The sequence below is a fragment of the Bombina bombina genome, chromosome 4 (assembly GCF_027579735.1).
Source record: "Bombina bombina isolate aBomBom1 chromosome 4, aBomBom1.pri, whole genome shotgun sequence".
In the NCBI taxonomy this organism is placed as follows: domain Eukaryota; kingdom Metazoa; phylum Chordata; class Amphibia; order Anura; family Bombinatoridae; genus Bombina; species Bombina bombina.
In genome coordinates, this window is record NC_069502.1 from 674,394,335 (window position 1) to 674,466,423 (window position 72,089).

Genomic DNA, 72,089 nt, shown 5'->3' on the forward strand with positions numbered 1-72,089 from the left:
CTACAACAAGGTTTCAGTCTTGTCTATCTCTCCCTATGGGTATTGTTTTATTGCAGGGGTATTTTTCACTCTCAGGGACAGTGATTAAACTGTAGAAATATGCTACTAGTATTATTTATTGTACTTATCTATAAACAGCCTTCAAGGTTTTAGCTACATTGTATGTCACTGTTTGGCTTGCACTTTACTGCCTGACATGTGTCTGGTACTCAAAGACACTCATAGAGCATAGCCCCAATTTTATGTCTCCTACGTCCTCAATCAGAATGCATTTGCAAATAAATATTGTTATAACAAGATAGAAAAAAAATATTTCTTTTCAATTTACTTCTGTTATCTAATTTGCTTCATTCTCTTCATATGCTTTGTTGAAGAACCAACAATGCACAACTGGGAGATAGCTGAATGCATTGGATGAGCCAATAACACAAGGCATATATGTGCAGTCACCAATCAGCAGCTCCTGAGTAGGGATGGGTAAATGTTTCTAAAAATTCGAAATTTAAAACAAAATGTTTATACATTCATTTGTTCAAATCGAATTTCGAATGTTTATATAACATTGTATTTTAGAATTTTCATTTACAAAATTTTCAGTTACATTCAAAAATATAAATATGTTGGAATAATAAAATGTTTCAATAGGTATTTTATCACATTCAATTTAGAAATGGAATATTCAAATTCGAAATAGTATTTCTAGTCTTCAACTGTGTTTTATAAATGCAATATTTGAATTAGAATTCGAAATAGTATTTCTAGTCTACAACTGTGTTTTATAAATGTAATATTCAAATTTGAATTTTAAATAGTATTTCTAGTCTACAACTGTGTTTTATGAATGTAATATTTGAATTTGAATGTTCATAATAAATCAAATATAGACATTACATTTTCAAATGTGTATATTTGATCTATTAGCATTTGAATTCGAAAGTGACATTTAAATTTGAAAGTGACATTAGAAAACAAAATAATATAAGATTATAGAATTTTTAAGAATAGTCTTTCTTATCAACATTCGATTATTTAAATAGGATTTCTTCAAAACATTCATTCTAACATTTGAATTTGAATATAAACACATTCGCCCATCCCTATTTCTGAGCCTACCTAGGTATCCTTTTAAACAAAAGATACCAAGAGAACAAAATAAATTACACAATAGAAGTAAATTAAAAAGTTGTTTAAAATCACATGCTCTATCTTAATAATAAAAAAAATTGGGTTTCATGTCCCTTAAAGGGCCAGGTCAGATACATTAGAAGGACACATTGTGCCCCTCCCACTGAAATACGTTGGAAACCACTTTTATATCACTAATGTAACATTTTAAATTTTAAGTGGGAAATATGAATTAATATGAGAGTATGTAAGATTTGCACCTCATCATTATAACAGTGAGTTTTGTGAATATGCTACAGTAAGAGAAGGAATGATGCTCTGCTATTCTGCATGAATTTTGGTGTTTGCTTAATCTAGGCAAGGGAATGTTCCAGAGCAGTGTTTCTCAACTCCAGTGCTTAAGTATCCATAACAGGCCAGAGTTTCATGATATCTTATGTAGAGCACAGGTGAACAATTCTGCTGACCAGTAACAATGTTTATTAACCTTACCCACCAGCTGATTATTTCACCCGTGCTCTAGTTCAAATACCATGTGATTCTGGACTGTTGAGTACTGGAGTTAAAAAAGACTATTTAGATAATTAAACACGAGAGTGCAAAAAGTTGACCACAAAGCTAAATAAAGAGTGCAGGGGATATTGGTGAGGACCTCATCTTTTCCTACCTATTCCTATATTTTAGTTCTTATTTCTAGTTTCTCTACCTATACCTCTCTCCTTGCATCGAGCACTATGAATGCACAAAAGTAACTGCCTGGTAGTTTCAGAACAGCTTTCAAAGTAAAGGTTTGGAGCTGCTACAGTATAAATGGGAGTCCTCTACTTATACCTCCCATCCATTGTGTATATTGCCGAATTGTTAATTCCTTTCCTTCATGCAGTTTCCCCAAGGGCAAATGTCCTGATTTCAGGGGACCACCCTGCCCTTGCCCATGACATGCTTGACTCTGCTCGGCCATGCCCTTCACATATGCCATGCCATGTCCATAGCCATATCTATAGCACACTAATGATCCCGCCCCCATGTCAAAGCTCCACCCACATAGCACCAATGGGCCACAGCTCACAAGTCCTCCTCAAATTCTTGTCCTGGAAAGCCTGCAGGAAATGTTGTGAGGTATTACCACTAGTCGAGGCTTATGCTAACATAAAATACCATGCTGTTCTTTTGACAATACAATTCTTTCATGTTTAGAGGGCAAGGTAAATAAAGTGGTATAACCCCTTAATTCCATGGGTATTTTGTAGGTGAAAGACTACAGTTCTCTTGGTTCTTTAACATATGGTATTTGTTAGAGTCATGGGGGTGCTGTAGGGGTGGCACATAACAAAACAGTGGGTATTCTAATGGTATGAGCGCTGTAAAGAACAACTTTGTATTTATATTTGTCAGTATGGTTTATAAATGCTAGCGCTGTGTGATGTTTACATGTCTAGATGAAGGTTACGATGCTGTGGTTTACATTCACATATTAATACACACAACATATCCCTCTGTAACGCTGCACATAACACTGTACTGTTCTTTCTCACACAGAACACAAACATATTGTGGGACATTTTCGCTACAGAACATTTAAATCACTCAAAACGTAACATTATGGTTTTTGAATCACTTATTAATATAAGATTATGCAATATGGCCTGTGTGGTTTTATTGGCTGCTTGAGAGCATTTTGGAGGACTTGTTTACACTCTTTTGTCTGAACAAAAAACGTCTGGGTAGTTTTATGAAGAGTTCAAATTAAAATGCCATGTGTACCTAAATGAGAAAATTAAATGAGTCGGTGTCAAAGAAAGTCACATATAGTAATGGCTTTTTCTATACAGCCTTACTTATTTTGTAATACAGTGACGTCCAAAATCACATTCTTTAAAAACCTGTAAATGCTGCCAATCGTTAGCTGGCTTACATGATTTGCAGCATTTTGAAACCTATGGTACAAATTTTGTTTGCAGTTCATAGGGAGGGTGGGACTTTTTCATTTTAAAGATCATATACAAATTCCACTAAATTTGTTTAGAATCCAAACAATTCCCTAATGGAACAAACCTGATTTACAAAAATGTCCTTAGTGAATCAACTGCATAGGACAACATAAGGATTGGAGAGGTTTTGTATATTCCTATCTCAACCCTATACAACTAAGTCAAATTCTACTTACGAGTTTACCATGTCTAATCCGTTTTCTACAGGAAACGCACATAATTACAGGAAAAACGTTCTATAATTGTGGACATAAATCCTGTTTGCACAATAACTTGTTTACATACTATTGATCAGTCACTACATCATAGACATGAAGATAGGTAAAGTTGAAGCTGAACACTTACCAAAGGACCATTTGTTAAAATAACTTTCATGTACTAATCTTGTTCTTGAACATAAAACTCAAAACTGAAATGCACATGAATGTCATTAAATTTTGACCAGAAACATTTGTGCAATTCACATGTATTAGTAAAAATGTTTCGGAAAGTTATCGCTGTATTAGCGTTTGCTCTTACAGTGCACAAATTATATGTATATATGTCACTTGCATTTGCATTCAAACACTACTCCAACTCAACGACCATACACTGAGCTCGATTTATCAAGCTATGGCTGACAGGGGCGTACATATGCGCCCTTGTCCACCGCAGCTCGACTCTGGTGGACAGAATTCTGCTGGTGGAATTCAGCATTGCACAAGAACGTTATTTTGCACTCTTGTGCAACACCGCCCCCTGCCCGCGCACAGCCAATCACGCACGGGCAGGAGCTGTCAATCTCCCCGGTTGGACGAGACTGGGGAGATTGAAATTCTCCACCTAAGAGGTGGAGAAGAGTTAGCGAAGCAGCGGTCTGATGACTGCTGCTTGATAAATACGGACTGCAGGTTCTCTTGTGAGAACCTGCAGTCAAAGGAAGAGAAGGACGGCAAAGCCTTTGATAAATCGACCCCACTGTGTCATCAAAAACCCATCATTACTGATGAATACATTTCAGTAACACCTTTCTAAAAAGGAAGGCACAGTGTTTGAATGCATATACATGGGGCATATGTAAATATGCTATTTGCACAGTAAAAACGCTCTCTAAAATATGGATATCTTTTACCTGAAGCATTTTTGCTAATAAATGTGCATTGCAAAAATGCCTCTATTCAAAACTGAAATGCATTCATGTGCATTTCAATTTTGAGTTTTTGGTCTCTTTAAAAATAACTTTAATGCTTTTGTTTTTATTTATTAAGAGGTCTTTAGATATTTCACATTCCATGAATAATCTCCAAAATCATTACAGAGATAATCTGCTTTATGTTGTAATTACAAGTTCAATAACAAATATAAATCCCCTTGGAAAATGAGTTCACAAGTAAATAAAAATGTTAAAATTATTATTATTTTTTAAAACAAACTACACACTATACACTATAAAATACTGAATTTCAAGCCACCTTCAGAAGTATGTAAGCTTCTCTACTAATATCTATGCCTTGTTCTATTTATCTGTCTTATTTCATGTCATCTTATAACTAAGGAGTCCATACTTTCTAAACTATGATTTTATTTATGCATTAAACATACTTAGTTTTTATACTGTTTTAATAAACTAGGAGAATTGCAAAGAGAAACCTGGTCATTTTAAATAAATGCATTTACTACTAAGATTTCAGTATTGTCTTATGTTTATTGCCTTTCTCACAATAACACTTTTCATTGACTTCCATCATAATCTCAATCAATTTCCCATTAACAAGAGAAATAGTGATCTGATACCCCACCCTGTCTGGTGTATTTTATATCCATTCAGCTCAGCTCTTTGAGATGATTAACAGAAAGGGACTTATTCTCACACAGCAGGGTATAGCTAGCTCTTATAGGCAGGAGTTAGCGTCTTTGTTTCATGTATTGCATTAGCCCATGAAGAGACCTATTCATTATGAGACCCACGTGCATGCTAGGCAGATGCCAACAACTCTCTGATTAGACCTCATTTAAGAACAGTGTGAAAAATTGAACAATAACCTTACCATATTGCAGAAGGTGCTCAATAGATTATAGTTGTACAGTGATGCAATTACAGTTTAAGTTTGATCAAGCTTTCCATTTCCATGTTACATTCTGTTTCAAAAGCTTATAAAATGGTTCATTCATTTCTATGAACTGTGTTTACCTTGGACTGGTAGTTACTACAACTCTAAAACATGTGAAGGTTATTGGTTCAGATCTTTTTGAGTTAGTTTACATATTATAAATTTGACTTTTCAATATGTATGGAAACTTTTAGACAAAGCTACAACAAAAATGATATCCACATGATTTAGATAAAGCATACAAAAAACGTACCAATTTACTTCCCTTATCAAAATGTGCACTTTATTTTTATATGCACACTTTCTGATGCTCCATCTCCTACTGAGCATGTACAAAAGGTATATGCATTTTGTGATTGGCTAATGGATGTCACATGATACAGGGGGGAGAACAATTTGTATTAACTTTGAAATGTGCTAGATCATATTCTACTGCTTTTTTCAAATCCTGTTTTAATAGCTTAAAGGGACATACAATCCAAAAATCTTTCATGATTCAGATAGAGAATACAATTTAAAAAAAAAGTCTCCAATTTACTTCTATTATCATATTTGCATCATTCTCATGTTATTCTTTGTTGAAGAAATATCTAGATAGGTAACATTATCATATCTAAAGCACTACATCACAGGAAATAATACTGCTATTTAGTGCTCTTGCTAATGTATAACATTGTTGCAAAGCTGCTGCCATATAGTGCTTCAGACAAGTGCATGCTTCTGAACTTAAAGGGATATTCCAGTCTAACTTGAAATGCACATAGATTAATTACATCTTTGAATATAAACATATTTGCAATATAAATGTATTGGCAACAATGCTTCTAGTAAAAGTTATCATTGTTTTAGTGTTAACATGTTTCTCTGCATGTGCACGTGAAGCATAGTTAGATATTCTTAGTGCACCAGCATTTTAAATACTGCAGCTGCTCAGAGCAACAGTGGAACTTGTATTATGTTAGCGATTAACAAATTGAGTCATTACCAGATGGTACAAGCACCTTAGGCTCTCTGAGCAAGTGTTGTGTTTAAAATGCTGGTGCACGGTGCATACTTAAAGGGACACTGAACCCAAAAAAATCTTTCGTGATTTAGATAGAGCATGCCATTTTAGGCAACTTTCTAATTTACTCCTATTATCAATTTTTCTTCGTTCTCTTGCTATCTTTATATGAAAAAGAAGGCATTTAAGCTTTTTTCTTGGTTCAGAACTCTGGACAGCAGTTTTTGATTGGTGGATGAATGTATCCACCAATCAGCAAGGACAACCTAGGTTGTTCACCAAAAATGGGCCGGCATCTAATCTTACATTCTTGCATTTCAAATAAATATACCAAGAGAATAAAGAACATTTGATAATAGGAGTAAATTAGAAAGTTGCTTAAAATTGTATGCTCTATCTGAATCACAAAATAAAAAAATTTGGGTTCAGTGTCCCTTTAAATATACTATTGAAACAGCTATAGCTTTTATTAGAAGCATTTTTTGCTAATACAGTTATAATACAAAAAATGTTTCTATTCAAAACTGCAATGCATCCATGTAGATTCCAAATTTGGCAGGATTGTCTCTTTAAGGGATAGTAAAGTCAAAATTAAAGTGAAGGTAAAGTTTAAACATTCTGAATACAATAATGAATTTGTCAAGCTTTCAGTAAACTGAACGCTAACTTTTTATCCCAATTTCTTTTACATTTATGAAATAAAACATTTTTTTTTATTCACCTCCGTTCCGATGTTGACTCCTCCCAACCACTATTTCCTTATTTTCTGGTCCCACACGCTCTAAACATCTGTCAAAGGCGTGTTCACAGTGCTCCGTTGAACTGCGCCTGTGTAAATCAGTGATTTCACTCCTTATTGCGCGTGCGCTAATCAGCGAATCCTTTGTCAATATTGTAGCCGTCTTTAGCAAGCCTAATATGTAATATGGGTATTCAGGCACAATACAAATATGCATGCGCAAAATGGGTGCGTGCGTGGGTTCCAAGATAAATAAAATATATAACGCATGCGCAGATCATCCAGGAGGCGGATGACGTCGATTGACGGACGCCTAACGGCCAGGTTTTCAATAGGCTACTCAAAAAACGTGACCAACTAAGGAAAAAAACAAACAAACAACGGGTTGAATTTGCGGACAGAAAATAAGTGAGTAAAACGGCGATAATTTTATTTAGCAGCAAAATTGAAAATAATTATGAATAAAAGTCATATTAATTTTGAAGACCAATTACTAATACAGTTCGACATATAGGTAACTTTACCTTCACTTTACTTTCATGATTTGGATAGAGCATGCAGTTTTAAACAGGAGTGTGCACATGTCTTTAGTACTCTATAGCAGCAGTGTTTTGCAACATTGTATAACAAAGCTACAAATAATGTTGCAAACACGGCTGCTATAGAGTACGTGCACACTCATGAGCACTTATAAGCCTACTTAATTGTACTCTTCAATAAAAGATACCAAGAGAACAAAGCACATTTGATAACAGAAGTAAATTGGAAAGTTGTTTAAAACTGCATGCTCTGTATAAATCATGAAAGTTTAATTTTGTTACTGGTAAAACATTAAGGGAAAACCAATTTTACGGTATAGTGCCCCTTTAACCCCTTAAGGACAAGGCCATTTTTCAATTTCTTTCCCTTAAAGGGACACTGTACCCAAAAAATTTATTTCATGATTCAGATTGAGCATGACATTTTAAGCAAATTTCGAATTTACTCCTATTATCAAATTTTCTTCATTCTCTTGGTATCTTTATTTGAAATGCAAGAATGCAAGAAAGTTTAGATGCCGGCCCATTTTTGGTGAACAACCTGGGTTGTCCTTGCTGATTGGTGGATAAATTCATCCACCAATAAAAAAGTGCTGTCCAGGGTACTGAAACCAAAAAAAAGCTTAGATGCCTTCTTTTTAAAATAATGATAGCAAGAGAACGAAGAAAAATTGATAATAGGAGTAAATTAGAAAGTTGCTTAAAATTGCAAGCTCTTTCTGAATTACAAAAGAAAAAATTTGGGTTCAGTGTCCCTTTAAGGAAAATTTCTGTGGTGTTTGTGTTTAGCTGTAATTTTCCTCTTACTCATTTACTGTACCCACATATATTATATACTTTTTTATCGCCATTAAATGGACTTTTTAAAGATACCATTATTTTCATCAAATCTTGTAATTTACTATAATTTTTTTTTATAAAATATGATGAAAAAATGAAAAAAAAAAACACTTTTTCTAACTTTGACCCCCAAAATCTGTTACACATCTACAACCACCAAAAAACACCCATGCTAAATAGTTGCTAAATTTTGTCCTGAGTTTAGAAATACCCAATGTTTACATGTTCTTTGCTTTTCTTGCAAGTTATAGGACAATAAATACAAGTAGCACTTTTCTATTTCCAAACCATTTGTTTTCAAAATTAGCGCTAGTTACATTGGATCACTGATATCTGTCAGGAATCCCTGAATATCCCTTAACATGTATATATATATTTTTTAGTAGACAACCCAAAGTATTGATCTAGGCCCATTTTGGTATATTTCATGCCACCATTTCCCCGCCAAATGCGATCAAATAAAAAAAATAGTTAACTTTTTCACAAACTTTATGTTTATCACTGAAATTATTTACAAACAGCTTGTGCAATTATGGCACAAATGATTGTAAATGCTTCTCTGGGATACCCTTTCTTCAGAGTTAGCAGACATATATGGCTTTGGTGTTGCTTTTTAGTAATTAGAAGGCAGCTAAATGTCGCTGCGCAGCACACTTGTATTATGCCCAGCAGTGAAAGGGTTAATTAGGTAGCTTGTAGGGAGCTTGTAGGGTTTATTTTAACTTTAGTGTAGTGTAGTAGACAACCCAAAGTATTGATCTAGCCCCATTTTGGTATATTTCATGCCACCATTTCACCGCCAAATGCGATAAAATAAAAAAAATTGTTCACTTTTTCACTAACTTTAGGTTTCTCACTGAAATTATTTACAATTATATTGTGCAATTATGGCACAAATGGTTGTAAATGCTTCTATGGGATCCCCTTTGTTCAGAAATAGCAGACATATATGGCTTTGGCGTTGCTTTTTGATAATTAGAAGGCAGCTAATTGTCGCTGCGCACCACACTTGTATTATGCCCAGCAGTGAAGGGGTTAATCGGGTAGCTTGTAGGGAGCTTGTAGGGTTAATTTTAGCTTTAGTGTAGAGATCAGTCTCCCACCTGACACATCCCACCCCCTGATCCCTCCCTGACCCCTCACAAACAGCTCTATTCCCTCCCCCATCCCACAATTGTCACCGCCATCTTAAGTACTGGCAGAAAGTCTGCCAGTACTAAAATAAAAGCCTTTGTTTTAATCCATTTAAAAAAAATAAATACATAGTTTCTGCAGTGTAGGTTCCCCCCTAACCTCCCAACCTCCACAATCCTCCCCAAACAGCTCTGTTAACCTCCCCCTCTTCCTATTTTTGGCCATTTTATGTACTGGCAGCTGCCTGCCAGTACCTAACTTCTTAACAAATGTGCTTTTTTTAATTTTTTTTATTTCACCCAATTTTTCCGTAGTGTAGCTGCCCCCCTCAATATCCTCCCCCTTCCCCTCTCGGATCCCTTTTCCAAACAATATTTCCCCTCTCCCTCCTCCCTCTCCCATAGATTCAGCATTGATCGTCGATCGGTCAGCCGCGTGCGCCCCCGCCTCCTCTCCTTTCCGGAACTAGTCCAGCGATGGGCTGCCCACCCACCTCCCTGCAGCTGCTCCCACCCACCAACGATCGGCACCATCGCTGGCCGATGCAGAGAGGGACTGAGGCATCACGGCAATACCTTGAAAGCGTCTGGAAACGATCAGGATAGTTTCCAGCCGCTTTAAACCCCTAACGACGTACAGGGTACATCGCTTGTCTTTAAAGACCAGTTTGTGTATGACGCACCCTGTACAATGTGTGTCATTAAGGGGTTAAATAAGAATGGATTCTGACAACTTGTAATATGAGTGAGCTAATATTGCTTAGTGTTATCGATTTAAAGGGATATGAAAACCAAAAATATTATTTTGTGATTCAGACAGAGCAAACAATTTTAGTAAAGTTTCCAATTTACTTCAATTATCACATTTGATTTGTTCCCATGTTATTAAGTGTTGAAGAGATACCTAGGTAGGCATCTAGATCATTACATGGCAGGAAAGTGCTGCCAATGACATCTAGTGCTCTTACAAATGGATAACACTCTTGCAAAACTGCTGTCATATAGTGCTCCAGACTTGTTCACACTGCTTAGTTTATGCTTAGCTTTTTAACTAATGAAACCAAGAAAATAAAGAAAAACAATTGATAATAGAAGTACATTAAAAAGTTGTTTTAAATTGTATGCCCTGAAACATGAAAGAAAAAAATATGGGATTCATGACCCTTTTAAATTTTAGGGAGCACTATATAGTAGATGTATTGGAAGCAAATTAAAATGCTTTGGTTAAATAACTTGATGGGACATTTTTTACCTAAGATAACAAGATAGGCTGTTCCAGGTTTACAGTTGTTGGAGCATTATGGGTATAGTGCAATCTAGGCTAAATTCTTTTATTTTTGTATCAGTGGAGACCCAGTATGTGATTGGGATCTGTTTGCCATAGACATTGGCTTTGAATGGCAAATCTCTCTATCGGAGGTGCATTGTCTGCAGCAGATATCAACAAATAACAATAGACCCTTGATTAGCTGATTTTCTATTGAAACTACTGTATGTAAGAACAAAGGTGCACACACTACTGAGATAGGATCTACTTTTTATTAAAGGGACAGTCTACACCAATTTTCATATAACTGCATATAATAGACACTACTATAAAGAATAAGATGCACAGATACTGATAAAAAAAATCCAGTATAAAACGTTTAAAAAACTTACTTAGAAGCTCCCTGTTTAGCACTGTTGATGAGGTAGTCTGGGACACCCACTGAAAGGGGCTGGGTAAACAAAAAGAGCAGACTCTCCCCATCTCCCCCTTCCCTGCATATGAAAAGACAGATAACATAAACAGGAGCCTGCAGGAGTCTGTAAACACGTGTATACATCTGACGCTGTGGGGCTTGGTTAAGAGTTTGAAAATCAGCACAATGTTCTTAAAAAATAACCAAAACTATACATTGTTACAAAACCACTACCAGATGTGCTGTATAAACGAATCATCTACAAAACATTTTACCCTTTATGGCTTCCAGGGCAATAGGAGTGTGGATCTTACCAACAGCGGTACTATTTTTAATACCTCAGGCAGTTAGGCATACAGAAATAGCACAGACTCACCACTGTTGGAAAGACCAGTGCTCTTACAGCCCTGGAAGCCCTTGCAATGGCTGCAAAGTGGTTAAAGGAAAAATCAAAATGAAGCTTTCATGGATCAACAAAATATACAATTTTAAAGTGACAGTAAACACCTTGAGATTTAATATAAAACATTTAGTTATGTATAGTAAACAACTTTGCAATGTAATTTCATTAATTATTTTGTCATATAATTTAGCTCTGAAAATTGTGGATTCTTTAAAAGCACCATGTAGACTTTTCACAGTGAACACATACATATGTTTCCCTAATTTGCTTTCACAAATAACAACTACAAACCAATTCACTTTATATGACTGTGGCTAGCACTGTTGTCTGCCGATCCAAAGACTGGATTGTCTCCTCCAAATAAGGCAAATGATGTGTGGATATTTGCTATTCAGAAACAAATGCTGCAAACACAATGTTAGACTTGATGGATATGTTATTGTAAAGCAAGACAACAGTAATATCTTTTAATTACAAGGTGCTTAGTGTCCCTTTAAGAGACTTTTAATATTAAATATATTTTGTTCACTTGATGCTCTTTGTTGAAAGCATGCCTAGGTAGGCTTAGGAGCAGAAATGCAATACAAGGAGCTAGCTGGTGAGTGGTGGCAACACACATAAGCCTCTTGTCTTTGGCTCACCAGGTGTAGTCAACTAGGTTTCAGTAGCACATTGCTGCTATTGCAGCTGACCTTAACTATGTGTTTAACCCATTCAGGGGATAAATACTTATTTTTTTGTGTGAAATCAATAGTGAAATAATAAAATGCTCTAACACAAATTAGAGAATTTTATTTTGCACGTGTATGTCCCTTTAAGGAGATGTCAATGTAATAAAATGCAAGTGTTTTCGGCCTATAGATTGTTTATTTATCCAGGGCCAAGCCACTGTAAGGATGCATTGTGCCTGGGAGTGGTGCTACTTAAAATAACATACAAGTACAAAAGGTTATGAGTATTTACAATCTAGAGGGATTAGTGGTTCAAGTAAAGTGCAAAGTTAAAAGGAAATATTTCAGATTAATCCCACAGCTGTCTTAAAAGTGGAAAAGTTATATTAATGTTTTCTACAAAGATTATCCAAGAGGGTGGGTGTTAAGAATAAAGTAAAGGCAAAGTAGGAATTTTGTGGGAATGTTTTAAAGTTATGGGTGTTGCTACGGGTGAGGTGTAGGGTGTGAAGTATCGAGCGAAAACAGTTAAAAAACCGAGGGACAACTCAGAGGACAGAGTAGAGGGATAGGAAATATTTATTCTTAGATTATTATTTTTTTTTAAATCAGGATTACGTTACAGTAAATGTAATATTTTATATAACAATCTCAGTGTGTTTCATTTACTTTTAACATAACAATTCTACAAGATGACCATGTGACAGCCAGATGTCTCTTATCCTTCATTATTTTTGTAGTTGTCGGCTGTAAATATTACCATGGGTCAATGTTACATTTGGTTATTGCTCTGTGGTATTTATTGACACTTTATAAGTAAATGGTAACATATCAACAAATTAATAACTTTATAAGAATATACATAAAAGAACTGACTGTACTTGCAAAAGGGATATAACCATCTTATGCCTTAAAATATCTATTTGTTAAAATGAAAGCATTATTATTATTTATTTGTACAGCACCAATAGATTCTGAAGCACTATAAACATAGTTATAATATGCAAAGGTAACATGTATAAGAAGCAAATGGGTAGAGATCCCCATCAAGAGTTGCCAACTGTTGTAGATCACCTTACATGAAGGACAGCTGGACTTGTAAGCTTATGTTCTAAGGCAGTGGTTTTTAACCTTTTGTCTCTCCCGTACCCCTTAATTAGGCTTTTAATTTATGAGTACCCCCTCTCTTCATTACCCCCACCCATCCCTCAAAAAAGTTTTTTTTTAAATAAACCTAATGACTGCTTTGAAGTACTTGCAGCTGCTGAATCAACAGGTTAAATTTCAATGCTAACTGCAGCTCTCTTAAGAGTTCCAGTTTTCAACCACTTACCCATTTTGGGGCACACAAAGTCACTCAAATCAATAAATAATAGCTAAACACTTAAAATTAGGCACTCATAAAAAAAGAACGATCTAGGCGGGCTAGGCCTATTAATACACAATCAAAAGTAGTAAGTCCCAAAGCATGTGTACCAAGCTCAAAGCAGAATAGGATCACTGTCTTTGTATCTGCAAGAGGAACTGAAGTGTATTCAAAACTTGGTCGTGGGTGAAACTTTCAGCGAGGAGATCGCTCGGTGGGCTATGTCACAGTTATGCAGGGGACAGTGTCAAAGGCTACGTACATAGGTGGTGAGTGCATTGTAAAGGTAAACTCTTACCAGAGCTGCGAGTAAATACTCGGTCCCAGGACTGTCTCCATCAGTAAACTCCACTTCCTCTCTTCCGCACTTCCTTACCACCTGACTCCAAAAGCCCCAGTGAGCCAACCCAGTCCAAACCACGTGTGCCAGACCGGCTCCTACATAATCTCTAGTCCAAAACACACCAGTAGCAGATCTGTAGATAGAAACCCAGGCAGATCAAAGATAAAGTCACTTGTTATGAATTTAAAGGTGACGTGCAAATATAAGTCCATTGTGTGTAATTACGCCATTACCAACAATATTTTCGCATATCTCCAACCGGTCCGCCTTGTACCCCCAGGGGTACGCGTACCACAGGTTGGGAACCGCTGTTCTAAGGGGATTCAAGGAGATAAAAGAAAAAGAGGAACTGAGATATGAAAATGTTAGTTTATATTGTATTCATTCCTGAACAGTAGAGTCTTTAAAGAGCACTTGAAGCTTAGAAAGCGAGTGAAGAGTTGTGGAGCGAGGCAGAGTGTTCCACAATATTGGGACCTTTCTGAAATCCTGTAGATGGGATTGTGAGGGGTTGAGAGGGGAGGAGAGAAGGTTGTCATGAGCAGAACAAAGGGGGTGGGAGGTAAAGAGTATCTTGCGACAAAAACAAATAAATAAACTTCACAATTTAACTTTTATTCTAAGATGCACTTCATTTTTTGGTATCCTTGAAGAGCAGGTATGCTCAGGGTGTGCAATTGTCTCAGGTCTCCTCAGCACAACACCCTTATTCCCCTCTCCCTGTATGCCTTGCCCCATTTATGGTCCACCCCTGTCCCAACATTCAGTGTGTCCTATATAAAGAATAACACTATTTATTACACCTCCATAAACATTTCTTCATAACCTAAATACAAGATGTACGTTGTACCTTCTCATACCCTCAACCCTAATGACAGTGTAGGCCCACCAAAACATGGGCCTGGGGCTAGTGTCTCTTTCAACCTGCCCTAAATGTCAGCAGTATATGCAACAATGTTTGTAACAATATTATTTATTGTTGCAAACACTGCTTTTATATACTGCTCAGAAAATGTGTACACTCCTAAGCATATCTGTTACAATTCTTTGCACTAGCTCTTTTACAGACGGAAGCCTTTGTTTGTAAATGAGCTCATACAAACATACAATTGTAAATTGACATCTGTTCATTTTTTGAGTAGTATGCACAGTATTTTTATGTGCATTCTTTCTAAGGCACCAGCTCCTACTAGGCATGTGCTAGAGTTTATAGCACTTCTAAGTATATGGGTCTGTGAATGGCTGACGGCTTTCGCGTGATGCAGGGGCCAGGGACATTAAAGGAAATCTGACATTTGTAATAAAAATTACTTGTAATTAGAACTTTAAAGTAAGTGTTATTGCTTGGTCTTTTTATTATGTATTTGATGATTATGATATTTTACTCCATTTAATGGTCTTTTACCTCTACAAATGGGTTAAACACACAGGTAAATCAGCTGCAGGGTATCATAGGGGCCTAGCTGAACACATCTATTGAGCTAATGACTAAAGGCATATGTTTGAAGACACCAATCACCAGCTAGGTGTGTGTAGAGCAATTCAACTCTGGAGCTATGTGTATGGAATATGTGTTTAACTTCAGTTTTATGCAAGTGACAATGCACTATTAAAATACTCTCTTTGCACTTTTATGCTCCTTTCAATATCTTGGAGTTAAATAACAACATGGACCCCATTACATATGTGGCGTCGCCCGCAAAAGCCAGCAACGCCGTTTTTGCACGGTTTTGGTATCCAATATACAGCGCCGCATATAATATATTATATGCGGCACGTATATTTCACCTGTCGCCCACACTTTTACTTAAGCTAACATGGGACTGTATCCAATATTCAGCGCAAGGACTTACGTGGCGAAAATGGAGAAATCTTACTCCATTTTCACCTCGCCATACTAAGGCAGCAGCAGCAGGCCTTGCGCTGAGTATGGAAGCACCGTAACTCCCAAAATTGCCTGCAAAAATAAACTAACACCTAACGCATGCGCAATATGTATCTACCTGTCAACCGCCAACCCCCACTGCAATAACTAATAAAGTATATTAACCCCTATATCCACCATCAAACCCACACCCCAACTACAAATATAGTATTAACCCCTATATCCGCCAACCCCAACATCGCAAACTACCTAATAAAACTATTAACCCCTAATCCGCCATTAACTCACAACGCAAAGTTGTGTATTAAAGTATTAATCCCTAAACTGCCAAAGCCCACAATGCAATAAACCTATCAAAGTATTAACCCCTAAACCGCCAAAGCCCACAATGTAAATAAATAATTAAATTACTAAGCCCCCTAACCTAACACCCCTAAATGAACCCAAATTACCTAAATTACAAAAATACAAAATACTAAAGTTACTATTAAAATAAAAAAAAGTGTCGCCGGTCTTCAGTTCCAGGGTCGCTGGTCTTAAGCTCTGCGGTCATCGGTCTTCAGCTGCGCCCTCCGCTCTAGATGTTCCTGGAAGAAAAAAGAAGAGGTCGCCGCTTGGAGGAAGACTTCACCGCATGGGACAGGACCTTCTCTGCCGGACAACAGGAACGATGAGTACCAACCTGGGGGTTAGACTTAGGTTTTTTTTTTTATTGTTTTTTTTAGGGGGTTTATTAAGATTAGGGTGGACATTTTGTAAAAGAGCTAAATGCCCTTTTAAGGGCAATGCCCAACAAATGCCCTTTTCAGGGCAATGGGAAGTTTCGTTTTTTTAGTGTTAGGTTTTTATTTTGGGGGGTTTGGTGAGTGGGGGGGGTTTACTGTTAGGGGGGACTTTGTGTATTTTTAATGTAAAAGAGCTGTTTATCTTGGGGCAATGCCCTGCAAAAAGCCCTTTTAAGGGCTACTGGTAGTTTATTCTTAGAGTAGGGGGTGTTTTTATTTTGGGGGCCTTTTTTATTTTCATAGGGATTAGGTATAATTTTTTTAAAATTTGATAATTTTGTTTTTTTATTTTCTGTAATCTTAGATTTTTTTATTTTCTGTAATTGTAGCTTAAAGGGAAAGTCTACACCAGAATTTTAATTTTGACTAGACTGTCCCTTTATACTTAGTTTTTTTTATTTTTAAAGTAGTGTTAGTTTTTTTTATTTTAATAGTAACTTTAGTATTTTGTAATTTAGGTAATTTGGGTTTATTTAGGGGGTGCTAGGTTAGGGGGTGTTAGATTAGGGAGTTTAGTAATTTAATTATTTATTTGCGTTGTGGTCTTTGGCGGTTTAGGGGTTCATACTTTGATAGGTTTATTCTGTTGTGGGCTTTGGCAGTTTAGGGTTTAATACTTTAATAGGTTTATTGCGTTGTGGGCTTTGGCAGCTTAGGGGTTAATACTTTAATATGTAGTTTGCATTGTGGGTTAATGGCGGATTAGGGGTTAATAGTTTTATTAGGTAGTTTGCGATGTTGAGCTTGGCAGATTTAGGGATTAATACTTTAGTTATTACTTGCGGTGTGGGTTTGAAGGTGGATATAGGGGTTAATAGTTTAATTAGACATATTGCGTTGTGGGGGGGTTGTTGGTTTCGGGGTTAATACTTTTATTAGTTCCGATGTGGGTTTGATGGCGGATATAGGGGTTTTACGTGTTGGGCTTTTTGGGAGGCCGGGTTAGACTGTTTTTTTTTTACTTTTCTTAGGCGCCGGCAGTTTCTAAGTCGTAGCCGTAAGTCACTAGCGACTCCAGAAACTTGTATTTACGCTCATTTCTGGACATCGCTAGTTTATCCGACTTACAGCACTTTATGAACTGCCGGCGGGGTTTATTGGATACCCAGATGTGTGAGGTGAAATTACGGGCAGCGCGGGTTGCAGCGCTTGCGCTGAAGCCTGCGCCGTATATGTAATCTCGCCCTAGGTTGTAACAATAAAAATCTTCATAGTAATGGAGATTGTTGTTTTTTATATCCAGTTACATTTATAACTGGAATATGATCTAACTCAGTTTTTAAGCAAGCTGAGGTGGCAACACTACCTTGCATGCAGTGTCTTTAATTATTTTTATTTTTTTTCGTTGGATGCCATTTTAAACTCTGCACCTTAGTACACAATTTGCATTATCTAATTCATTAGTAAGGGACTTTTTTCACTAACAATGCTGTAAATTGCAGAGAACTGCTGATATCAAGCAGGAAACAGTCACTGAGCCAATTGGAAGTGGCAGTCACAAGACTCTGCCAATCACTGGCTGTGTTCAGCTCAGCAGCTGCAGCACTTGTAGCTACAAGCAGAAATTAAAAGGTGTAGTGCACTGTAAAATTGGTTCACTCCTAATGTGTTTCCAGTGACTTGCAATACCAGCTGCAGAGTATAAAATGCATGGGGAATTGCAATTTTATGTTTTATTTTGTATATGAAACATGTGTTTCTGCTATTTGAAAGCACAACCCAATGAAATGGACTGAGCTAGCTGGAAGAGCAGATCTCATTATCTTGTCTCTCTATATACACAAAATCTATTTTATCTAAGATAAGGATACTAAGGGTCAATGATGTAAAGCTCCCTGGCTTGTGATATTCTCTAAGAAGTACTGACAGTACTATGAAGACCCTGTACCTTTAGGACAGTGTGTCTTGCAAAGAAGTATTCCCTATGTGAAGGCTAATTATAATAAGCATAAATAAAAAGAGAGAGAGAGAGATGCACTCAGCTGAGACAGAACAAAAGCTGGAAAAACCTCCGTGCCTGTTCATTTTATTATAGTGTGCCACTCAGGGGGAACACTCTTTTAACACACTATGCCCCTTCACAGAGAAAAAATATCCTGTAGCATATCAGTCTGACCCTGCCCAATGACAGTCCAGCGCCGAAATACCAGGCAATTCTTCTCTGAACAAGAGAAACAACAACCCCAGACGATCGTTTCGGCCTTTTGTGGGCCTCGTCAGTGAGGTGCAGTCGCATCTCTCTAAGGGCATGTGTGCAAGGAGTCCACGTCAGGTTTCCCCTTTTACTCTTAGGGAGACCCAAGAGCAATTAGCATAAATAAAAAGAGAGAGAGAGATGCACTCAGCTGAGACAGAACAAAAGCTGGAAAAACTTCCGTGCCTGTTCATTTTATTATAGTGTGCCACTCAGGGTGCACACTCTTTTAACACACTATGCCCCTTCATAGAGAAAAAATATCCTGTAGCATATCAGTCTGACCCTGCCCAATGACAGTCCAGCGCCGAAATACCAGGCAATTCTTCTCTGAACAAGAGAAACAACAACCCCAGACGATCGTTTCGGCCTTTTGTGGGCCTCGTCAGTGAGGTGCAGTCGCATTTCTCTAAGGGCATGTGTGCAAGGAGTCCACGTCAGGTTTCCCCTTTTACTCTTAGGGAGACCCAAGAGCAATTAGCATAAATAAAAAGAGAGAGAGATAGATGCACTCAGCTGAGACAGAACAAAAGAGTATGCACCCTGTGTGGCACCCTAAAATGAACATGGCACAGAAGTTTTTCCAGCTTTTGTTCTGTCTCAGCTGAGTGCATCTCTCTCTCTTTTTATATTTATGCAAATTGCTCTTGGGTCCTCCTAAGAGTAAAAGGGAAACCAGACGTGGACTCCTTGCACACATGCCCTTAGAGAGATGTGACTGCACCTCACTGACGAGGCTCACAAAAGGCCGAAACGATCGTCTGGGGTTGTTGTTTCTCTTGTTCAGAGAAGAATAGCCTGGTATTTCGGTGCTGGACTGTCATTGGGCAGGGTCAGACTGATATGCTACAGGATATTTTTTCTCTGTGAAGGGGCATAGTGTGCTAAAAGAGTATGCACCCTGAGTGGCACCCTAAAATGAACATGGCACGGAAGTTTTTCCAGCTTTGTTCTGTCTCAGCTGAGTGCATCTCTCTCTCTTTTTATATTTATGCAAATTGCTCTTGGGTCCTCCTAATGGTAAAAGGGGAAACCAGACGTGGACTCCTTGCACACATGCCCTTAGAGAGATGCGACTGCACCTCACTGACGAGGCCCACAAAAGGCCGAAACGATCGTCTGGGGTTGTTGTTTCTCTTGTTCAGAGAAGAATAGCCTGGTATTTCGGTGCTGGACTGTCATTGGGCAGGGTCAGACTGATATGCTACAGGATATTTTTTCTCTGTGAAGGGGCATAGTGTGCTAAAAGAGTATGCACCCTGAGTGGCACCCTAAAATGAACATGGCACGGAAGTTTTTCCAGCTTTGTTCTGTCTCAGCTGAGTGCATCTCTCTCTCTTTTTATATTTATGCAAATTGCTCTTGGGTCCTCCTAATGGTAAAAGGGGAAACCAGACGTGGACTCCTTGCACACATGCCCTTAGAGAGATGCGACTGCACCTCACTGACGAGGCCCACAAAAGGCCGAAACGATCGTCTGGGGTTGTTGTTTCTCTTGTTCAGAGAAGAATAGCCTGGTATTTCGGTGCTGGACTGTCATTGGGCAGGGTCAGACTGATATGCTACAGGATATTTTTTCTCTGTGAAGGGGCATAGTGTGCTAAAAGAGTATGCACCCTGAGTGGCACCCTAAAATGAACATGGCACGGAAGTTTTTCCAGCTTTTGTTCTGTCTCAGCTGAGTGCATCTCTCTCTCTTTTTATATTTAATTATAATAAGCCTCATACAAATTGTAACTTAAAAATCATATAAAACAAATAAATTAACTTTTGAAATAAAAAGTTTTTTTTTATTGAGGGAGGGGCTGCTACCCAATACAAATGGGTGATGGAGGGGGGACAATCATTACGCTACAGAAAATGTTGTTTTTTATATAAATAATTAAAATAAACATAAAAAAAACCCATATAAAATGAATGCTGACAGTACCTAAGACTCGATAGTGGGGGGAGGTTTAGAGAGCTGTTTGGGTAGGGATCAGTGTGTGTGTGTGTGTGTGTGTGTGTGGGGGGGGGGTAGATGGGGGGGGTAGATGGGGGGGGGTAGATGAGGGGGGTTTCCTGCACTACAGAAATGTAAAGAAATACATATTTTTTTTAAAAAGACTATCCCTAAACTGCATACTGACAGACTGTCTGCCAGTACCTAAAATGGAGTGAGGAAGCAAAGAGAGCTGTTTGGGAGGTATCAGGTAGAGATCAGGGGGTGGAAGGTGTCAGATGGGAGGGTAATCTCTACACTACAGCTAAAATTAACCTTACAAGCTACCTGATTAACCCCTTTACTGACGGCAATTTCAGAAGTGTAGTGTGAAGCTGCAATTAGCGGCATTCTAATTACCAAAAAACAATGACTGCTATTTATGAACAAAGAGGATCCCAGAGAAGCATTTACAATTATTTGTGTTAAGATTGCACAAGCGGTATGTAAATAATTTCAATGAGAAACCCAAAGTTTGTGAAAAGGTTAACAATTTTTTTTTAATATGATCGCATTTGGTGGCAGTAAATATACCAAAATGGGCCTAGATCAATACCTTGGGTTGTCTATTAAAAAAAAATATATAGGTAAAAAAACAACAAGGCTCCATTTAAATGGACTGATAGCAAAAATGCTAACAAATCTCTGTGTCTTTTGGCAAGTTTTTCTTTTAAATTCCCGGTCCTTAAGTGGTTAAAGTGTGCCCCCTGCTAACTTCGCTCTTCAGAACAAAGTTTCCTTTTCCAGCAAGCTCCATTATTTTCTATGTCAGACATCTCTCAACTTACAGGGAGAGTCTTTTTTTTTTTAGAAAATTTGCTGAAGCTGCTGTGAGTATTAGCGTTGTTTTTCACATTTGAACCATTTTGGTAATCCGGCCCTTGGAGAGAACAATGAAAAATTAACATTTTAGTACAACTCTGTCACTCCATCCCCCGCTGGGAGTGTGGTTTCTTCTAAACCTTCTTGTTTGTATAGTTTTTCTATAACAAGTACTAAAGTTAAATTTTCAGTATAGGTGGGGATAAAACACATTCAAATATATTAGGAATTCATAATCAATACTGAATTATTTATCCTTCATGTCTCATATCTGTCTTGGCCACGCATCTTTTACTTTCAAGAAAATCTCTGTAAATACTTTCTAGAGCCTAACTGAAAACCGTACAATACCCCTGTTTTTTTATATTTATTTTTTTAATTTGTTTTTATTTGTTGATTACCTATTTGGAACAAAATGGAAACCCAGAAATTTCTAAACGTAACGGATATTATTTCTAATTGAATTGTTGTTTTTACTGAATGGTTGGAGTAGCTTTAAAACCAGAAAAATAAACCTACCCCCCCCCCCCCAAAAAAAAATACTGAAATTAAAGGCCATAGTAAGAGAAAATAATTTGATAAAAAAATTAAATACTTTTATGAAATAGAGTATTTTATTTTTGTCCATTTACAATCAACATTCCTAGAACAATATCTGGTTTAGTTAATGTGCATTGATAACAGCTGAGGAATGAAAACAACCCTATTTTCTTCCATGTCTCTTTAACAGCATATGGATCCTGATGCATGCAGTGTTTGGCCTTGAGGGCATATTTTTACTTCCTTGAAGGTTTGACCACTTGTCTAGTGGCTCTATACACCAACAACATATTTTAGCTTATTTGCCAAGAATTTCCAGTTGCTCAGAAAAAAATAACACATATATATATATATATAAGCCCAGGTTAGGAGTATAAATGAACTACACAGTTCTAATAACTAGAACACCCTCTCTAAAATAATATTTCTTTTAGAAACAGTATAGCAGTAGGAGGCTTTCTGGTCTGTAACTAATATCTGACTAGCAAAACACGAAAGAACCACACTTAGGACATAGATACGGTTCATTAGATAGGTTATCAGGTTAACAGATTAGGTGATATAATCGATTTTCTGTCAAAGGTTTCTATCTTGCAAATATATAAAATGCAAAAATATAATTTATTTATTTTTTTAACGTCTGTGTAATTTACCCTAAAATATGTGAACATAAAATATAGTTAATATTTTGCATATTTTTTATTCTTTGCTCTCATTTGTAGTTGATTTCCTTGTCCATTTAAAAATATGAATGTTAATGACAGAAATGTACAGTTATTGAGAAGTTCTAGTGGGAAGTCTGAAAACTGTGGCATGTCAGTAACTGCACTCCTTTCTGCAGACTCCTTCAGGATTCCTCCTCTTTTGGTACCATGTGGTTATCCTCATGGTGTGGATCAAATCCTACACAAAGATTTTCAACCAGCTGAGATTAGTGTGTTCGGTCAATTATGTGTTGTTTTTTTTCTTTTTTAAGTTTTATACAAAAATTAGGGCTTGCTTGAGTCGTTAAAAATGGAGCTGCTGACAGCTAAAAGTAATTTTTGGCTCCATTTTAGTACCAAGTTTCCATTGAAATATTTTGCGCATTGCGGGCAGTCGCTCTTTTTGTGTAGATGTAAGTTAACGTTGTGTTAACGCTTCCATCTGACGTTGGGTTTCTTAAAAATCAATTAGTTGCTATGGTAATCCAACTTTACACTATAAAATGTATGTTTAACGTCTGTGCTCCTTACCTGTGATCACTTCTAATTGGAAACAAAAACAAATATACACTAATTTATAATACATATTTTCTAACTATAAGCAAACACTATTTTTTATTATAATTATATTTTCCACTAGTTTGAATACTGTAGATATATTCTTGCATATATTTTTATATTTAAATACATACAGATATTTACCTAATTATATAATTGCAACTATTCCAAAACATGGGAAAAGAATAAAAATGACATATTACTATTTTTTCTACATTGAAACACTTGCATTATTTGCAAGTTTTAAAATTTCAATGGGAAATAGGTCTCAAAAAGCTCAATTTTCCTCTTTTATACCTAGTTGAGCTGGGTGTATTTTTTCTCACTGTATCGACAGCCTTTGATAGGTTTGCACTTTCTTTGAAATCCTGGTATAAGTTATCGCTTAACAGCTTCTAATACTTTCTATGGGACGTCAAAAAAAAGTCAGCCGGTATTGAGGAAAAACACACCACCTGAAGAAGCCGATAAACTAAATTGCTTCCAACAGCATGTTTATCAGTTTGCAACCTTGAGCAAACCTAATTACGGCTCAATGGAAATGAGCCTTTAGACGGGTACAATCTAAACATAAATATGTCCCACAGACAATGAGACATCAAAAGGCAAAATACAGAAAGCGCAAATCAGCAGGTAAATAACATCATAAAAGACAATCAACCCACTGAACATAGAATCTTTGCCAAAGACCAATACTCCACAACACTACTGGGAAAATATTTTGGGGACTGATAAAACTAAGGTTGAGTTATTTGGGAAAGAACATGCAGCACTATGTATGGCGTAAAAAGAGTACCGCATACCAACATGAACACATAATCCCAACAGTTAACCCATTAACAACCGACGACGTATGGGGTACGATCTTTAAAAAAATACAGTTAACGACCAAGGACGTACCCCGTACGTCGTCGGTCTTTGAAAGCGGTGGAAGTGATCCTGATCGATTCCAGCTGCTTTCCAGATATTGCAGTGATGCCTCGATATCGTTTCTTAGCCATCCGATGCAGAGAGAGACACTCTGTGGCCCTCTCTGCATCGGACATAGATGGCCGCAATCATTGGTGGGTGGGAGCCGATGTGGGAGGTGAGTGAAGTTAGCATCAAGAGGGGGGTGGGATCATGGGTGGGTCGCTGGGGGCACTTTAAAAAAAAGTGGTTTGGAAATAGCAAAGTGCTACTTGTATTTATTGCCCTATAACTTGCAAAAAAAGCAAAGAACATGTAAACATTGGGTATTTCTAAACTCAGGAAAACATTTAGAAACTATTTAAGATGGTTTTTTTTTGGTGGTTGTAGATATGTAATATATTTTGGGGGTGCATGTGACATATGTACATATGCACCATGCACAGTGAAAGCTGTATCTAAAAAGTTTTTATAACCAAAAAGGAGATTTTTGTGACTGCTGGCACATTGATCTCAATTCATGTGTATTACAAAATGTTTTTATTTGCTTTTCAGCTTTAAGTACATTTAAGTTGATACTGAAACTGTCATTAAAGGGACATGAAACCCAAAATTTTTCTTTCATGATTTAGAACATGCAATTTTCAACAACTTTCTAATTTACTTCTATTATCTAATTTGTTTTATTCTCTTGATATAATTTGCTGAAAAGCATATCTAGATAGGCTCAAGTAGGTGCTGATTGGTTGCTGTACATAGAAGCCTCTTGTGATTGGCTCATTCATCTGCATTGCTTTTTCTTCAACTAAGGATATCTAAAAAATGAAGCAAAATAAATAAAAGAAGTAAATTGAATTGTTGTTTAAATTTGTATTCTCTATCTGAATCATGAAAGAAAAAATTTGGGTTTAGTGTCTCTTTAAGTTTTGTAATTGTAGCTTCCTATATATATGGAAAAAATATAACTACTGCAAAATTATTAGTTTCTCTGGTTTTACTATTTATAGGTATGTGTGCAAGTAAAATGAACATTTCTTTTATTCTATACACTACTTATAACATTTCTACCAAATTCCAAATAAAAATATTGTCATTTACTTTATTTACAGAAAATGACAACTGGTCAAAATAACAAAAAAGATGCAGTGTTTTCAGATCTCAAATAATGCAAAGAAAACAAGTTCATTTAAATGTTTTAAACAACACAATACTAGAGATTGGGCTGGCCATGGCAGGGTCTTTATTAGGTGGTCCTCCATCCACACCTTGATTAACCTGGCTGTGTGGCATGGAGCATTGTCCTGCTAAAAAAAAAATCCTCGGCATTGGGGAACATTGTTAGAGCAGAAGGAAGCAAGTTTTCTTCAAGGATAACCTTGTATGTGGCTTGATTTATGCGTCCTTCTCAAAGATAAATCTGCCCAATTCCAGCCTTGCTGAAGCACTGATCCTCCACCATATTTCACAGTGGGTGTGAGACACTGTGGCTTGTAGGCCTCTCCAGGTCTACATCTAAACATTGGACGACCAGGTGTTGGGCAAAGCTGAAAATTGGACTAATTGGAGATTACCTGGAATTGGGCAGATTTATCTTTGTGAAGGACTCATGAATCAAGTCATGTACAAGGTTATCCTGGAATAAAACTTGCTTCCTTCTGCTCTGACAATGTTCCCCAACTCTGACGATTGTTTTATCCAGTAGGAAAATACTCCATGCCACATATCCAGGTGAATCAAGATGTGAATGGAGGACCACCAGATCAAGTCCCTGCCATGGCCAGCCCAGTCTCCAGACCTGAACCCAAATGAAAACCTCTGGAATGTGATTATGAGGAAGATGGATGGGTACAAACTATCAAACAAAGCTGAGCTGCTTAAATTTTTGCTCCATGAGCAGCATAAAGTCACCCAACGGCAATGTGAAAGACTGGTGGAGAGCATGCCAAGATGTATAAAACTGTTATTGAAAATCAGGGTTATTCCACTAAATATTGATTTCTGAACTCTTGCTAATTTAAAATATTAGTATTGTGTTGTTTAAAAATTAATATGAACTTGTTTTCTTTGCATTATTCGAGGTCTGAAAACACTGCATATTTTATGTTATTTTGACCAATTGTCATTTTCTGCAAATAAATGCTCTAAATGACAATTTTTGGGGAATTTGGGAGAAATATTGTCAATTTATAGAATGAAACAAAAATGTTAATTTTACTCAAACACATACCTATAACTAATAAAACTAGTGGTCTCTTAATTTTTTTCTAGAGCTGTATATTTAGTAAAGGAGCACTGTTTTGTAACCCTTTAAAATAAGACCTGTAAGAAGTTAGCATTATCAGACACTAGTGAATCACTATGAATAACATTTGAGAATGTGGTGCAATAATATAACTGTCATCTGAGTCTTACTTTGTTGTGACTACAGCTTAGTCATCACAAATTCATTTCAAAGGTGGGTCATAAAGACATTTTGAGATTGTAATATTAAATGTTTTAGTTATGTATAATAAAACAGCTAGAGCTTTAGAAGTTTCAGATGCCTCTGAATGTGGAAGAAGGCGGCCGCTCATGGCATTCGGCTCTATTCAGAGTGGGATTTGTTCTTGATAAAGTGCAACACAATAAGATCTGAGCAAATCCAGAAAATAGTGTGTTGTACTTTTCTAAACTGTGCATTATATGTTCATTATTTATTTTATCTTCTGTTTCTGTAATTAAGCTCTGAAAATTGTGGCCTTTCTTGCCTCATGGGGCCCCCCTGGCTCATTGGGCCCCTGACAGGAGTCACCCCCTGATGGCGGCCCTGTCTATGTATTTATAAATATTCCTATAAATATCTGTATCTATCTATCTATCTATCTATCTATCTATCTATCTATCTATCTATCTATCTATCTATCTATCTATCTATATTTTGTACCAAAATACCATCAGATATATGTAGAAATATGTATTTATGAATGAATATAAAATTTTTCTATGTGAAAACATAGTAATTTTAAATATTCATATTTTCTTGTCGGGTTAGCGCACTTAAGAATATGCGATCAGGTTTGGAGTAGGGTGTTAGATGTTTTTCCACTTTTTTTGCTCCATTGACTTCTATGGGGAAATACATTAACGCATGCACAATATTGTAAGTTTGACTTTTTATGCATGTCGGGTTAGCCACAACTTTTTATGTCCAACTTATAATACAAGCGCTACCTGACAAACGCAAAAAGTTTACTTCTACCACACAGGACAGGAATAGCATGAATACATTATCAAAAATAAGGTTACCACCCAATGTAAACCAAATATTGTGTAGTTTCAAAATGTATATAATATTATTATATTTTATTCCTCCTAATTTTCTGTATAAATTATAAAATGGTGGCAAAAAACATTTTCTTATTTTCAATGACTAATTTCTGGTGAGAAACGTACATACAGAACACTAGATTTTAGTGTTTTGGAAAGGGAGGCAGATAAAAAAAAATGTATGTATGAAATAGTGACTCGTTGTTGTTTACCCTGAATGATATAGAAACTGACAGAAAAAAAATACTTTTTTGCACTGTTTCTATTGGCTTTGACTTGTTTTTTGTTTGTTTGTTTTCTTCTAAAAGTGCACTAATATAAAGAATAAATAATTTGTCTGGGTAACACACAGAAGAAGCAGTGAATTTAACATTTGAAAGCAATGAGTCTAAAAGTAAAAACAGCTTATGTAGAGCGGTATGAAATAGTTCAGCAGTGAAAGGGTTAAACAATACAGCCGTGGGGCAATTGTCCAGGGCCAGACTAGGAAATCAGACCCGCCCTGGAAATGTTTGATTACCACCCCCAGCTCCCCCGGCCCCACTTTCAACCCCCCTACCTTGCCTAGAGCCACTTTTCTGCCACCACAGGCCTCACACCCTTGCCAGGAGTGGAGCAGCCTTAAAGAAATGCACTATGCATGCACACAAGGCTCGCTCTGTGACCTTCTTTTTAAAGGATGTGGCCCTATGGCAATGGCATCCCACCGGCCCGCTGTGAAAAGTCCTGGTATCCCAATCCGGCACCGGAGTTGTCCCTATTAGCTTGTGATGAGGAAATACTCCATTATCAGTTGTGCAAAAACATGGATAGTCTGCTAGTTTTGATTCCCTTTCAGCTTTTGCTTTAAACTTACAACATTAAAGCGATAGAAATGTCAATAGAATAGAAATGTCGATAGAGGTGTTCGCCTCAGTCTGTATGGCAAATATACAACAAGCAATTGAAGCCAAAATTTCAGTTCCCTATCGGCGCCAAGCAATGATAAATAAGAAACTGGGCATATTTGTTAGTCGGGCTGTTAAATTACACCTATTACTAATGTATATTGTTGCACTCGGGAGCGCGCCCGTGCGCCTAGGCGAATGCAAGCGGAGTGCGAAGAAGTTTCTTTCAGATTTGAGCAATTATAGGCACAGGGTGCTTTGATGAATATGACGATCAGTTCGTATGCGCTATTTTGGACGGAATTTTAGGAGAATGGCTTTGATAAATCTAGCCCTAAGTTCACCCAGTAAAATAGCATTTTGTATATATTCTGTGTTTCTAAAGGGCAAAATATATTGTCTCTGCACGTCTAGAGGGGCTGATTTATTAAATGCCATCCATTTAGAAAAAAAAATCTTCACCCCAAGTTCAGTATTCATTAAGAAGTCGTATTGTTCAATTACCATCTGGCTTCTAATTTTAGCTATAAAAGTGGCGAAACTCGGTTCTTTTTTTGCGTTCCAACTAGAAAAAATAATATATCTTCCACATAGGATAGCACAATTTATAAATTCCAGGCTAACAGTTTTAACACTTTAGATAGCCAATATGATATCTTTTGCCAAAAATGATTAACTTTAGTACATTTTCATATACAATGTATTATGTTTGCATCTTGACTGCTACATCTAGAACAAACTGCCATAGGACTTCTACTCCGGTTAGATATAACACTGGAGATTAAATACACTCTATTACCTAGTTTAATATATGATTCTCTCCAAGAAGTAGCAAGAGTAGCTGACCACACTCTATTAATACTTGTTTGTATCTTATTAGGGTTATTAATAATCTGATCTTTTCCCCATAGTTTACATATTTTATCCAGACCCCCCCCCCATTTTCTGTAATACTAATCCATACCAAAATTAAATGGACCTGTTACCATTCTTATAGAGTTTGAAACCATTTTCAATATGTTACCAATCCTCTTTAAAATGTTCTCTGTTTGAAGACTTCATTTGTATCTTACAAGCCACTACTGAGTCTCTGAGAATGTCTGTTATTTAAATGCTGGTGCACGGGTCCTCACAGCATATATGTGTATGCTGCTGTAAAACAGTAATAACTATTAATAGAATTTTTTTTACTAATGGAAGTAAAATGCAAAAAAATGCTTCTATTTCAATTACAATTAAAGCCATGTTGATTTCAATTTTGACCTGTCTATTCCTTTAACTTTTATCATATGCATGACAACATTTTTGACCACAGCACCCCAGAAGATAAAAATGTAGGTTATTGCCACAAACCTAACCTTTAACATATGAAATCCAAGTGGTTTTGACATGTCAGACTTCCATAAATGAAATGAACAAGCCCAGACATATTTCTTACACTGACAGCATGAAGAACAATTAATACCCCTGCAGGTGACAGACAAGAACTTTAAATAATACCAATGATGAAGTGAAAATTGTGTGCTAATTGCCTGCTTAGCAAGTGTTTCATTCATAAAAGACAATTAGAACTTGAATCAATATTTATTTATCTGCTTGAACACACTAGAACCTTTATCTATGGGTCAAAGATATTTTTTTAAGTACTATGATTTTCAAAAATGAGTTCAAAATAGTTTCATCTGATTCAATTAACATCCTAAATAGTAAAATAAGATGTTATTTTAATAATTTGCATATTTAGAACAGAGGCTGAACTCTATAGCAAATCTGTTATTGATACATTTTAATAATTGCTATAAATATTTTTGTTTTCATTCTATAAATATTTTGAAACATTCACAGACACAACAAGAGAAAGCACCACATAAATAAAAAATATAAAACAATGTAAAACATACAAAAGCTTCACAAAGTAACATATAAATATATACAAAGGGAAAATCCTCAGGTAGTTTAATTATACTTCTTGGGTTTTGCTAACTTTATCATCAGAATTTGCATGGCTAATATGGTCAAGAAACAATCAGAGTATTTTAGAGATAATGAGAAAAAAAAACACTCCCACTCACCAAACTAATGTGTTTAATCAGGTGAAGGTACCATTAAAAAAGTGCCTTCAGTGTATAATAGAGAGAGAGAAGAAAAAAACATGCACAGTAGAGCTGCGCATCTTCACCTGTCTCACGATTCGATTCGATTACGATTATCATCGTAACGATTCGATACGATTCGATTCTACGATGCATCGCGATGCATCACGATTACTGCACTATTTCTGCCCAATTTTTCAATTTTTCAGAAATTTTTTTTCAAGAAGTCAAAGTATTGAAATAAACTCTTTTTTTATTTTATTAGCTCAAAAAAGGACACTCTTCCTGTGGCAAAGTCTGAACACAGCAGACAACAACAGTTTATAGAACAGTAAATACTAAATGGCAATTGTTGTATTGGTTTGGAAACAATATTATGGCATCAAACTGTAGTTACAGAGTACGTAGTGTAAAAAGTGCAGTGCTCACAGTGTACTTCTTCAGTAAAAGAAAATATTTAAATGTATATATTATATATAGTAGTAAGTAGTACACTATACACTTGTAAAGAAACATGAACAACAAATAAATGTCTAACCTATCTATGTTGGTTTTAATTTAATTTCTTTACTTACTTAGTAATAATAATATAATAGACATTAAATTAAAACCCAAATAGATAGGTTAAGCTTAAGTTACCACCATAATACCTTATTTGTGTGAAAATTGTCCTCAGAAAACAAAACATAAATCCCTTATAGGTACAAAATTACAGGTGCAGTCCACTGTGCCTTCATGACTGTCAATTTGTGGCAAACAAACATCACGTGAAGAATCTGGAACACAACACACAGCACAGAGTGTGCACACAACACACATGTGATTGTGACATATACAATTAGTTTACACACAGTTACAGACTTACAATAGTACTAGAGAGAGAGACATTTAAAACAAGTAGCATTGAACTGAACTACTATAACTACAGTTTCTTCTTGATGATTATATTATCTTTATGAGATCACAAATATAATTAGTTAGTTATTAGTTACTGTTAAAGCAGTACTACACACAACTGAACACAGTGACTGAGTCTGTCACTGAACAGTACACAGCAGTCACACACAAACAAACAATACATAAAAAAGGACACAGACATCAAGGAGTAAATCATGGTGAAGAAAGGGTGGCACGCCACTCACCTGAGGTGTGTGTGCTTTATTTTTGTATTGTGCTGTTTTGTGTGGCACTGTGTGCTGTGTGTGCTGTACTGTCTGTCTGTAGTGTACATTATATTTGTGATCCAATAAAGATTTACTCAAGGTTTACTCAAGGCTTTTCCTTCCCTAGTGGTTTGGCTTCAGTCTCACTCTCTGCATAGTGCACTCATAGACAGTTGACAGTCACACTCACTAGACACTCAGACACTAGAGACACAGTGGGACACACACACAAACAAAAACATTCAAAGGCACCACAGCCACCCAGTCAGCCACAGTCACACTCACACTCATAGACACTTAGACACTGGGACAGACACACAATCACATACAAACAAAAACATTCAAAGGCAGTTAATACACTCATCTCACAGCACACACTCATAGAGAATGAGATACATACAAACTTTTCAAACTGGCACTCACTCACTCACAGACACACTCACACACTCATAAAGAGACAGTTAGACACTGCAGTACACACATTGTTATTGTTAACTGGTTGGTTATATTCGGTTAACCCCTACAGATCTGCCTGAGAGTGGGTGGGATGGCATTTGGGATTGGGAATTGGGATCATAAACAAAAACATATGATATCTTTCTTAAAGGGTCTATTTAAAATAGACAATTTTTAGTGTGAAAGAATAATATTAATAATCCCTTATGCAGTGTGCACTATGCACTCACTGCATTGCAAACAATACAGGGGTGTGCTGTAAACAATAGCACAACATCTACAAAACAGAGCACTTCCTGATTTTGCAAACATCACAGTAACACTAGAAGTAGTAATAGACATTATACAACAAGTAGCATTGAACTACTAGATTTACTAACTTTGATTATCTTTATGGGATCACAAATATATTGTTACACAACACACACACAGTCACAGTCACACACAGTCAAACAATACCAAAAAAAACACACATCATAAAAAGAGTGAATCATGGTGAAGGGTGACACTGACTGACACGCACACATGAGGTGTGTGCAGTTGTGTGTTTCTTTTTTTTTTTTTTTTTTTTTTTTTTTATAAATATTTTTATTGAGAGCACAGATGGGGTACAGAAAAAAGAAAAAGGTGAAGACAATAGCAGCGGGAAACAGTCTCAATATTATAACAATAAAAGAAATATCTGTCATGGCGTTCTCTTCTAAAGGAAGGAGAATACCATGAAACAAAAGGAAAAATCCAGCAACCATGCATTGAACAAATCATAACATTAAACTCTATAGCTAGAATAAACTGGACTCTTCACTATCTGTCCCAACTATGACTTCCAATATGTCTCATCTGTGGGCTTATTTTCTAATAAGAATTGCTATACAACACATAAAACTAAAAGAAGCAGAAGAAAAAGAAAACAAAACGAAGAAGAAGAAGAAAAAAAAAAAAAAAAAAAAATTAAATAAATAAATAAATACGCAAAAAAAAATTTATGTAATCTTATCAGCCTTCTAGTTTACGGTCGCATTCAATTCTCTAAGGTAATGACTTGTTATACCTGCGGCAAATCCCCTCTTAGTGTTGCATTCATAACGTATTCTGTTGATCTTAACGGATAAATAATTTTCTTCTGTATATCTATTGCCTGGGAATATATGAAAATTTCCCACTTTTTAAAGAAAGTCTCGACTTCCTTACTTTTATCTTGTTCTATCATACATTGTTCTAGTGTCATTTGTTTCAAGATAAAGTTACTCACTTCTGCTATGGATGGTAGTTTTTTTGAGATCCAAGTTCTCAGTAATAGAAACCTTGCCACCCCTATCACTAATTCGATAAATAATTTATTTTTTATTCTGGAATCTGCCTGTAATAGGAAAAAGACTGTGTCTCGGGAGATTGATATCCCTGTTTTTAATATCCTTGAGAGTAGAAAACTTATTTTATTCCAATACTGCCTGACTAATGTACATTCCCAGAAATAGTGTACAATATCAGCCCCACTGTTACCACATTTCGCACATTTATCCTTAATTTGGCTGTTCCATCTTGACATGGCACATGGTGTCAGGTATGTTTGATTAAGCAAGAAGATATGTGCTTCTCTAAAATTAGTAGAAGGAAAAATCTTATTTATTTTATTAATACTATTATATATACGATCTTCATTACATTCTCTAAACCCCTTCAGTAGCCATTTTTTGACGATGAGCTTTAAGTTTAAGCTACCCTCCTGTCTCAAAGATTCATTGTACCATTTTCTAATCGAGAAATCTCCTGCTTTACTTAAATTAAAGATCAGCATAAGTGAGGGCCAGTCCCAATCCTTATTTTGGAGGTGTAATAGCTTATTGGCTAGACTCCTTAATTGTAGGTACGCAAAAAAAATTTATTGGGTAAATCGAATTCAGCTCTTATTTCCTCAAACGTCTTAATGTACGGATTTTCTGTGTTGAAATTAATCATTTGACCAATATATATCAATCCCTTACTTTTCCACCTATGGAAGACTGCAGATTTTAACGCTTCCGGGAAAAGGGGGTAGCCAGTAATTGTTAAATAATTAGATATTGTATAATTAACTTTTAATTTCTTGCAATACTGCTGCCACGCTTTTATAATACTCATAACTGAGCTGATCTTTTTGATCTTTTTAGGAATATCTGCAACTTTAGTATGTAAAAGGGCCTTTAGAGAATAGGGTTTCACTATTCCCTCTTCCAATGACCTTGCTGTATAATATTCCTTATCTAGCAGCCATTCCGCTGCAATTTTAACATGGCATGCTAAGTTATATTTCCCTATATCTGGGAGTGCGAATCCTCCAGATTCCTTTAAAAGACACAATATTTTGAGAGAGATTTTTTTTCTTTTCTTACCCCACAGAAAATCGATTATATTTTTATTGAATACTTTAATATCTGTGGATTTAATGAGTAAAGGTAAATTCTGCATTTTATACAGTATCTTTGGGAAAATAATCATTTTGATTAAACTAATTTTACCTGACAGGGCCAAGGGAATATATTTCCACACATTTAACTGGTCAGTAATTTTCTGTAAAATTGGTTTAACATTCAAGTCATACCACAACTTAGGGTTCTTACTGAGATTAATTCCAAGATATGTAATCTGATCTACTACTTTATAGGGAAATAAAGTATTAGATTCTTTTTGTTTATTAAGCCATAAGAGTTCAGTTTTATTAAAATTAACTCTATAACCCGAAAAGGAGCTATAAAGCTCTATTATGTCCATAAGTTGTGGTATGCTCCGATTGCTATTTCTCAGGAATATCAAAACGTCATCAGCATATAGCAAGATCTTTTCCTCTATATTATTACAAACAATCCCTTGCATCTCTTGACGAATTTTAATAGCTAATGACTCAATAGACAGGTTGAACAAGAAAGGTGACAAGGGACAACCTTGTCTTGTACCTCTTTTCAGAGCAATATCTGCGGATTCCACTCCATTTACTGAAATTACAGATATCGGATTTTTATATATTGCTTTGATATAATTTAGAAAGGGGCCCGAGAAACCAAACTTAGACAGTGATGTGAAAAGATGATCCCACTGTACCGCATCAAAAGCTTTTTCTGCATCTATGGCTATTAAGGCTGCATCTTCTTTTATCTCCTGATGTTTATCTGCCAGATCGTTAAAATATTCAATAATAATGCAAGCTTTACGTATATTAACCACAGAACTTCGATTATTCATAAATCCTACTTGATTTGTATGTATGATATTACCAAAAATTTTTTTTAATCTTTCCACGACAATTATTGCTAAGATCTTATAGTCCACATTTAGTAGGGAAATAGGTCTGTATGCGTCTGGCTTCTCAGGGTCCCTTCCTTTTTTATATATCAGAATTGTATTTGCTTTAGTGAAGTTCTTTGACATGCTAGAATTTTCGGAGTAATACCAGTTATATAATTTGGTCAAATATGGTGCAATTTCTTTTTTTAAAATTTTATAGAACTCGGCTGGCAGATGATCCGGCCCAGGTGCTTTATTTAATTTAATCTTATTAATTGTTGTTTCTACTTCTTTTATCGTAATAGGCTGATTAATTGTATTAACTTCTTCCAGTGTTATTTTAGGAGTAGTTATTGAATCCCAGAACCGCCTTTTATTCGAGCTGTCTAACTCAGATGCCCCATAAAATTTGCTATATATTTGGTAAAAGATCTCGTTTATTTCTAACGGGTCATGTATATATTTATCTTCCACTTTTATTACCGGTATTGTATTAGTTTTTTTTTCAGATTTAACTACTTTCGCTAGAAGACTACCTGTTTTATTACCAAATTTCATAAACTTAGCTTTACTTTTGAGATCTTCTCTAATAGTTTCTTGTGTATAGAATGTGTCCCTTTCTTGTTTTGCCTGGGTATACCTGAACCAGTTCTTTTTTGTAGTACTTGATAGGTATCTATTATAAGAATTTATAACTTGATTCGTTAATTGTTCTTCCCTTCTCTTTCTTTTCTTTTTAAATATGGCCATATAGCTTATTATTTCTCCCCTTAACACTGATTTAGCTGTTTCCCACAATATTTCTATCCTATCTAGATATTCTCTGTTCAAATTTATAAAAATATTGAATTTTTCTCTTAACATAGCTACAAAAGATGCATTTTTCAGCATGTATTTCGGGAAGTGGAAGAAGTTTCTTTTAGGAACTCTTGTTAATATTTCCTCTAGGGTAAGTTCTAGTGTAATAGGAGCGTGATCAGATATGATCACATCTTTTATATCTGCCTTTGGGTTAGCCAGCAATAAGGACTCGGATATCAGGAAGAAATCAATCCTCGATAGTGATTCTAGTGATTTTGATAAGCATGTAAATCTTTTTAAATCTGGATATTGGAGTCTCCAAATATCATGGACTTTAAGTGATTTTTTAAATGTATGCAGGATTCTCATTTCCTTCGATATTCTAGAATCCTTTTTCCTACCTTTTGTGCTTTTCCTGTCTAGTGGGAATCTAGGTGTTAAATTAAAGTCACCAGCAATTATTAAATTTTTTTCGTTATACTTTAACATTAATACCTGCAATTTATTCCAAAATTCAGGGTCCAGATTATTTGGACCATAGACATTACACAAAGTATAAATCTTTTTTTTTATTTCTATTTCGATAATAATATAGCGTGCATTGTCATCTCTTTTAACTTCAAGAATTTTATATTCTAGATTCTTGCCAAGTAGTATGGCTACACCCTTTTTCCTTTCTAAACACGGAGTGGCAACTACTTCTTTTACCCAATTAACTTTTAATTTAGCTAATTCTATTGCAGACAACCTGACTTCCTGGAGAAAGGCAATATCAGTGTTTAATTTTTTAAGATGCTTTAGGATTGTCTTTCTTTTAATAGGGGAGACAATACCACCAACATTCCAAGATGTAAGACCTAGTAAGTTCCTAATTTTATTCTATGCAGGCTACCAACCACAAATTTTCCAACACTACTAGACATATCCTTAACTCTATGAGAGGCTGATAAGAAGACAAAAAAAAAAAAAAAAAAAAAAAAAGAGAAAATACGAATCAAAACCAGTTAAAATTTTAACGCTGTTCTCCTTTATGTCATAAATCCTGACAAACTGTGACATAATACTGTTTAGCTTCTTCATTATTCTGAAAGGATTTAAAGCCATCCTTACCTCCTACTTTCAAGATAGCAGGATAGACTACAAATGCCTGTAACCCCTTTTGAATAAATTGCGAGCACATTTGTGACATTATTTTCCTTTTATTCGAGGTTTCCATTGAAAAGTCTTGAAAGATAAGGACTTTCCTGTCATCCAACCGGAGAGGTTCTGAGAGTTTTTTAAAGTATTTTAAGATTTCAGTTTTGTCCTTATAGTTCAAGAATTTTGCTATCACTGGCCTAGTGCGGGATCTGCCCATAGGGTCTTCTCCCAAGTATTGCTTACTTGAACCCAGTCTATGTATCCGCTCAGCTATGATTCCTAATCCTTCCCTTTGCATGCCCAGTTTCCTTGGTATTTCTTTGGTGATAAGTGCTTCTAACTCACTATTTACATATTTTTCAGATATACCTATGAACCTTAGATTATTTCTTCTTGATCTATCTTCAGCAACATCTGCTCTGACTTGTAATTTTGCAATTTGTCCAGTTAACTCTTCGATCCTATTACTTTTAATAGTCAGTTGATCCTCTAGGTTCGATATTCTATTTTCTATTTCTCCTATTCTTGCATTAAAATGTTTTAACTCATTTGATACCGTTGATATTTCTAGTCTGAGATTATCAAACTGTGGCATCAATAAAGCAGAAATTTGAGTTATTAACATTTGTGTATCTATGTTAACATGAGGTGTGTTCGCACTATCTAAATTCTCTTGTATGGGATCGATTGTATTCTTGTTCTTATTTCTTTCCCTAGTTTTGGCTGACATTACAGCTGGGGACTTATCTTTTGAATTCTGGATAAACTTATCCATTAATAATCACTTGTATTTATAAAAATGTACCACAGGAAGGGGAAGACAAAAGAGAAAGAAAAAAAAAAAAAAAAAAAAAGGGGGGGGGGAAAGTGTGTGAGTAAAACTAATGTGAAAAAGTGTTAGTAGTGAGTATGAGCCACTTGGGCAGGTGTAAGTCTAAGTGATCAAGGACTAAACCAGAGTCTACAGAGGGAATAAAAAATCAAAAGTGTAAGATAGTGTCGTGAGTCCAAAGTGAATATTTAGTGTAGGAGTGTGTGAGGGGAGAGAGGGAGAAAAAAAAAAAAAAAAAAAAATATATATATATATATCAAGTACCCAACAAGTGATGAGTTGTAATGTTAAGCGCTATACAATTTTCTAAGCTAAGTTATTTCTGTGAGTTTAACCTCTTATTTACTTTTAATCGTTATGAAGCCTTCAATCTTAAAGAATAAAAAAGACAGAGTTCAAATTACTTTACACTCTTCTATTTTATCAATCTAGCCTATCAAACCTTCAAAAAAAAAAAAAAAAAAAAACAACTTGAACCAACTGCCAGATTTTTCACTGCAGTCCCTACATTCTGTTCACAACACAAACCCACTGGATCAGGGTCCCAAACTTATACCCTAGCCACACTGTACATTCTTCACAAAGGTGAAACCATGGGTGTTTTTACAACATATAACAAAACTCTAAAGCTTAATCATATACAGCACAGTTGGTCCTGGGTTAATATATCTTTGTCAGAAGGAAATAACAGTCTTTCCAAGTGTCACCCGCTACCTAGTTCTTCACTGGGTTCAGCATTTTTATCAAAACACAGTCCACTTGCATGCTAATCCCAGACTTGCACACCAGGCTTTCTGATTTTTCTTCCTGTTAATATAGTGGATCTTTTACTTAGACTGTTATCACAACCAAGATCCGTGACCACTGTCAGTATATTCAAAATACCAGCTAGTACCAGTTTCTTCACTGGGAGCTTCAGGCCTCAAACACAGCACAGAATTCTTACGTACTTATCCCAGACTTACACACTAGGCACACAATATATTCTTCAGTATAGTATATTATAATATATTGCAGTTAAGTCCCCTCAAACTCAGGCTTTGCTTAGTGCCTATAGAGTTGCACTTTTATGTGTATTATAGATCTGAGCTGAGTAATTAGCCCCCGGGTTTCCTTTTCTCAATATATCTGTATTCTTTCTCTTAATTTTTCTTTTTTTTTTTCAACAACGCAGTGCGTTCAGATATGAAAGTGTAGGGTTTGTTGAGTCAGATTTGTGTGTAACAGTTTTCTTCACTGGGGCAATGTATAGCACCTTCCAATAGGGGAAAGAAAACAGCCTGTTGGATTTCCAGGGACCTGCTTCAGTGACTCTCTTTATACTGTCACACAGATATGGGCCATCACAACAACTTCCCCCTATGGAGTACCCAGACCAGGGATCACGTTTCCAACTGAGTTCTTTGTCTAGTTATTCTCTTTTTTTTCCCCAGCCAGCAATAACAGAAATTAGGCCGATAAAACAGATGAATACCTCAGGCCTTAGTGTTATCTCGGTTGTTACCAAATATCAGTCACAGTCTTCCCTGCACCCAGACTAATAAAACTGCACACATTCATATCCTCATAGTCAGAGAAAGAAAATAACCTTGCAGCGGCTTTTACCGCACATAGTCTGATGTGTGAGTACTTATCTGCGAGGATGGCTTTCTCTTCTATTATCGTCAGTCTTGTAGCTCCATGACCATGTTCATGGGCATTTTCCTGAGCAGCGTTGCTCCTGCCAGGGAGCTTTACTGGCTGTGGGATATGTTCGGTGGAGTGCCTTTGTTATCTCTGTGTCACGTACCCGCTGAGCGTAGCCTGTCAAGGCTTCACGATAGTCGATGAGAAGCGCTCCCAAACTGGTACTCTTTGCTCGGCTCTTTTGGGCCTAGAGCCTGTGACTGGCGGTTAGAGTATACACGAAGTATACACGGAGCAAACGCTAGCTTCGCGCCACTCCGATGTTACCGCCCACCGGAAATCCCCCGTTGTGTGTTTCTTTTGTATTGTGTGTGTGTGTGTGACTGTGACAGAGTGACGTGGTCGGTCGTGTCGTGTAGTGTACTAGTATATTTTGTGATCCAACAAAGATTTACTCAAGGTTTTAAGCTTCATTTTTCAAAAAAGCTATAAGCTATATAACAGTAACAAATATAAAATAACTTAACAGTAGTCTGCACTGGGCAGTGGGGCACACAGCACTTTCTTCTGGATGTGCCAAAAAACATTAAATATTAATATTATAAACCTGAATCACTACTCAGAATTATGGAATATGTAGGTTTTTCTGTAAGAACACTAGTTGATCCACATGCTCTGGTTTGAGGGTGCTTCTTTTTGCCGTTACCACATCTCCTGCAGTGGAGAAAACCCGCTCTGCAGACACGCTTGTACCTGGGATACACAAGTATCGCTTTGACAAATGAGAGAGGAGGGGAAATATGACCTCATGTACATGCCACCATTTCAAAGGGTCTTCAGTGAGAGGCAGAGATGGGGCTTTACAATATTTCTCTATTTCCTCTTCAGCCTTGGCATAGGGGGTCTTGGGTTCTATTGTACCTTCAGTGTCAGTGAAAGACTGTCCCAGCAAAGTCATGAGAAGCGATGTGGACTTTCTTTTGGGAGGAGAAGGGTTATCCTCCTCGATGGCTGATTCTTCTTCCAGAGTTTCTTTTCCCTCAGGCAGTGGCACTTCATCCACGTTTGTCCTCCTAGATGTAACTGTACTAGTACACTCAATCTGTGTTTGAACAAAAGAATAGAAAAAATAGCATTCATTATTACCTCGAGCAGCCAGCCAGCTAATGCTATGTGTGTGCTCAGAGAGACAGTAATGCATAAATAAATGCATGCAACAGCTCACATCTATTAGGAAGGACTCGGGAGTGGACGGAGGAGGAGGAAAGTTGACTGACTGTGGCGTTTTCAAACTGACTTATATAATAAACCTTGTACTCATTAAACTAGCTACTAATCAAGCTACTGCAGTGATAGCTAAGCCTATTTTGTATGGATGTTGGATGATGGTATGTTTTATGTTTGTTTTCAATTTATACATTTTTCAAGAAACATGATGCAATTAAAATTACCTCCAAGGATGCAGCCTCCTCAGTCACTCCTCTGTATATCTCCAATCTCTCCTCCTCTGTGAGAATAAAAGGCAGTCCCTTAAAACGAGGATCCAGGGCAGAGGCTGTATAAAGTATCTTCTTCTCTGCCTCACTGCTGTACCTCTTCAGGAGATCTGTTTTGATGGCATTCTTGATCTCATGGATCATGGGTGTGTCTCCCATGGTGTCTGTCATGTTCTGGAGCAGTTGTGCATTTAGAGGGGCAATGAGAGAAACAGTTGGATTGCGCTCTTCTGACATCAGTGTGGTTGCATCTTTCATTGGCTTTAATGCACTCACAGCATCCTCTGCATTTGACACATCTGTTTCGTTGAGAGTGCAGAGATCTGACTCACTTTTTCTGACTTCTGGAGACAACAATGTTGCACAGATTGCAGGTTGCTGTTCTAGGAACCTCTCGACCATGTCATATGAGCTGTTCCACCTTGTTGTCACATCAGTTATCAGCTTATGATTCTTCAGGCCAAGACATTTCTGTTTTTCTTTCAGACAGTGGTTTGCTGTAGTGCTGCGGTGAAAAAATGTTGATATTCGTCGCACTCTGCCTAAAAGCCTGGAGAGCGTGGCCACTTTCAGCGCCCGCTGGGATGCGAGATTCAGTGTATGGGCGAAGCATTTTACATGAGGGAATTTTCCAACTTGAGCAGCAACAATCATGTTCGAAGCATTGTCGGTCACAAGCACTACAGATTTATCGGACAGCTGCCATTCTTCCACGACACGAGACAGTAGCTCCGCCAGATGAGAACCCGTGTGAGACTCATAAACTGCTCTCGTTTGCAGCACATGCGACAAGATCTTCCAGTCCTTGCTAATGTAATGTGCAGTTACTGTTACATAAGACTCCATCGTGACTGAAGTCCATGAATCACACGTTAGTGCGACTCGACTGGCTTGGCTCATTGATGCAATTACCTGAGCTTTTGTTTCTTGGTAGAGTGCAGGTATAACGTTTTCTGTTAAGTGATTGCGTGACGGGATCTTATAACGTGGCTCTAGTGTCTTCAACAGGTTGCGAAACCCAAGGTTTTCCACAACAGAGTAAGGCCGTAGGTCCTTCGCTATGAAAGTTGCCACAGCTTTGGTTATTCTCTTCCCTTTTTCAGAGTTGGGTGGCAAAGTTGACAGCATTGCATCAATTCTTGGCTGATGAGCTTCAGCTAGTCTTGTTATTTCCTTGGCAGTGGCACTGGCGGCAGCGGCAGGGGTTAGCATCTCAGAGTGAAAACGTCTAACGTGATTTCTCAAGTTAGTAGTATTCCCTAGGTATTTAATTTTTGTGTGACAGGCTTTACAAACCGCGTGTGTCTTGTCCAATTCGTGCTTTCCAGTATGTTCATAAAATCCAAAATGTGCCCAGATGCTTGCTTTTAAAATGCTAGGTGCATTTTTTATCTCTCTATCTTTTTTGTCTCCCTCTGTCATTTTAGCATGACATGTACATATGTGACGGATGATGTTGTTGTCAACGTCAAACTCTGTCAGTGTTAAAAAAAAAAAGAAAATACACTAAGTTCCAGTTGTCAAAATGTCAAGCCGCAAATGTAAAATCAACAAGTACTAGTAACTTCAACTACTTTGCCAATGCCATACATTTTGCGAACATAAATTTTAAAACAAATTGCATTGTGATAATTGCAGGGGACATCACTCACTCACTGACACAGTTACTGTAATATATTACACACTTAAAGGTGCAAAAACCCAAACATTTACTTTCATGATTCAGATAGAGAATACAATTTTAAATAAACATCATAACTAACTCTTCTATTATTTAATTTGCTTCATACTTCTCAGATATCGTTTGTTGATGACATATTAGCAATGCATTGCACAGCACACACATTACTTACTAAGTATATAATACTTATTACTTTGTGCACAAGGAGGAGGCTATGCATTTCAACAAAGGATAAGCAAATTATATAATAGGGAAAGTTGTTTAAAATTGCATGCACTTTCTTGAATTAATATATTATTAAAATATTAGAACTTCAGACCAGGCCATCCATCCATGCGAAAAACATGTAGATATAGATACAGATTAGACTAATAGAGACATTAGACAATAATAGTATACTATATTTATTTATAATACATTTTTTATATATGCAATATTATTCAATAATGCAGCAATTAATTATGCAGCAGCCTGAGCCTCAGTCAGCTCAGCATACTACGTTAAGTAAATAAGGCAAGTATTTAATTGTTACCCCTTATTGTGTAATAAATGTGATTGTGTACCCCTTATTGATTTGCTCTTTAAGTAAGTTAATAATTAGTTTACCTATTGGCAAATGGCAAGTAGTAGGCAGTTGAGGCAATAGGCAGGCATGGCAATGGCAATTATGGCATGGCATTGGCAAAATGTACAACGTTTTGGTAACTATTAACTAAACAAACAGTTAGTCTAATTCTCACCATAGGTCTCCTCCTCTGTCTCCCACAAAATAAAAATGAGCCCGCCGTGTAGCTGTAGTATACCGCCGTGTACCATCATCAATCTCAGGCAACACACTCCTGCTTTGCTGCTTTGCTCCTACTGCGTAACTTCGGCACTTCAAGAGACCGCCCATGGAGCACCCATGTTGCTTTATTGGGTGATGTGACGTCAGTGACGTCAAAACGATGTACCGCGCACTTTCGCGCACTTTCTTTTACTTTTCCTGGAGGCTGGTCACGTGGGTAACGTTAATCGATTATCGCGTCTCAGCGCATCGATGCAGAATCGTTTCATGCCGCATCGCGATGCATCGTCAAAACGATTATTTTTGACAGGCCTAATGCACAGTACTCTCAAATGGGTATTTAATCAGGAGGCAAATCATTTCTACAATATTAACTAAGGAACACGTGTTTAAAAAGAAACAAATATTCATGGAAATAAATATAATTTCATGTTTCTTTTATACAGGGCCGTCTTTAATATTGACTGGACACTGGCAAACATTTTCTTGCCCCCCCCCCATGCAATTTCGCTCTCCACCCCAACATCCCAAAAAACAACTAAATCAATTTATTTTATATATTTTTTTAAATTATTAGCCCAGCAGTGGATCATCCACTGCTGGGCTAATCATTTTAAAAAAATGAAATAAATTGCAATATGTGAAACTGGACCAAAGCAGTACTAATAAGTAAAATTAAATATATAAATTCCTCCACTGTGGATTAATTTAATATGCTTTTGAATGGGATTCTGGTGTGAGGTTAGCTGTTTAAAGTGATTTAGGGCAGCCAACAGGAGCAAAGCAAGGTAAAGAGGAGGAAGCATGGAGGTGCACTGCAGACAAATATAAAATTACTGACTGGAACAGCAGAACTACTATGGGAAGCTGTAAAATCTGAGACAGAGAGAAAGAAAAAACCTATAAAAATAAACCTTACCTTAATGTGTGAAGTATCAGCATGACACTATACATCAGCCACAGCAGCACATGTCACTTCTTTGCTAGGAACAAGTTCCCTCTCACCCTGCAGTAGACAATGCTGCAGGGGGAGGGGTGTGTGTGCACTTACTTATTCTTCCCACTGACAACTTTCTAAAAAGCACTGTTCCCCTAACAAACTTCAGTTAGTTGATCTTAGGGCCACAGCAGAAAGAGCAGGGTTAAGGGGAGCAGCAGACTGGATGCTGTCTGCCCAAGGCTGCATGGATACAGTGTGAGATGAGTCACACAGCCTCAAGACTGAAGAGAGCAGTGTGTGCAGCTGCACAGATGCTCAAATCCTCACATGCCTGCCGCTCCAGCTTTCTGCTGCATGCACCTACAGTCAGCCCTACCCAGAAACAATCCCCACCACCAGAGTAGTTACCTGGTAACAGTGGTAACCCCAGCAGGACCTTTTCTGATGCAGTGGGATTAGCTGGATGCAGAGTTAGGGCTTAGCATTCAGTGCTGCACAGTGCACATCTAAAACAGCACATGGCACTAGCTTGGCATGTCACATGACACCTGCATGGTCTGGCACAGATTCTCACAAATAAATATACGCAGATAACTTTTGATTTTGACACTATTAGCACTGACTGTGTCAGTATTAGGACTGACTGTGTGTGTCCCCCATATCACATGACATCAGCAGTCTGGCATGAACCAGAGTTTTAGGATTCTTGGACCCCTCAACAAAGACTGGGCCCTGGGCAGCTGCTCCTTTTGCCCTATGTTAAAGACGGCCCTGGTTTTATAAATCATTGTTTCCTTTACATTTATGGGAAAAATAGCTTTAACAGATACTGGAAATGCCTTCCTGTCAGCATATTAATTATTGTTTTGATACATGTGGATAGCAGCAAGGTTAGGGTGCCTAAGGCGACCACTGGTTAAGAGTCAGTCTTGGGAGGGGGGAGAGAAACACAGACATATCTTCTGTTGTTAAAGGGACAGCCTACACCAGAATTGTTATTGCTTAAAAAGATAGATAATCCCTTTATTACCCATTCACCAGTTTTGCATAACCAACATGGTTATATTAATACACTTTTTACCCCTGTGATCACCTGGTATCTAAGCTTCTGTACACTGCCCCTTATTTCAGTTCTTTTTACAGACATGCAATTTAGCCAATGTGCTCACTGCTATGTAACTTCACGGGCGTGAGCACAATGTTATCTATATGGCGCACATGAACTAGCATTGTCTGGCTGTATAAAACTGTCAAACTGCAATGAGTTAGAGGGACAGTCTACAATATAATTTTTATTGTTTTAAAAGATAGATAATCCCTTTATTACCCATTCCCCAGTTTTGCACAACCAACACAGTTATATTAATATAATTTTTACCACTGTGATTACCTTGTATCTAAGCATCTTCTGACAGCCCCCTGATCACATGACTGTGACTATTTAAAATCTACTGCATTGCATTTAGTACTGTGTTGTGCTAACTCTTAAATAACTTCCTGGGCGTGAACACATTGTTATCTTAGGGGAGTATTTATGCATAGCCCAACAAGGCCGGTGCCTAAGTCAACAGATTTTGGGGTGGCGGCATTTGTTGGCACTGATTAACTGTTATGTGTTGGCATTATGTAAAAAAATTGTTTTTTTTCCGTGCGGCGGTCACGTGACCAGCTTTTGCTGAGGTCACGTGACGTTTTCCTCCTTCCGCACGCCTTCCTGTCTGTTCACATGCCGCACATGGATGGAGTCACGCACGTGCGCACGTGATCTCCAGTCCCAGGGCAAGCAGTGAGAAGACAGAAGCGGAGCTACTGAGAGACGGACAGTCACGGACTAGACTGTCGACGAGTCTGAGTGGGATCGGTGAGCCTGAGACAGAGTCACAGAGGGGACTGTCACTGGACTACTGGAGAGGAGGGGGATGACCCGGCTGGCTGTGAGGGTATTACTAAGTAAAGAAGTACTTAAATCAGGTAACAGCCGCACGCCACAGCTCCATATATTGCATGCAGCATTTAATGCATAAGGCAGCATTTCATAATTAATATTATAGTCCTAAGGAAATTTGCAATATTTTTGAAAAAGGGTACAAGTTGCTGAACTGGACAAAGGACTGCAATTTTATATAATTTTGGATACTGTCTTATCTCCAACAATATTTAAAGTTAAATCAGCTCAATTATAATTGTTAATGTGATTTTTGTTTAATTTTCATAATTAAATTATAGTGCTGTGTGTGCTGGTTTATTTTTATATGTCTCTTTTTTGTTTACGTGGAGAGGAGGAACTAGTCCCAATAGTTTTTTTTTTCTCTACACTCCTATGAGCCAATCTGCTTAGTCAAAGAAAGTAGCTTTTAAGAATACTGTTAGTCTCCTACATTAATTTACTAAAAGTTTCAGGCTTTACTAAATGTATTTACTACACCTATTATGTGACAGCAAATCAATGTGCAAAAGCCATTGTGCGGAATCTATAGAGTTTTCATCGTCATCATTCTCTCCTTCTTCCCCATCTTTCATGGTATAGTGTGTGGCTTAGTAAGGTTCTAAGCTGATTATATGGCTTGATAGGGCTACTGGTACTGTTTTGGAGGCCACAGTGTTGATGCATTGTCTAGTAATGTTTCTATGTTGATGCATTGTCTAGTAATGTTTAAAAAGGTCACATTACTCCCTGACCAATAAATGATATGGCCAAAAATGACCTAAATCCAGGGTGAGGGGGGGGGGGGTGGATTCTGAGTGCCTAGGGCAGCACAAAACCTAAATACGCCCCTGTGTTATCTATATGGCCCACATTAACTATTAGTCTCCTGTTGTGAAAAGCAAATACAAAAGCATGTGATTAAGATGCTGTCAATAGAGCCTTTGAAATAGGCAGAAATGTAGAGGTTTTAATGCTATAAAGTATATTAATCTAACAATGATGGTTGTTCAAAGCTGGGGAATGGGTAGTAAAGGCATTATCTATATTTATAAACAATAACAATTTTTGTGTAGACTGTCACTTTAAGTGGCGGCCTTCAAGGGCTTAGAAATTAGCACACGAACCTACCTAGGTTTAGCTTTTAACAAAGAATACCAAGAGAACAAAGCAAATTTGATAATTAGAAAATCCAATTTTCAGAGCTAAATTACACAACAAAGGTCAAAATAAAGTTGTTGTTTTTTACTAGTCATAGCTAAACATATTATATGGAAAGGAGTTTACCTTTAATCCCAAACTAAATTCATAATACTCAGCACCACTATTCAGTTTTAGTTGTAATTTCTTCCTAAAGAAACAGAGTATTTAAATTTTTGCATATGATATACAATAGAAAAAACATCTTAAATCAATAAAGGGACACTAAACTAATACATTATTTCATGATTGAGATAGAGCATGCGATTGTAAACAACTTTCTAATTTACTTCTTTTATAACTTTTTCTTTGTTCTCTTTGTATCTTTCATTGCAAAGCAGGGACGTATGCTTAGGAGCTTGCCCATTTCAGGAGCACTATATGGCAGCAGTTTTGCAAGAATGTTATCAATTTTCAAGAGCACTAGATGGCAGCACTATTTCCGGCCATGTAGTGCATACCTAGGTACAGAATATCATAGGAACGAATTAAATTTGATAATAGAAAAAAATTGGAATCTTTTTTGAAAATGGTATGCTGTGTCTGAATCACAAAATATTTTGGTTTTATATCCCTTTAAAGAGACACTCAAGTCAAAATTAAAATTTCATAATTCAGATAGAGCATGCAATTTTAAACAACTTTCCAATTTACTTCCATTAACTAACCGCTAGATTTAGAGTTTTGTCGGTAAAAACCTGCGGCTCTAACGCTCCTATTTTTTCCAGCGCTCCCTTAAGCCAACGCAGGTATTACGAGTTTTCTGAATGGCTGCGTTAGCCTCAGAAAAGTGAGCGAAATTTAGCTCCACTTCAACCCGCAATACCAGCGTTGCTTACGGTAGCGGTAATATAGAAAACGTGCTCGTGCACGATTTCCCCATAGGAAACAATGGGGCTGAGCTGGCTGAAAAAAAACCTAACACCTGCAAAAAAGCAGCGTTCAGCTCCTAACGCAGCCCCATTGTTTCCTATGGGGAAACACTTTCTAAGTCTACACCTAACACCCTAACATGAACCCCGAGTCTAAACACCCCTAACCTTACACTTATTAACCCCTAATCTGCCGCCCCCGCTATCGCTGACACCTGCATTTTATTATTAACCCCTAATCTGCCGCCCCCAACGTCGCCGCTACTATAATAAAGTTATTAACCCCTAAACCTAAGTCTAACCCTAACCCTAACACCCCCCTAAGTTAAATATAATTTAAATAAAACAAAATAAATTTACTATAATTAAATAAATTATTCCTATTTAAAACTAAATACTTACCTATCAAATAAACCCTAATATAGCTACAATATAACTAATACTTACATTGTAGCTATTTTAGGATTTATATTTATTTTACAGGCAACTTTGTATTTATTTTAACTAGGTACAATAGCTATTAAATAGTTAATAACTATTTAATAGCTACCTAGTTAAAATAATTACAAAATTACCTGTAAAATACATCCTAACCTAAGTTACAATTACACCTAACACTACACTATCAATAAATTAATTAAATAAATTACCTACAATTATCTAAACTAAAATACAAAAACTAAAAAACTAAACTATAGTACAAAAAAACCAAACACTAAATTACAAAAAATAAAAAAATATTACAAGAATTTTAATCTAATCACACCTAATCTAAGCCCCCTTATAAAATAAAAAAGCCCCCAAAATAATAAAATTCCCTACCCTATACTAAATTACAAAAGTAATCAGCTCTTTTACCAGCCCTTAAAAGGGCTTTTTGTGGGGCATTGCCCCAAAGTAATCAGCTCTTTTACCTGTAAAAAAAAATACAAGCCCCCCCCAACATTACAACCCACCACCCACACACCCCTACTCTAAAACCCACCCGATCCCCCCTTAAATAAACCTAACACTACCCCATTGATGATCACCCTACCTTCAGCCGTCTTCCCCCAACCGGGCCGAACTCTTCATCCGATGCGGGCACAAGTGGTCCTCCAGCCGGGCAGAAGTCTTCATCCTATCTGGGCAGAAGAGGACAACCGGACCGGCAGACATCTTCATCTAAGCGGCATCTTCTATCTTCATCCTTCCGGCGATGAGCGGCTCCATCTTGAAAACCTCCGGCGCGGAACATCCAGCTCTACCGACGACTACCCGACGAATGAATGGTCCTTTAAATGACATCATCCAAGATGGCGTCCCTCGAATTCCAATTGGCTGATAGGATTCTATCAGCCAATCAGAATTAAGGTAGGAAAAATCTGATTGGTTGATTTAATCAGCCAATCGGATTGAAGTTTAATCCGATTGGCTGATTGGATCAGCCAATAGAATTGACCTCGCATTTTATTTTTACAGGTAAAAGAGCTGATTACTTTGGGGCAATGCCCTGCAAAAAGCCCTTTTAAGGGCTGGTAAAAGAGCTGATTACTTTTGTAATTTAGTATAGGGTAGGGAATTTTATTATTTTGGGGGGCTTTTTTAATTTATTAGGGGTCTTAGATTAGGTGTAATTAGATTAAAATTCTTGTAATATTTTTTTATTTTTTGTAATTTAGTGGGGTTTTTTGTACTATAGTTTAGTTTATTTAATTGTATTTTAGTTTAGATAATTGTAGGTAATTTATTTAATTAATTTATTGATAGTGTAGTGTTAGGTGTAATTGTAACTTAGGTTAGGATTTATTTTACATGTAATTTTGCAATTATTTTAACTAGGTAGCTATTAAATAGTTTTTAACTATTTAATAGCTATTGTACCTAGTTAAAATAAATACAAAGTTGCCTGTAAAATAAATATAAATCCTAAAATAGCTACAATGTAAGTATTAGTTATATTGTAGCTATATTAGGGTTTATTTGATAGGTAAGTATTTAGTTTTAAATAGGAATAATTTAATTAATTTTAGTAAATTTATTTAGTTTTATTTAAATTATATTTAATTTAGGGGTGTTAGGGTTAGACTTAGGTTTAGGGGTTAATAACTTTATTATAGTAGCGGCGACATTGGGGCGGCAGATTAGGGGTTAATAATTGTAGGTAGGTGGCGGCGATGCTAGGGGCGGCAGATTAAGGGTTAATAAAATTTATTATAGTGTTTGTGAGGTGGGAGTGCGGCGGTTTAGGGGTTAATACATTTATTATAGTGGTGGCGATGTCCGGTCAGCAGATTAAGGGTTAATAAGTGTAGGTAGGTGGCGGCGACGTCGGGGGGGCAGATTAGGGGTTAATAAATATAATATAGGTGTCGGCGATGTTAGGGGCAACAGATTAGGGGTTCATAGGTATAATGTAGGTGGCGGCGATGTCCGGTTGGCAGATTAGGGGTTAAATCATTTTATTTTAGTGTTTGCGATGTGGGGGGCCCTCAGTTTAGGGGTTCATAGGTAGTTTATGGGTGTTAGTGTACTTTGTAGCACGGTAGTTAAGAGCTTTATGTTCCGGCGTTAGCCCATAAAACTCTTAACTACTGACTTTTTTAGGCGGTAGGAGTCTTGGCGGTAGAGGCTGTACCGCTCACTTCTTCCAAGACTCGTAAAACCAGTGTTAGGCAAATCCCATAGATAAGATAGGAAACGCAATTGACGTAAGGGGATTTGCGGTAGTCTCGAGTCGTGGAAAAAAAGTGAGCGGTAGACCCTTTCCTGCCTGACTCGTAATACCAGCGGGCGTTAAAAAGCAGCGTTAGGACCCCTTAATGCTGCTTTTTAAGGCTAACGCAAAACTCTAAATCTAGGTGAAACTGTCCACAGTCTTTTTTATATTTACATTTTTTGAGTCACCAGCTCTACTGAGCATGTGCAATAATACACAGAATATACATATATGCATTTCTGATTGGCGGATGGCTGTCACATGATATAGGGAGAGTGGAAATAGACATAATTTTGACATTTTTTCTGAAAACAAATCTACTACTCATTTGAAATTCAGACTAAGTGCTATTGCGTTGTCTTTTTATCATGCATTTGTTAATTATGCAAATCTACTGTATTTACTGGTCCTTTAATTATGCACGTGAGACAGCATTTGCAATTTACTATTGTTATACGTGTTTCCTGCTTTTCCTGTAATTTGAATCTGAAAATTGTAGTATTTCCACCAACCAGCTGGTATTTATGTATGAGTTTTGAAAAAGTTTGAATAAGAGAATTGTTTAATTTCAAACAAAAGGATCATATATATATATATATATATATATATATATATATATATATATATATATACTTTTCACATATTTCCACTACTTCAGGGAAACTGTAACACATTACGTGGAATTCAGTACTCTGACCTTATTACATACTGCACAGTGATTCATACCAGGACTGGGTGGTTTAGGCTGCGTGGGGGAGACTTGTGGATTTTTTGTGGGCATGACAGGAGGGGTGGAGTAACAGGTGCACCATGAGCAGTTTTGATGTGACACGGATTGTGTCAGACAAGCCATGGGAAAGGTTGGGGTAGACAGTAGGGGAAACTAGGTGGAAATTAGGCAGCTCCTTGTTTCACGTTAGAAAGCAGAATATTTTCAATGAAGGGTGAGATGAAGGCTGTGACAATCCCAAAATACAGGACAGCTCTGGTGATTGCTTGATATATACAGGAGCACTGTTATATATGTCCATTATGGCCACAGCAAAAAACACAAGAAGCTTTTCAAGTGATGTGACCTGGTCTATAAAACAATAAAATATTTGCTAACAAACTGCTCTAAATGTTTTTAGTACAATTACTCTGTATGCAGATCGATACATAAATAAAATATCTACTGAAATATTCTTTGTATGGAATTACAGGCAAGTTTATTCAGCACATGATCTACTTCTGTATGTTTATTATGCAGTGGCAATTGACTCTTGTTATAGGGCATTGGGTGATATGGTTTAGAATGTAGGTTAACTTAGAAGCTTCTGTCTTCTGTATCAGTATCTCGCTTTATGTTCTGGTATTTATTGGTTATTGTATTTATTCTGTCTGCAAAATATGTTATAACCCTATGTATATCAATAATGTAATCACCTATATTAAAATGTAAAAAAGATAGGAAGTTTTAACTTTGATACAAACTTGAACATTGTTATTTAGCACAAAAGAAAAAAGTTGTTCTATGGTTTACTTTATTATGAGCTGCATTTTTGCTTTTGATGTTAGTTAATTCTTTTTTGGTATTGTGATGTATATGATGTGCTTAAAAGAGCTATCAGAATGACAGCTACATAACCAATGCAGTCATAGATTTTAATAGACGTTGGTACCGCACACCATTGTGTTTATAGTCTACACCCAGACTTTGATGTTATTATAGAGAACTTTGATTTTTTTTTTCTCTCTCTCTTGACGAAGATAAAAGCAACTTATGGTTTCTCAATTTTATTATCTTAATAGATCAATTGTATTCTTACTACAGGCTACTCATATATGATACAAAACATAAAACACATCCAAAAAATACACAAAATACAAATTAGTAGTACTCATCATCTTGTAATTAAATACAGCTAAATCTATTTTTCCTGCATATTACTTCATTATCTTTATCTGGGGCACCCCACTCCTACAGATTAGGCCTCACTAAACATGTTTTGTTTATTCCATTCCCAAATCTTAACTAACCACTTATAAAACTCAATTTTCCCTTTTTTCAAATAGTGGAATTCTTTTAAAATTATATTTTCCTCAACTTCTTGGGGCCCATTTATCAAGCTCCGTAAGGAGCTTGTGGGCCCGTGTTTCTGGCGAGTCTTCAGACTCGCCAGAAACAGCAGTTATAAAGCAGCGGTCACAAAGACCGCTGCTCCATAACCTGTCCATCTGCTCTGAGCAGGCGGACAGGAATCGCCGGAATTCAAACCGATAGAGTACGATCGGGTTGATTGACACCCCCTGCTGGCGGCCCATTGGCCGCGAGTCTGCAGGGGGCGACGTTGCACCAGCAGCTCTTGTGAGCTGCTGGTGCAATGCTGAATACGGAGAGCGTATTGCTCTCCGCATTCAGCGAGGTCTTGCGGACCTGATCCGCAATGTCGGATCAGGTCCGCAAGACCTTTAGTAAATAGGCCTCCTTGTATCCACATGTATTTTTGTATCAGGAGATTCCCTCTTTTTCTACAGCTTTTAAATTTTTCTGTTTGTGCTATTAAACGATATTAAGATAAAACTTGAGGTAGGATTATTCTTTTTGTATTTTATGGACTGATTTAAAGAGACAGTCTACACCTTAGTCATCTTAAAGTCTTACCTTAGATTAAGCTACAAATAACCTCATGCACCTTTTCTATATCATGCAGCAGGAATAGTAAAAAAGTTATTTTAAAATGAATATTGTTTCTGGCCACTTTGAAATGGCTGCCAAGCTCAGCCCACTGATGACATCACAATCTGGACTGCACATGGTGTCCAATCACAGAAGGCTCACTAGTTGGCTTTAACAGACTGTCAATGCTATTCAGCAGAGTACTTAGATGTAGCCCAGATGTTTTCCCAGCTGTCTATATATGAAAGTAAACTATATTTTTTTGAGTTGACATCGTTATATAGTTTGGATAGATTACGTTTTCTACTAATTATACATCATTTTTAAAACTCTTGTTGTTGATGTGCAAATATATAGGGCCAGATTACAAGTGGAGCACCAATTATCGATTCATGAAAGTAGAGTACAGCATTTTTAGAATGTGTGATATGACTGTCCTCTTGTACACACATACAATCATATAGATGTACTGATTTTTAAGTATTTATTGATAAAATATATTCTCTCACTAAACTTTACAATTGTTAATCATGTGATATGAAGGTGTAATATTAAGTTCCCCTCAAAGTTTTCTTTTTCACGTATGAATTGATTTGTGATACACTAAAATTGTTTTATGAGTAGCTGTGAGAAATACTGATGAAATATAACAAATTGTAATGATATACTCAAGTGTTTTTCGAGCGGATTTTATTTTTATATTTGATTTTCTAAACAAGATTTTACTGTGTGTAATAATATTGATAAATTTCATTTTTTAATCTTATATAAAATTATAATATAATTTATTATATTGGAATTTTAAATGTATTTTAAAAAATGTATATGAAATGTGATAGGTTTAATGTACGGCTAAACCCATGAAACCTAAGCAAGTGGTATGCATTATTTTATCAGAAGTGCAAACACAGCATAAGTCCGGTAGATACCTTAACAAGATGTATCAGATGCAATACGGACTGTTTTTGTGTAACAGGGAAGGACATCCTGAGAGGTATATAAGATGTAAGGTGGTTAAAGTGGGCAGCCTCTGACGAAGTAGGGGGGATCCCTACGAAACGCGTAAGGCCACGCCCACCGTTCGTACGTCACCACGCTACCCGTTACAGCTCTCGCAAGGTGCCGGCTTTATACTTACGAGACAGCTGATTTAGGGTAGTTTGTTGGATGAATTGCTTTTAACTGACTGGTTTTAATCAGCAACTTTGCGCTGCTGTCAATTCAGCTTGTGGGGACATTTGGAGGACCAAGGCACAGAAAGGATCCGTGAGTACTGTGATTTAAACATGTGTTGATACACATCGCAACACCAGATACCCGGACACAGTCATCTGCTGGAACTATTTTATTGAATCCTTGAGAGACCTTTGTTGTTCCCCAGTGCCGTTACCATACTTCATATTGTTTGAGGTCATATCTTGTGAGTGTGCATTTGTGAGTTGATCTAATAAATTTTATGTTGTATCAAATGTATTACACTTAGAGGGGTTGCGCCCTGTTTCTTCTCTTTCTTTTACATTTTGCAGTTGATCCGGTTTCCAGAACCGTGTATTATTGGTGGCAGCAACCCCCAGAAATACCTGTGCATTATCACATTTATTGAGACAGCATATCCTTTTCATGATATATCCTTTTTCAAGAAGTATACACCTTTAATTATCCATTTAACTGAATGTAAATAATTTATGTTTCCAGTACTTTAAGTGTAGGGCGCTTTTATATTGTTTGTGTGTTGCATTTATATATATATATATATGTCTATGTAAATTTGTTGAATGATTTCCTTATTTTAATTAACATGTACATGACTGACTCAGCAATGTCGCTGACCTCAGCCAAGTAAAGTCATCCTCATGATGGGAACTCCTGTGTGACATACACCATAACTCATAGACAGGTTTTGTAGCAAAGAGACTTTTGTTTCATGTGAAAATATTTTCAGGTTATCTCATAGTTAACATTTTTTTTACTTCACATGACCCATACATGTCTAAACATGGATTAATGAACAAGGACACTCATCTAGAAGTATATATAAAAAATATGTTGTAGTAAGTACAGCAACACCCATTTTGTTAAGAAAGGTAAAATTGCACCTACCACATTCAAAACGTCATTATTATTATTATTATCATTTATTTGTGAAAAAACGTCATTCAAACCTAACCCTAACAGTTGATATTTTTGAAAGCCACCATTACATTCTTGATATTCTATAGAAACAAATTTATCATTACATACATTTACTTTCTAATTACATTATTAAATACATTTTTTTTAAATTACATCAATACATCCTTTTGCTTTTTAAGAGCATTTACCCTTAAAAAGTGGGCTGCCCATTTAAATCAGAGACATTGGGGAGCAGGATCTAGTTTTAATGTCTTCTAATATAGATTTACAGTAATAATTTAGTGCACGCATACTGAATAAAGTGGAATATCTGATCTCTGTTATTTTTATATTTTAAAAATATTCTATGGAATTGTTAAAGGAACATTAAACACCAAATAAATGCTAGACAGAATTATCCATTGAAATAAAAGATTAGTCTGAGAATAACATATAGATGTATTTTTTAAAGTTTCATTAGCTGTTAAAATATAGACAAAATAAGTGTAAGCAGCTGCCATGTTGTAACTTAGGTTATCTTCTCTGCTGTGGCCAATTAGGGACAGTTATAAATAGGTCACTAGAGTGTGCAGTCAATGGTTGTGCTGGATTTAACAGTGTTCTGCACTTCCATTTCTAACAGGAACTGAAAAGCTCATAATTTCAGAATGGAAATACAGGAAAAGGGGACAAAATAATTAATGAATGTATATTGAGTTTTTTTTGTATATATGATTTATCATTTTAGATTACCATCTCAAAGTGTTTAATGTCCCTTTAATCTGTATTACCTAACTGCATACTGATTTAATCTATGTTTAACATTTTTATACACAGAGCCTTATTAACTGATTGCTATAATTGTCTTATGTGTTTAACTGCATATTTATGTTAACTGTCTAACCACATAAATAAATAATTGAAAATGGACAAAAAAAAAAGTAAAAGATTTTGGAATTTAAATTACTTTTTAAATATAGATGATCTCATTGGAAAATAAAATGTAGGAAATTTATATCATCATCTTCCTGCTTTTATAAGACTATTAATATTTTCAGCAATGATTTCTATAGCTCCTCAAAATTCTGTATCGTTGGTAATTCTATGTTTGCATCAAAATTTATTTAATTTGTATATTGTGTTAAGCAAGATTATTTTAAATGAATTTTCCCTAAATTATGATTCAAACTATGAAATGAAGTAGGAAAAGTTGTTTGAGATAACTAGCAGTGCCATCTTGTGGCCTAAAGTAGCATGCAGTAGCAATATATAATTTTGAATAAATGTGTAACTCTGTATTATGTCTACTATTTACTTCTCTTTACTGTGAGTTAAGGAGGAAGTTTTGCAAACTATGGCCTAGTTTCCATTGAGGTGGTAAAGTTTGCGCTTGCGTGCAACATGCCCCCTCCCCGGGCACAATTCTTAATGCGATCTCAGAGCTGTGGTTAACTGTTTTCCGAAACAAAAAAGTGTCACAAAAATACATTACAAAGTACAGTTACACTCATATTAACACTGAAAAGTGCTTTTACATTGCGGTCTATGGGAACTGTGTGTTCCCAGTAAATATATATGTATATGCTTATATACATATATATTTATGTGTTAATATGTGTATATACACATATTAACATATAAATATATATGTATATTAGAATATACATATAGATTTATATTTGCTGCCATCGCTGCGCTACTTACCCCCTTCGCTGCGCTTAGCTTCTGATGCCGTCTCTCGTGAGGGCAATGCTTTTCAGCAATGGGAATGCGAGCTCGTGTTCACATTGCTGACAACTTGTGATACTAGTGCACATTAGCGTGCACTGGTATTACACAGTGAAGTGCAAATATCGATTTCATGAAAGTGATATTTAGCGTTCCACTTGTAATCTGGCCCATTATCGGCCAGATTACGAGTTGAGTGGAAAATATTGCTTACGCAAAAGCGATATTTGCACTCAACTGAGTAATACCAGTGCATGCAAATGTGTGCTGGTATTACAAGTGAGGTGCAATGCGAAAGCAACCTTGATTTCACATTGCATGGAAGCATTGAGCTCACTAGAGTGCGCTTCCATAGACTTTTTCTCATGGCGTCAGATACGGCATGAGAACTAGCGCAGTGAAGGGGGTAACTCATGCAGCGATGGGCAGCAATTTTAAATATATACAGTATCTCACAAATGTGAGTACACCCCTCACATCTTTGTAAATATTTTATTATATCTTTTCATGTGACAACACTGAAGAAATGACCCTTTGCTACAATGTAAAGTAGTGAGTGTACAGCCTGTATAAAAGTGTAAATTTGCTGTCCCCTCAAAATAACTCAACACACAGCCATTAATGTCTAAACCATTGGCAACAAAAGTGAGTACACCCCTAAGGGGAAATGTCCAAATTGGGCCCAATTAGCTATTTTCCCTTCCCAGGTGTCCTGTGACTCGTTAGTGTTACAAGGTCTCAGGTGTGAATGGGGAGCAGGTGTGTTAAATTTGGTGTTATCACTCTCACACTCTCTCATACTGGTCACTGGAAGTTCAACATGGCACCTCATGGCAAATAACTCTCTGAGGATCTGAAAAAAAGAATTGTTGCTCTACATAAAGATGTCCTAGGCTATAAGAAGATTGCCAAGACCCTTGAACAAAGCTGCAGCATGGTGGGCAAGACCATACTGCAGTTTCACAGGACAGGTTCCACTCAGAACAAGTGTTAAAGTAAAAAATTACTCTATTAAAATGTTAAAAATCACAAGCGACGTGTTTCTCAGCCAATGGCTGTTTCATCAGGCCTGAGAAACTTGTCGCTTGTGATTTTTAACATTTTAATAAAGTAATTATTTACTTTAACACTTGCTGCCTTATTTTTGGACTAATTTTGAATACCTTGGGCCCTTTGGACGTTTTGGATTGCTGTCTTATCCTGAGTGCCTCTGTACGAAGTCTGCTGGGTGACTGTATTGACCCCATCCTGCTCTATTAGCATCAATGGAGATGCTACAACAAATGTGAGTGCAATCTTTTACACTTGTCTACATGTATCATTGCCTAAACAATACTAGGCCATATAGGCACTTTGTGTCTCTTTTATTGTTTCAGTACAGATTCCACATTTTACTCGGGAGGTTGGTCTTCTGGGTGACTGTTATAGATCCCAGACTGCTTCTACAGCACCAATTGAGGTGCCCTTATAAATGTGAGTGTACCCCTTACACACAAACAATCATCTTTTGGATCAAACAATATTAGGCCATGTGGCACATCTGTCTCTTCTTGTCCTTATTGACTTTTAAGGAAGCCATTTTGGACAATTTTTTTTTTATAAACAATTGTAGCCTCATGTGATTTAGATATTGCATAGTCTCATATCGTGATTACCTGTAGAATGCAATTAATTGCACAGCCCTAATTGGTACTGGTGAAAACCACTGCACACAAAGAAAATAGACAGTTACTTAAGGAGCCTCACAGTAGATCATTGGCATAATATTAATAAACAATACATGGTTAGATACAAATCCAGAAGATCCTTAGTAGCATGCAGGGAACTCAAATTAGCATAGATGCATAAATAATTTCCATACAATATGAAGAGGAATGTTCATAAACTCCACCCAAGGCTAAGCGACATTACCCCACATTCAGTTCATACCAATTGAATATTCAAAGTATAATTAATCAATGCCAAGTGTCACCTAAATGGATGACAGATAGAGAAAAAGGTAGTTAGCTTAAAGGGTCAATAAACACAAAATTAATTATATATGCATAATACTAAGCTTATTCATTGCCTCCCTTTACTCATGCATGTCACCATGTTGAAACCTAGGTTTCACTGCATTCCAGTGCTGAGGTGTTTTGCATATGTGCAGTAAACTCCCCTTCAGATACCTGCAGTGTAACCTAGGTTAAAAAAATTGCAGCACCCACAATTTGAGGGAGGTGCATGAAATGTATTAAGCGTTTAATACCCATTTTATTTGTCCTTGGAGGCCTCTATGTCTTGAACCATTCTGCTTATCTGGACTCCCAAATCTTCTATTACTTATTTATATTAATGGTGTTCCTTTTAGCAATATGTACCACTCAACAATAAACATTAATTTAGCAGGCTGATACAAAGAATCCTTAAAGGGGGACAGTGCAGTCAAAAACAATAATAGCCTATTTAAATAAAGCATTAGATGTAGGCAAACTTTGCAATTTCTACTCATTACCTATTTTGCAGATAAATCTCCTAAAATGGGAAAATATTGCAGGGTTTTTCACTGCATATGTATTATATATGTGCATTTGAAGGTTTTCAGATATCTCGGAATAAAAAAGAAGGCAGACACTCATGCTGTTCGGCTATTTTCTGAGCCAAATTTATTCTTGTGAAACTACAACTCACTAGGATCTGGATTTACACAGATCTTACTGTGCTGCATTTTCACAAGAATAGATTCGGCTGCAAAAATAAGCCAAACAGCATGAGTGGCAGCCTTCTTCATTCGGAGGTATCTGAAAAATTTAAATGCACATATCTAATATGTATACATGTGAAATATAGTCTAACCACTGAGCTAGGGTTTTTCCCTCACTCCCTAACTCCCTGCTCTGGTTACACTCTCCTGCTAGCTTTTTACTCCCTCACCGGAGCTGAGATATTCACACACTGCTCTGTGAAATCTCCTTGTAACCAGTATTTCACAGAGCAGCATGTCATGTCCGGTGTTTATAGAAGCTAATTTATTACCATGTTAGCCACCTGGTGCAGTGGGAGTAAGAAGCCAGCAGCATGGTATTACTGTCTGATTTTAGGATGCTTTTATGGTAATATATTAGCATTTACAGACACAGCAGCTAAACTTCTCACATACTGTTCTGTGAAATATGATCATGGTTACAAGGAGATTGTAGAGAAAAACAATAATTACTGGCACTACGTGTAGTAAAAATGGTAGGAAAAGGACTATATGTCCTGGTGCTACCCCCAACAATGTACAATAGACTACCACACACAAGAAAGAAAATTGGGGCTGCTAGCACTCATCCTACCTAATTGAGATAAAATACTAAAGTTTATTAAGTTAAATATTAAAAAAAGGTCAGAGTCACCTCTGTACTCTCATCAACCATAACACATAACACACAAACACTCCCTAAAACCCCTAAAACCGTGCACCACTCCCCTGTTTCCTGGCCGATAACAGGAGGCGTCGGCTTCAGGTGACAGGAGTGGTGACACAATGCTAACAACAGTATAGTTTACAACAAACGCGTTTCAGCCTTAGTATGGCCTTTTTCAATGTTATCTGTTGGTTAGTATTAAGAAAAATGAGCAAGCAGAAGCTGTGCAAATGTCCGTTTAAATACCCCTCCTCTAACTTCATCAGCCTATCCAAAAAGGTGTTGCCTATCACACCTTCTATTTCCTCCAATCATCTATTGCTATTCAGAAGAGAAATAAACACTACCGATTCGTTACAGAAGGTTATGGGCGTGTATTAGTGACGCCGATATTGACCAATCACGCTTCCTGATGTGTTTCCCCACACACGCCGTTCCCTGATAATACCTAGAATTTGGGCGTGTGGGGACGTGTATTAACACAAGCCGTTTCCTCTTATTGGTCAAAAATCGGTAAATACCCTATACGGCTGTCAAACAGTATTAGGTATATTCATGCAACCAAACACTGCTTGTGATCGTGAGTGGGGTATATAACAGACAAAATTTATGATAGGAAAGAATTGTAACTACAGATTACTGGTATAGTGTTAGAACGTAACAACCGGAGATTTTATAGAAGATTAGATTCACTTGCCTTAAGGAATTACTGACATTCAATGTCTGATATCCTCAAATCATACATCACAGAGCACCAAATATACACACGATTAACAATTCTCTCTAATCATTTGCACGTCTTTTAAATAAGGACATATAAATTTAAAAGCTTAAAGGTATACAATGGTGATAAATCTTACACACAGTCTACCAAGTCATGTCTCATAACAACATGAATATTACAAGGTGTTAATATAAAACTTCCCCTTTAATATCATTTACATGTGTTGAATAAGATATCCCTGAATTGTGTCAAAACTGTGATTAAAGTTAGATTCCCCATTTTTGAAACCTAAGCTTAATAAAAACATGTAAGCCTGTGTATACTTTTCTGGTCAATCCATCTTTATTATATAAAGATACCTTGTACAACTCACACACGTATTAACCCCTCCTACTGTCATATAGATTTAAGGTCAATACTTAGTACAGCACAGGTTTAAGATGCCATTAATATCATCCACTTAAACATGTAATGTCCACTTTATATCAAGACTTATACAAATAATAGTGTTTGATTATCAGATAATCATTGTAGAGAGTGCTGATGTGTTCCAGTGAATGATCCATATTAAATGGATAATTATAGGTACACCCAATAGTTATGTTCATTCATCCCATTGGGTATAACAGAATTTAAATTCAAAATCCATTTTGACTCCATCCTAAGCAGTCTCTGTTCTGTCTCACCTCCTCTGATACCTGGTCTTAAACGTTTAAGACCCCAACACCTAAAGCATTTAGAACTGCCGTGATGTGCCTGTAAAAAATGTTTAGCCACAGTAGTAATTTTTTTCCCTTTTTTCCACATCTTTCCCAGCATTTTTAATATTGCTTAGGTGTTCGGTCATTCGAGTCCCCAGACTACGGGTCGTCATCCCTACATAGTATAAATTACAGTCGCAGGTTATACAGTAAATAACATTCATACTTTTACAATTGATAAAGTCTCTTATAGGCCAATTTTTTCCAAACCTATCGGTCATGACATTTTTCGTAGTCATATATTGACACACACTACATCCACCACAGGCTATAGAGCCCTGGTAGATCGGTGTTTTATTAAAGTTTCTGTCAAAATGACTTCTGGTCAGTGTATCACCTATATTACTCGCTCGTCTATAGGTAAAGGAGGGTCTATCTGGGATTAATGGGCCAAGTACCTCGTCCGCTTTCAGGACATGCCAATATTTATTTACACTGCAATTTATACAATCACTGGTTCTCGAATACGTAGTAACGTATCTTATAGTATCATTGGTATCATTGGTATTTTTAATTCTGGGAGTGAGTAAATCTTTCCTATCTTTATTCAGGGCTTTATTATAGGCTCTGGCTAGGGATTTTCTAGAATATCCTCTATTAAAGTGATGGTCAAGTATGACTAACTACATCTTGCGATCCTAATGTAACTAGCAAAATAATGTGACTTTCATTCATCATTTCGCCATATTCATTCTAGTTTGTGCGCTATCTTATATTATTTTCCTACCTTACTAATATCCATCCTCCTCCCGTCGATTGTCAGCCATTGTTTTTTCTGCTGTCACGTGTTTTTATTATCCAATTACAGTACAGGCCACTTGGGGAATCAGCTCTAAGTAAAAACACCCTTATTCAATTCTGCGCATGCCCTAGCTCCGTAACCGCGGTGAGACAGAGATTAGGATGCGATTACGGAGCTAGGGCATGCGCAGAATTGAATAAGGGTGTTTTTACTTAGAGCTGATTCCCCGAGTGGCCTGTACTGTAATTGGATAATAAAAACACGTGACAGCAGAAAAAACAATGGCGGACAATCGACGGGAGGAGGATGGATATTAGTAAGGTAGGAAAATAATATAAGATAGCGCACAAACTAGAATGAATATGGCGAAATGATGAATGAAAGTCACATTATTTTGCTAGTTACATTAGGATCGCAAGATGTAGTTAGTCATACTTGACCATCACTTTAAGGAGTCTGGTTCTTAACTCTATTGCAGCTTTTTTGAAATTTTCCTCACTACTGCAATTGCGTCTCAGGCGGAGATATTCCCCTACAGGTAAGCCCCTTATAGTAGCAGAATGATGATAACTGCTAGCTAATAAAATATTATTTGTGGCAGTGGGTTTTCTGTAGGTATCAGTTGTTTATTCATTGCCTGTCTTATAGATCTGCAGATCTAAAAATTCAACTTTTTCAGTACTGATTGCGGAAGTGAGATATAGCCAAAAAAGGATTAACATTAAGGGCATCAATAAATTCTTCCAATAGATTACGTGGGCCATTCCAGACAAAGAAAATGTCGTCTATATACCTGGACCAGTGGGAAATGTATTGAGTCAGGTGCTTCAAGGTTTCATGAAACACAACCGTCTCTTCCCACCAGCCCAGGTATAAATTTGCGTATGTCGGGGCACACGAGGTGCCCATCGCGGTGCCGCATACTTGAAGGTAAAACCTATCATCAAACACAAAGAAGTTGTGTGATAGTACAAATTCCAGTAAATTGACTATAAACTCTTTAAGTTCTTGCCCCATATTTAAATCTCGGGATAAGAAATGAGCAATCGCCTTACTACCCCAACATGTCTTTATACTAGTGTAAAGCGATTCAACATCGCAAGTCACTAATAGGGTATTTGGATCAATCACAACATTTTGGATTTTATTAAGGATATGCATTGTATCCCTGGTGAATGACGGCAACTTTTCAACAACATTTCTCAGTCTGGCATCTATATATTTACTTGCTTTTTCTGTTAATGACCCAATCCCTGATACTATGGGCCTCCCCGGTGGTTTTATCAGGTTCTTGTGCACTTTGGGTAGCAAGTAAAATGTAGCGACCCTTGGTTGTTTTACTGTCAGGAACTCAAACTCCTTGAGGTCTATAACCTCCTTTGCCAATGCCTCCCTGATTAGTTTATTATACTTGTCAAGAAACATGTCAGTGGGATTACCTAGTAGATTTTTATAGTTGTCAGTATTGCATAACTGTCGTTTAGCCTCTTCTTTATATAGATCGTTTGGCCAAATCACTATATTGCCCCCTTTATCACTTTTCTTGATCTGCACATCGTTCCACTTTCTTAGCTCTTGCAGGGCTAGACTTTCCTCTTTACTCAGGTTATACCCTCCATGGCTATTCCCAGTAGGTGTGTTAATAATGTCATTACATACTAGGTTCAGAAAGGTTAGGGCATTTGACGAAGTGCTATTAGGAGGTACAAAATGTGATTTCTTTTTCAGTATGTTTCTCCAACTATAATCTACTGTATCTGGGTTTTCTCCACTGTTATCATCCAATAGAGAAATTAGATCCTCTATAGCACTCAAATCATTTTTTTCTATAGTTGGATCTTCTCCATTACAGAAATATTTCTTTAATAAGATTTTTCTAGTAAACAAATGTGCATCCTTAATAGCTTCAAATTTATTCAAAAAGGGAGTCGGGACAAAAGTAAGACCTTTTTTCAGGACTTCTATCTGATTATGGGTAAGATTTTTTTCTGATAGATTTATTATATTCAGTTCTGAGTGTTCTACTTCTTTTTCTGTGATTGCTTCTGATTGAAGCGTACCTGTCTCTTTGGTCTGAGCCTGTTTGCTTCTGCCCCTTCGTGTTCTCCGCCTAAAGGGACACTTTTATCTGCATTGACTCTATGGGGTTGGATCCTATTTTTAAGGATCGTTTTGGGTCTATTGTCAGTATCTGGGTCAGAATTATCAGCATCTGTACTGTCTCCCTCTCTATCAGAGGCGTCTGATTCAAACCCTGCAACTTTATTTTTACCCCATGAATATACAGTTTGTTTGGTATAGTCATTAAGATCTCTATCAATTTTACGGTTGTTACGTTCTAACACTATACCAGTAATCTGTAGATACAATTCTTTCCTATCATAAATTTTGTCTGTTATATACCCCACTCACGATCACAAGCAGTGTTTGGTTGCATGAATATACCTAATACTGTTTGACAGCCGTATAGTGTATTTACCGATTTTTGATCAATAAGAGGAAACAGCTTGTGTCAATACACATCCCCACATGCCCAAATTCTAGGTATTATCAGGGAACGGCGTGTGTGGGGAAACACATCAGGAAGCATGATTGGTCAATATTGGCGTCACTAATACACGCCCATAACCTTCTGTAACGAATCGGTAGTGTTTATTTCTCTTCTGAATAGCAATAGATGATTGGAGGAAATAGAAGGTGTGATAGGCAACACCTTTTTGGATAGGCTGATAGGAGGGGTATTTAAACGGACATTTGCACAGCTTCTGCTTGCTCATTTTTCTTAATACTAACCAACAGATAACATTGAACAAGGCCATACTAAGGCTGAAACGCGTTTGTTGTAAACTATACTGTTGTTAGCATTGTGTCACCACTCCTGTCACCTGAAGCCGATGCTTCCTGTTATCGGCCAGGAAACAGGGGAGTGGTGCACTGTTTTTAGGGGTTTTAGGGAGTGTTTGTGTGTTATGTGATATGGTTGATGAGAGTACAGAGGTGACTCTGACCTTTTTTTTATATTTAACTTAATAAACTTTAGTATTTTATCTCAATTAGGTAGGATGAGTGCTAGCAGCCCCAATTTTCTTTCTTGTGTGTGGTAGTCTTTTGTACATTGTTGGGGTAGCACCAGGACATATAGTCCTTTTCCTACCATTGTTACTACACGTAGTGCCAGTAATTATTGTTTTTCTCTATAGTTAACAAAGTGAAGGCTTGAGCCAGCATGCTGTCTTTATTACTAGAGCACACGTTTATTTATCTCACTGACATCAAACATGGCCACATTTGACCTAGGAGCAGAAATGCTTAAATGGACTCAGGACATTACTAATCTAACCTTGGATTTAAAGAATAAGAATACTAATGATAATAATAGTTCAGCTGAGTGGTATGAATCACTGAAAGACTTGAAAAAAATGAGGAAAAAACAAATTAGAAAGCAGTGGAATATAGGAATATATAATTTTTATAAGGACAATTCCATAATTCCTAGAGGCTTAAGGTTAAAACTTTTTCCTTCTTTCAGTGATTTTAAACCGGAATTCAAACTGAAATGGGAAGGTGCTCTGACCGAGTGCTCATTAAAACTGATTGGGTACCTAACTGAACATGAGCTCGACAAATTAACTATTATAAATGAGGAAATCTCTAAATTGTGCGCTGATCTGAAAGAATTTGAAATTAATGAGGATTTTCAAAAATCATATAATAAAACCAAGAGCGAAGTAGAAAAATTTGCTTAATTTAGTTCAGAGAAAAAAGAGCGCAAAATTGATAGAGATCTTAATGACTATACCAAACAAACTGTATATTCATGGGGTAAAAATGAAGTTGCAGGGTTTGAATCAGACACCTCTGATAGAGAGGGAGACAGTACAGATGCTGATAATTCTGACCCAGATACTGACAATAGACCCAAAACGATCCTTAAAAATAGGATCCAACCCCATGGATAAAAGTGTCCCTTTAGGCAGAGAACACGAAGGGGCAGAAGCAAACAGGCTCAGACCAAAGAGACAGGTACACTTCAATCAGAAGCAATCACAGAAAAAGAAGTAGAACACTCAGAACTGAATATAATAAATCTATCAGAAAAAATTCTTACCCATAATCAGATAGAAGTCCTGAAAAAAGGTCTTACTTTTGTCCCGATTCCCTTTTTGAATAAATTTGAAGCTATTAAGGATGCACATTTGTTTACTAGAAAAATCTTATTAAAGAAATATTTCTGTAATGGAGAAGATCCAACTATAGAAAAAAATTATTTGAGTGCTATAGAGGATCTAATTTCTCTATTGGATGATAACAGTGGAGAAAACCCAGATACAGTAGATTATAGTTGGAGAAACATACTGAAAAAGAAATCACATTTTGTACCTCCTAATAGCACTTCGTCAAATGCCCTAACCTTTCTGAACCTAGTATGTAGTGACATTATTAACACACCTACTGGGAATAGCCATGGAGGGTATAACCTCAGTAAAGAGGAAAGTCTAGCCCTGCAAGAGCTAAGAAAGTGGAACGATGTGCAGATCAAGAACGATCTATATATAGAAGAGGCTAAACGACAGTTATGCAATACTGACAACTATAAAAATCTACTAGGTAATCCCACTGACATGTTTCTTGATAAGTATAATAAACTAATCAGGGAGGCATTGGCAAAGGAGGTTATAGACCTCAAGGAGTTTGAGTTCCTGACAGTAAAACAACCAAGGGTCGCTACATTTTACTTGCTACCCAAAGTGCACAAGAACCTGATAAAACCACCGTGGAGGCCCATAGTATCAGGGATTGGGTCATTAACAGAAAAAGCAAGTAAATATATAGATGCCAGACTGAGAAATGTTGTTGAAAAGTTGCCATCATACACCAGGGATACAATGCATATCCTTAATAAAATCCAAGATGTTGTGATTGATCCAAATACCCTATTAGTGACTTGCGATGTCGAATCGCTTTACACTAGTATAAAGACATGTTGGGGTAGTAAGGCGATTGTAGCAAAAAAGATTTGTTCCAGCCACCAATAGTTAAAAAACCTTTATTTCTTCATATAGGGTCTTTTGACAAACATACAACGTTTCAGACCTGCTATAGGTCCTTAGTCATGTATGTTGACTACATGTCATGTCATGTAGTCGTTGTATGTTTGTCAAAAGACCCTATATGAAGAAATAAAGGTTTTTTAACTATTGGTGGCTGGAACAAATCTTTTTTGCTACTTGAAGTATTTGCAGGATAAGGCAGATCCTGGGTTCCGTGCCCCACAAGCCACATATCTGTTGGTGCTGTTTTCCACACTTTGCTTTGTAGTAAGGCGATTGCTCATTTCTTATCCCGAGATTTAAATATGGGGCAAGAACTTAAAGAGTTTATAGTCAATTTACTGGAATTTGTACTATCACACAACTTCTTTGTGTTTGATGATAGGTTTTACCTTCAAGTATGCGGCACCGCGATGGGCACCTCGTGTGCCCCAACATACGCAAATTTATACCTGGGCTGGTGGGAAGAGACGGTTGTGTTTCATGAAACCTTGAAGCACCTGACTCAATACATTTCCCACTGGTCCAGGTATATAGACGACATTTTCTTTGTCTGGAATGGCCCACGTAATCTATTGGAAGAATTTATTGATGCCCTTAATGTTAATCCTTTTGGGCTATATCTCACTTCCGCAATCAGTACTGAAAAAGTTGAATTTTTAGATCTGCAGATCTATAAGACAGGCAATGAATTAACAACTGATACCTACAGAAAACCCACTGCCACAAATAATATTTTATTAGCTAGCAGTTATCATCATTCTGCTACTATAAGGGGCTTACCTGTAGGGGAATATCTCCGCCTGAGATGCAATTGTAGTAGTGAGGAAAATTTCAAAAAAGCTGCAATAGAGTTAAGAACCAGACTCCTTAATAGAGAATATTCTAGAAAATCCCTAGCCAGAGCCTATAATAAAGCCCTGAATAAAGATAGGAAATATATAAGATACGTTACTACGTATTCGAGAACCAGTGATTGTATAAATTGCAGTGTAAATAAACATTGGCATGTCCTGAAAGTGGACAAGATACTTGGCCCATTAATCCCAGATAGACCCTCCTTTACCTATAGACGAGCGAGTAATATAGGTGATACATAGTGATGTCGCGAACAGTTTGCCAGAGAACAGTTCCCGGCGAACATAGCTTGTTCGCGTTTGCCGCTGCGGGCGAACATATGCGATGTTCAATTCGCCCCCTATTCTTTATCATTGAGTAAACTTTGACCTTGTATCTCACAGCCTGATGACACATTTCAGCCAATCAGCAGCAGACACTCCCTCACAGACCCTCCCAGCTTCTGGGCAGAAGCCATTTTAGATTCATAACGATCTTGCTTTCTTAGTGAGAGGAGGTTTAGTGTTGCTGCTGCTGACATTATAGGGAAATAGATAGCTAGGCTAGTGTATTTAGTGTCCAGTACAGTCCTGAAGGACTCATCTAATCTCTGCTGTAAGGACAGCACCCCAAAAAGCCCTTTTTAGGGCTAGAACTTCAGTTTTTTCAGTCTTTTGGTTAATTGCTCTGTGCCAGCCACCACTCATATCTGCTTAACAACAAAACTTTTAAATCATTTTGCTAGTGTAATCTAATTTCATTTTCTATCAGGCCTGTGTGTCAGGCTTACACAGCATATACTGTGGTTAATTGCTCTGTGCCAGCAGCCACCACTCATATGTGCTTAACATTATTGTAAATTTTTTTAAAAAAAACTTTGAAATCATTTTGCTAGTGTAACCTAATTTCATTTTCTATCAGGCCTGTGTCTCAGGCTCACACAGCACACAGTGGTTAATTGCTCTGTGCCAGCCACCACTCATATGTGCTTAACATTAGTGTAAATTTAAACCAAAAAACTTTTAATTCATTTTGCTAGTGTAATCTAACTTCATTTTCTATCAGGCCTGTGTGTCAGTCTCACACAGCATATACTGTGCTTAATTGCTGTGCCAGCCACCACTCATATCTGCTTAACATTATTGTAAATTTTTTAAAAAAAACTTTAAAATCATTTTGCTAGTGTAATCTAATTTCATTTTCCATCAGGCCTGTGTGTCAGGCCCACATCATATAGTGTGATTACTAGCTCTTTTTTCCACCACTTATATCTGGTGTAACATTAGTGTAAAATTGTAATACATTTTTTTTACATCAGTCCTCTTCTAGTGTTATTTAATGTTAGTTGCCAGGCCAGCCTGGCTGCCATTAGTGCCAGCCTGTGTGTCAGGCTGCCATCATATACTGTGCCTACTTCCATCCTCAGTGCCAGTCCACCCCTCCTATCTGGTGTAACATTATTTTAAATTTTGTAAAAAAAATAATTTGACATCAGTATTCTAGTGTTATTTAATTTTAGTTGCCAGGCCAGCCTGCCACTAGTGCCAGCCTGTGTGTCAGGCTACCAGCACATACTGTGCCTACTTATATCCTGAGTGCCATCACTCCTATCTGTTGTAACATTACTGAAATTTTTTTTTAAATTTTTTTTTTACATCAGTCTTCTGTTATTTAATTGCAGTTGCCTTGCCTAGTGCCACCAATCATATTTGTTTATTACAGTAGTGTAAATATTTAAAATAAAAACTTTTTTGACTGTGAATCATCAGTCTGCTAGTGCAATTGAATTGCAGTTTCCTGCCTGCCAGCGTGTGTGCCAGGCCCACTTGCCAACGAGTGCCACCAATCATATTTGTTATAACAGTATTTTAAATATTTAAAAAAAAACTTTTTTGACTGTGAAGCATCAGTCAGCTAGTGTAATCTAATTGCAGTTGCCTTCCTCCCAGCGTGTGTGCCAGGCCCACTTGCCAACTAGTGCCACCAATCATATTTGTTATAACAGTAGTGTAAAAATTACAAAAAAAAATATTTTTTGACTGTGAAAGATCAGTCTGCTAGTGTAATCTAATTGAAGTTTCCTGCCTGCCAGCGTGTGTGCCAGGCCGACTTGCTGCCAACTATTGCCACCAATAATATTTGTTATAACAGTTTTGAAAATATTTAAAATTAAAACTTTTTTGACTGTGAATCATCAGTCTGCTAGTGCAATTGAATTGCAGTTGCCTGCCTGCCAGCGTGTGTGTCAGGCCCACTTTCCAACTAGTGCCACCAATCATATTTGTTATAACAGTAGTGTAAATATTAAAAAAAAAAGATTTTTTTTACTGTGAAACATCAGTCTGTTAGTGTAATCTAATTGAAGTTGCCTGCCTGCCAGAGTGTGTGCCAGGTCCACTTGCCAAGTTAGTGGCACCACTCATAACCTACGTTATTCCAAACAATTTAGGAATGTTAGGTGATTTAGGCCCTTTATGGCTTAAAACCAGACTCTGCATCAACTATGTAATTTTTCGTGGGAGTTTTGCCATGGATCCCCCTCCGGCATGCCAGAGTCCAGGTGTTAGTCCCCTTGAAACAACTTTTTCATCACTATTGTGGCCAGAAAGAGTCCCTGTGG